Consider the following 72,089-nt stretch of genomic DNA (forward strand, 5'->3'; position numbering starts at 1 on the left):
ACAGTGGGTCTTCAGCTCAAGAGGTTTATAGAGATAATTTATGTGACCAGTCAAGGAGACATAAGTGTTGGTTATTAAAGTGGGGGGAAAAACTCAGCCCCTCTTGGTAAAGCTTATTATAAAGAGCTCTTTGGCCTCTAGATGACACTGTGTACCTAATACTGTACTCAGTCTCTAAGCCAGAAATTCCAGTCCATCTCCCCCTCCCTTTTCATTGTAGTTAAGAGCAGTTGCTGTCTGTTTTGAATAAGCATTCACAACCCTGAAAGAAGTAAGTGGAAGAATGTTGTTGTTATTCAAAACAATTAAAAAAACCCACAAAAGGGTAAGACTGAAAGGTAAAAGCCGGGAGTGCTATGATCATGGCTATGCAAATGCTTATTTACAGCTTTATCACCAAATTTGGGATTGCAGTAATTCGTGCTTCGGTTGACATTTCCTCACAATGTCTGGGGTGATGTGAGGCTGCAGAGAAGGTTCTCCCGCATTTCTTTCTCTGAATGCATGTTTACAGCCTGGCTTTAAAAAAATCACTTTGAGCCAAAAGCTGGCATTCAGGAGCAAAGCATATGTGTAAATATTCAAAACTCTTATTGAAAACAGATGAGTTTGGGGGGATTTTGTTTTTGGCTTTAGTTCATCTGTTTTTCCCTAGCTACTGGTTGAGTAAAAAGTAAAAAGAAACCCCCAAAAAATCTCAATGTGAACTTTTTTTGTGGTATTTGTCCGTCTAGTTCACATTAATTACTATTTTTCCCTACTGCATTAAAGAGGCAGTCCCATGCAGTACTAGGGCTGCTGCTTTGTACTTAACTTGTCAGTTATATTTGACAGAGATGTATTGCAGAGGGCAGCATTTAGGACTATCATTAAAGTGTGGTATAATCAGAGTAAATCCTTACATCAGCACATTTCAATGATATCACAAGCAGAGATGCAAGTGGTAATCCTCACTGACACTTTCTGTGAAGAGGAAAACAACAATAAATGAAAGAGTGATAACTCCAAACCTGAAAAAAAACTAGTGGACTAGTGTGTAATATAGATTTGGCTCATGTAAAGTTACAGCATCACTTTTGGGATAGTGACTGTAAGTTTTCTAAGAAAATGAAGGCTTAAGCACTCATTTACTCTAAGTTACACCAGCTGTAGTTTTATCATGGGAACTAACAAGTCTTACTTCTCTCCCTCTCTTTAAAGCTAGCTGGTATAGTAGACATGTTCCTGGATATATGATACTGGAAAAATCATACAGTTGCAGCCCCTTTTAGAGTTTGCCTGTACCCTGAAGTTCTGCGATACCAAACTTCATAGCTGATTTTAACTTTTGTGTGTGTGTGAAAGAGAGAATATACTCTAGCAGGTAGTTCAGTCACTAGTTCGTGGGTGTTGGGAAACGTGAAGCTAAGCATCTTGCCAGAGCCCATTTAGGCTTCTGCAGGTTTGCATGAGAAGGGCTTCATAGCACCTGGCTTGGATCTGGGTTCAAATGTAATATCTAACATTTTTGCTGTAGTGGAAAGTAGCAGTTTCTCCCTGAGTGAGAGGAGATAAGGGAAGAGTTGAGCTTTCGTACTATACTAATGAATACAGTAGGTATTTATATGGCTGGGATATGATTTTAGTTAGTTTGTAATAAATCCCTCATCCCAATTTTCTTCCTTGTGGTGATGGGGAGCAAAAAGAATGGTTATAGAATAAATAAAGGAAAATAATGGACTTTAAGATGGTTTATATATATTAAATCTGTTACAACATTAAAAATACAAATCATATAAGACCGTCTCAGTTTTCATAATGGGCACCGATTCAGAAATTATTTGGTGACTGATGAGTCAGTAACTCTGACCCTAAAATGACTGAGATTCTGATATTTTTTAATTTTTTTTTTTTTAATCCATCTTTACTGCTGAGGAAGGGGAGGGAGTCAAAAGGGTTTTAGGAAGCTAGGATGAAATATGAAGACCTATTGTGAAATATTGATTAACAACAGATAAGAAAAGACCTGGAAGATATTGAAAATTTGAACACATGCAAATCAGCAGATCTGGATGACATAGATTTTATGATACTGAGGGAACCAGATAATGAGCGTGCAGAATTACTGTGAAGCATATTCAACAAGTAACAGAGAACCAGAATACTAAGGTAGACCTTAAAGGGTGAAATAGAAATTAAAAAATGTAAATGCTGAGATAGTCAAATAAAAAAGATACTGAGATGCACGATCAATATTTTCCCTTCCTTCCTTCAGAAGAGAATGGGACAAATATGAAAACAGAAATGGGAACCATCTCTGGGGTAAAAAGGCCCTAGAGTAAAAGGTTAATATAGTTTCATAAACCCTAAGTTTTCCTTAATAAGCTTATGGTGCGGGCTTACTGCTTATTTGGCTTTTTGAATAAGAGCAGAATTTTTTTAATTAAAGAGGAAATACTTTGATTTTTTTTCTTGGAATACTTTATAAAACTTCATTATTTTTTCATAGACATTGGTATTTATATGGTATTTCTATTTCAAATGACCTTGCCATAATGATGAAGAATGTTCTCATATTGCATACTATAAACAAAAGGCAAAGGCAACAGAATGGCTGTTGGAAAGGGTGTCTAACTTCTACAAAATCTCATATTAATAAGTCTCATTTAATATATTTTTGAACGATCGGGAAAAGAGAGCAGATTTTGAATGGAATGCCTGAATGATACTAAATCAAGACCCGTTGAAAATATCATTGAGGACAAAACACAATAAAAAGGATTTGGGGAGATTAGAAAGATGGGTAGGAAAACAACAAAATGAGATTCATCTCCTGAAAATGCAGACTGTGGGAAAGTGGCACAATCTCAGTGGAAGGCAGGAACCTTGGAAACTATGGTGGCATATGAGATTTGGGGCTGATAAGGGGCAGTAAATTAAATACAACTTCACAATGATATAGGTAGACCTCTCTAGGAGGTGCTGGCATATTTTGCAATGTCATGGTGTAGGACAGTAATAACTCTATAGATCTTTGCTGCATTTCAAGTCAGGCTGGTAATTTGAATGCATTTAAATTGAGTCCTGAATGGGAAGGGGCGAAACACTACCAGTTTTTCTTATAGCGAATGATATATCCTCGTAAAAATATCTTATAACTCTTATGAACTGCTTTTTTTCCTCTTCCTTTCTTGATCTTTTTGAGTGATGAAAGTGGGGAAGAGGAGAGCAACCTCATCACATATCACCTTTTTCCCCTCCCATGTCATCTTAAATTTGTCACTCTTCCTTCAGTTATATTTTTAGTTTTACTACAGAGTCACTGGCTATCAGCACTTCTAGTGCTAGCCCTGTCAGACCTGTGTAGTTCATATTTATATCTCCTTCTTAGGACATCATGTTTTACCTGATTGCACTGGTCACATTCCCTGTGGCTCTGCAGCACCTGGAGTTTGAATGCCAATGCCAGTTCATTGGTGCCCTCTAAGCTTGCACCAAGGAAGGCCCCGGCCCCTCAAAAGGCAACCTTGACATGTCCCTTGGTACAGTCCTGCACAGAACAGAGAGGCTGCAACTCTGAGGATGGGTCGGTAGACGCACGCGTGATGGAGAAGAGCTGTTGGATGTGGGAAAGAGGAGTCCTGGCTTTTCCTTTCAGTATCAAGTTAATGTCCTTTAGAGGATATTTATATTTCTTGGGGTTTTTTTGTTATTTTTGCAGCTTACTACTTTTTCAGGATTAGTCACAAGTTTATGAAAGGATGTATTTTTATGTTGAGCTTGCCAGACTCTTATTGGCTGTCAACAGTAAAGCCTTACTAATTTTCAGGAAAATCAGTTGCCTTTTCAAGTTCCCACTCTCACAAATTGTAAGTTGTGTCCTACATAAAGTCATATAAGAGCAGTAAGTGTCATTTTATACAGTGGTAAGGGGAAATTGATAGGTTTTTGCTTATACTATATAATGTGAAGCCAAATGTCTTTTAAAACTGCCCAGCCATTAAAAATTGAATAATGCTTAGAGTGTGCATAAGTTTAAAAGTTGCATACCCTATTTCTTGATTCTTCTATTAAATGAAAGCTGTCACACTGTTTTAGTTTGTCCCATGGAAAACCCTTGACCTCTTCATGCATACAGATGAAAAGAAAAAAAAAAGGGAGCAGAAAAAAAGGTAACCATCAAGGTAGTTCTTGACTTGTAGCTTTTGTATGAGATGGATTTCATCTAAGCTTGTGTAAGGCAGAAAACTAAATAGCTTTCTGACTAAATCTTCTATATAAAGAATAAGCACAGTGAGTGACAAAAAGGCCTCTGACATTTCTGGGGGTTTGGGGAGGGTTTTAGCATGGGACGCTCGTTCTACCTTTTGTGAATGAGCACTGACATTTTCTTACAAAATGTTAGTTTGAAATTTGTTTTTTTAAAGAGCAATAAACTTTTTCTTTAACAAATATAAAATACTGCAGCTTTTCAAAAAATATGTTTTTTATATATATATATATATTTAAACAAACCTGAGTTTTATCTCAAGTGCTTGGCACAATAAGTTTCTGGGCTGAGCTAAGATCTCGAATACTCTTATAATTCAAATCTGAATAATTTATACAAACTATTTTAAAGCTGCCTACAATATCAATACACCACGTGTGTCACAGTTATTCGTGTTTTGAATTCTGATTTTCAGCTTCCTTTTAATTAATATTAGGATTTTATGAGTAAGCCCAAATCTAAACTTAACTTCATTTAAACCGCATTGTTTCATGGAGACTCTCTTTACAGGCTGTAATAGTTTCTTCCTTTCATTTTAGTTGTTGGTTCCAATACAGGAAAAATAAAAATACTTATGCTTATGCTTTCCTGACAAAATACTGGATTTGTATTTGCCTCTAAAAAAGAGATTCTGCCTTTGAAGGAAATGGTGACATATGACTACAATATCTTACTCACTTACATTTTTCAGACTGTGTTTTTCGCATACACTGAATTCATTAACATGTTTGTCTCCTTTTGAACAAATTTGTAAAATGTTAAGGAACAGGAGCTAAAGCTATACATAGGCCACATTTTGTCTGACCTTCTGTTCCTTTTCTGAATATTTGGTTAGGCAACAGTAGCATATCTTTAATGTATGATTTTACATCTATCTTGCTCTTTAATTTCCAATCTTTTCAATGAAAACAAACAGTACAGTTAGAATATAATTTTCAAACACGTGCAATTCTGCAAATGATCCACATTATACTCAATGTCAGTCTTTGAATTCGTTGCGTAGTTGGATATCTGCCACTCAGGCTAGTGGAGGAAATATGGCAGATAGCTGTAATAAGTCGTCATCCTCTGTAAAGGTGAGCTATACACCTAGTCAGATGAAGAATACATTTTGCAAGGCAATTTGAAGGAGGAATGTTGTGAGTTGAGTCTCTCAGGTTGTACTCCCTGTTCTTTGGGAAATGCTTTTTAACAAGAAAATCTTTCTCCATTCCCACCTCTTATTTATTGCTCACTGGTGGTAACAGTGTCCCCAATTCCCACACCAAATACCCATCCGCTCCACATACAGCTTCTTTATATAGTATTTTCATCATCTTGTATATTAGGACAATCTCAACTTTTTTCCAGTCTGTCTCCTCGCAATCTCCACTCATGTCGTTGTCTCTCAGTATCCTAATCCAGTTCCCTTCCCATTGCCGGGATACACAGAACCTCTTTCCCTAGTTCTGAGCCTATGCTATATTCACCCCTCGTTGCCAGAGATTAATTATGGGGGAAATCGTCTCTTTGGCCCAGCCTTAACAAGCACCATGCCCAGTGCCTATGACTGCTACCTTTCCAGGGAGCCTGTGATGGGTAGGGCTTGTTTTTCTCTATATGTTCACTACTATGTTATATAACTTCCAGAGATTTTACTGAAGCAAAGCTTAGAAACAAGTACTCAGCTGCAAGGACATACTGGCCCCAGGGAGAACTGGTTCTAAACCTGCTTCACTTCCCCATATTCTCTCTCACCTTGTTGCTTTGAAGTATCTCTATTTAAAACCTAAGTGTGCCAGTATTATGGTTTATATTCTAATAAAATCTGGATTTTTTTCTTATCTGTGAGGAAATAACTATAAAAATAAGATCTAGGTAGGCTTACTTTACAGCTCTGACTGACTTAGGGTTCCATTACAGAGTCAAAATGTTTCACTGTGCATGTGGAAACAAAAAGTTTCAGTGGTTGGTAGCTAGGACAGACTTTTTTAGGATCAGGTGCCTCTTTAGGAGGAGGATGAATGCCTATGCTAAAATTAAGTCTCCCTTGCAGAGTGTGAAGTACCCGCACTTAGCAAACTAAGTCATTCTGAGAGCTGGGCAGAACAAGATAAATATGTTTGCATGTGGACCGTCTTCTGCAATGTGCCATGATAAGCCCCAGGGAAACTGGAGACTAAGGGACTCTTTGAAAGTGATGTCTTTTCTGTTCTTCTCCCTTTTGTATATCCCTTTTCCTTTGCATGGAAATCAAGGAATTGAGATGGGGGAGAAAACTGCACTTTGCTGGGTTTCATCCTGAGTTACAGTCATTATGTAGATATGCTGTGATAGAAGAGGGAATTGAGGCAGACATCTAGTTATGGAAAACTTTGTCTCAGATGGCTTAATTTACCAAGGTTTTATATGCATAGTAGGATCTTATCAAGAAGAGAGCAGGACAGCTCCAACTGTTGACATTTTTACCCACCTTCTCAATACCTATTTACAACCTCAAGTATTTATGGCCTCAAGTTGTGCCAGGGGAGGTTTAGATTGGATGTGAGGAAAAATTTCTTGACTGAAAGAGTGGTGAAACATTGGCACAGGCTGCCCAGGGAAGTGGTTGAGTCACCATCCCTGGAGGTATTTAAAAGACGTGTAGATGCGGCGCTTAGGGACATGGTTTAGTGGGCATGGTGGTGTTGGGTTGACAGTTGGACTTGATGATCTTAGAGGTCTTTTCCAACCTTAATGATTCTATTATTCTATGAACCTCTAGGTGGGTATAAACTATGTAGTTGATTCAGGCAGAAGCTTAAACACATGCGTTTTAGGTGTGTGAGTCAATCCACCATTGATTTTGGTGAGACTCAAAACACTTGAATGCTTTTCTGGACTGGAGCCTGAGGTTAAAATCACAGTCTCACTGAAGTGACTGTGAGTGCATGCACAATTATGTATCCATATCAAATGGAAATAGAAGAGAACATAAAAAGACACTTGGAGAACAGGGAAGGTGGTTTGATTTTCTCATTTCAGCTGTTTTCAACTACTTTGTTACTGTTTCCTTGCTATTACTGTCTGGATGCTCTTTCCTTATTTATTAAATCTTGTTCTAAATAATATTTTAACAGTCATTGTTGGCATTTGAATCAAAAGACTGGAATTGAATAGGTCAAGAACTTTTGCCTTATCTTCAAATCAAAGTAATTCTTAGGTTCTGAAAGAATGTGTTAAGAAAATAGTACTTTTTGTGGTGAAAGAAGTTATTCTTATTTCTTTGCTAATGATCCAATTTACTAGTATTCTGGTGTTCCATTGACTGCACACTGAGGAAAAAAAAAAGTGGTTTTGTGGAGAAAAACAAAACAGAAACCTCAAAACACCAGGAAAAAACCCAACCAACCAACCAAGCAACCAACCAACAAATAAAACCGCACTGTCAAATAACAAAAGGAGATTCCAAAGCCAATTAAGACTTCACTGGCAGAAGAAATCTGTAAGGTAGGGTTAACATCACCTACCTATGCTTGCACACTGGAAGGTAAAAAAATTACTTTTAAAGGATCTTTCATAAATTAACAAGATACAGTATAAATTGTAATCAGGCATCTTGTCAATTAGGAAATAATTATGATGCATTCACTGGATTGAAAGCAGCATTTTTCTGTCCTAGTTTTCCATCATGAATATGAATAAAATGCCAATAACTCTAAAACACATAGGCAACAATTTAACCTTCTAGCACAGGTTAATACGTCTAAAACTAGTTAGCTTGCTTCAAAGCATAATAAATATTGTAGATCAGTAATCAGTTAATTCTTAATGTAACATATACATAAAAATTTCTTTTAGAGAGATAAATACTGATTGGGTCATAAGACGTTGGTATCAATTTGCATTATTTTCTTTATATTGCTGCTGTAAATCTAGAGGTACTGAAACATCATCATCCTCACCTGAGGGTCAAGTTCTGGACTATCAAAGTCAGCTGAAGAAACTTCCACTGACTCTAGCAAGGCCAATTTTCTCTCAGTATGTTTAATTTATCTTAGAACAAATAATTTGGCAATTTAGTCATGGCAATATGTATATATTAATAATTTAAACAATCATCCCTAAGCAGAATGATTTCTTGCTAATGCAAGTTTCTCTAATATAGAGCTACTCTGAATGCTGCATAGACATGGTCTTAATAGGCTTTTACCACTCTACATGGAATACCTATTCACTTTAAATAAAAGCATTGTGTATTATGGAACAAATTCACCTATTATAAATTACCTAAATTTACATTAGGTGATGTAGATACAGAGACATATCTGTTTATGTTAACTAAGGATCTAGGACTAGTTTTATTTTTCCTCTCCCTATATCCACACCATTTTAATAGAAAATCTTTATATTAATACAAATTATGAATGTTTGTTACATTGCAACCAATAGGTAATGGGGTACAGAAACGTGTAAACTCCGTAACAGAACAAATAGAAAATGCAAACCCATCTGTCTATGTGTGATTTATCTAGTAAAAGAGAAACAAAAACTTTGTATACATAAAATCCTAGGTATTGCTGTGATCTGTGACTTCCAATACAGTCTACAGTGTGTGGTTGCATTATTTTTATTCCCTTTTTATAGTCTGCAAGTTCAGTTAATAAAGTCTGAAAAACTTCAATTAGAAAAACCTCCAAAATAATTACATAGCTACAGTGTATAGATTCATTGTGATTGCTTTGTGGGTCTTGGCTTTTACTTACAGAATGAAGAGAAAAGAAATGATCGTGATATGCTTGTTATTGATACCCTCCCTCCTGGGGGTTATGGTGACTTAGAGTTATCAAAAATACTTATTGATAAGGTGCAGGCACCATATCAGCCACTAAGCTTGTTAGACTTCAGCTAACCCCACTGCATGCAGTTACTGTGTGCAGCCAGGAGGGAATTAAAGCAGTCTCCTGTTCTGTATGAACCCCTGGACTGGCTCTGGGGATCTGAGCACTACTCTCACCCAAATGTCTTTGTAAAAGGTGCACCTGAGTATCTCCCAAGGTCGTGTGCATTGATTTCGATTCTTTATGTTTTTTCTCCGATCTCACTGTGGGGAATGGCGACCTCTGTAGGGCAGGAAAAATACTTTTCTGTATATTTGTATAGCCCTTAGCACAGAGTGCCTATACGCCAATGGTATTTATAGATACACAAACTTGCTGTTATAATAACAAGAAAAGGAAGTAGTATGAGCACCGAAGCTAATGAAGGCTGGTTACTGCTTATCTCTGAGCTTCATATGGCTGGGTTTTCTGATATCCCTTAAGGGGCAAGCACTGACAGAGATGTTACTGCTCTTGAGACATTCATGTAGTGTCTTTCCATGGTGTCCCAGAAGGGTGACCTTCAGCTTTTCCTTCAGTGGTAGGACTGTTGGGGGTTTTCTTGCCTTCCCTTGTCAAACTTGAGGGAACTTCATATCTTTGGGATCTCAGCTACTTATCTGATTTGATTGAAATGTGCTAACAGGCTCCAAAGTGATAAGAGGGACAGTGACACACAAGATGTGCATCCACGCATGTGTGCTGAGAAAGTTACAGAATTCATGGTCTCCAAAGCTTATGTAGTAAATCAGGTTTATAAATAAGCTAACATCAGTGTAACCCTTTGTCATGGTTTAACCCCAGCCAGCAACTAAGCACCACACAGCCACTCACTCACTCCCCCCGGTGGGATGGGGGAGAGAGTTGGAAGGGTAAAAGTGAGAAAACTCATGGGTTGGGGTAAAGACAGTTTAATAGGCAAAGCAAAAGCCACACACGCAAGCAAAGCAAAACAAGGAATTAATTCACTACCTCCCATTGGCAGGCAGGCGTTCAGACATCTCCAGGAAAGCAGGGCTCCATCACGCGTAACGGTTACTTGGGAAGACAAACGTCATCACTCTGAAGGGAAGTCAAACACCATCACTCTGAATGTCCCCCCCTTCCTTCTTCTTCCCCCAGCTTTATATGCTGAGCATGACGTCATATGGTGTGGAATATCCCTTGGGTCAGTTGGGGTCAGCTGTCCTGGCTGTGCCCCCTCCCAGCTTCTTGTGCACCCCCAGCCTACTCGCTGGTGGGGTGGTGCGAGAAGCAGAAAAGATCATAGAAGATCATAGAATCATTGAGGTTGGAAAAGACCTCTAAGATCATCGAGTCCAACCGTCAACCCAACACCACCATGCCCACTAAACCATGTCCCTAAGCGCCTCATCTACACGTCTTTTAAATACCTCCAGGGATGGGGACTCCACCACTTCCCTGGGCAGCCTGTTCCAATGTTTCACCACTCTTTCAGTAAAGAAATTTTTCCTTACATCCAATCTAAACCTCACCTGCCGCAACTTGAGGCCATTTCCTCTCGTCCTATCACTTGTTACTTCGGAGAAAAGACCAACACCCACCTCGCTACAACCTCCTTCCAGGTAGTTGTAGAGAGCGATGAGGTCTCCCCTCAGCCTCCTTTTCTCCAGGCTGAACAGTCCCAGTTCCCTCAGCCGCTCCTCATAAGACTTGTTCTCCAGACCCTTCACCAGCCTCGTTGCCCTTCTCTGGACACGCTCCAGCACCTCAACGTCCTTCTTGTAGTGAGGGGCCCAAAACTGAACACAGTATTCGAGGTGCGGCCTCACCAGGGCCGAGTACAGGGGCACGATCACTTCCCTACTCCTACTGGCCACACTATTTCTGATACAGGCCAGGATGCCATTGGCCTTCTTGGCCGCCTGGGCACACTGCCGGCTCATGTTCAGCCGGCTGTCGACCAACACCCCCAGGTCCTTCTCTGCTGGGCAGCTTTCCAGCCACTCTTCCCCAAGCCTGTAGCGCTGCATGGGGTTGTTGTGGCCGAAGTGCAGGACCCGGCACTTGTCCTTGTTGAACCTCATACAGTTGGCCTCGGCCCATCGATCCAGCCTGTCCAGGTCCCTCTGCAGAGCCTTCCTACCCTCGAGCAGATCAACACTCCCACCCAACTTGGTGTCGTCTGCAAACTTACTGAGGGTGCACTCAATCCCCTCATCCAGATCATCAATAAAGATATTAAACAAGACCGGCCCCAGTACTGAGCCCTGGGGAACACCGCTCGTGACCGGCCGCCAACTGGAGGTAACTCCATTCACCACAACTCTCTGGGCCCGGCCATCCAGCCAGTTTTTGACCCAGCGCAGAGTCCACCTGTCTAAGCCGTGAGCCGCCAGCTTCTCTAGGAGAATGCTGTGGGAGACAGTGTCAAAGGCCTTGCTGAAGTCCAGGTAGACCACATCCACAGCCTTTCCCTCATCCACTAGGCGGGTCACCTGGTCATAGAAGGAGATCAGGTTGGTCAAGCAGGACCTGCCTTTCATGAACCCGTGCTGGCTAGGCCGGATCCCCTGGTTGTCCCGCTCATGCCTTGTGAGCGCCCTCAAGATGAGCCGCTCCATAATCTTCCCCGGCACCGAGGTCAGGCTGACAGGCCTGTAGTTCCCCGGATCCTCCTTCCGGCCCTTCCTGTAGATGGGCGTCACATTGGCAAGCCTCCAGTCATCCGGGACCTCCCCTGTTAACCAGGACTGCTGATAAATGATGGAGAGCGGCTTGGCGAGCACCTCTGCCAGCTCCCTCAGCACTCTCGGGTGGATCCCATCCGGCCCCATAGACTTGTGAGTGTCCAGGTGGCATAGCAGGTCATTGACTGCTTCCTCCTGGATTACGGGGGGTTCATCCTGCTCGCCGTCCCCGTCTTCCAGCTCGGGGGGCCGAGTACCCTGAGGATAACTGGTCTGCCTGTTAAAGACTGAGGCAAAGAAGGCATTGAGGACCTCAGCCTTTTCCTCATCCTCGGTGACAATGTTCCCCCTTGCATCCAATAAAGGATGGAGATTCTCCCTGGCTCTCTTCTTGTCATTAATATATTTGTAAAAACTTTTTTTGTTGTCTTTAATGACAGCGGCCAGATTGCGTTCTAGCTGGGCTTTTGCCTTTCTCATTTCTTCTCTGCACGACCTAACAAGATCCCTGTACTCTTCTTGAGTCGCCTGCCCCTTCTTCCACAAGTGGTAAACTCTCCTTTTTTTCCTGAGTCCCAGCAAGAGCTCCCTGTTCAGCCAGGCCGGTCGTCTTCCCCGCCCATTCTTCTTACGGCGTACAGGGACAGCCTGCTCCTGCGCCTTTAAGACTTCCTTCTTGAAGATCGTCCAGCCTTCCTGGACCCCTTTGCCCTTCAGGACCGTCTCCCATGGGACTCTCTCAACCAGCGTCCTGAACAGGCCAAAGTCCGCCCTCCGGAAGTCCATGGTTGTGGTTTTGCTGCCCCCCCTCCTTACTTCACCAAGAAGCGAGAATTCTATCATTTCATGGTCGCTAAGCCCAAGACGGCCTCCGACCACCACATCTCCCACCAGTCCTTCTCTGTTTGTAAACAGCAGGTCGAGCGAGGCACCTCCCCTGGTAGGCTCACTTACCAGCTGTGTCAGGAAGTTGTCTTCCACACACTCCAGGAACCTCCTAGACTGCTTCCTCTCTGCCGTGTTGTATTTCCAGCAGACATCCGGGAAGTTGAAATCCCCCATGAGAACAAGGGCTAGCGATTGAGAAACTTCTGCCAGCCGCTTATAGAACGCTTCATCCGCCCCTTCATCCTGGTTGGGTGGTCTATAACAGACTCCCAGCAGGATATCTGCCTTGTTGGCCTTCCCCCTCATCCTTACCCACAGACACTCAACCGTACCATCATCACAATCGTTGAGCTCTATACAATCAAAACACTCCCTAACATACAGGGCCACCCCACCGCCTCTCCTTCCTCGCCTGTCCCTTCTGAAGAGTCTGTAGCCATCCATTACAGCACTCCAGTCGTGAGAGTCACCCCACCATGTTTCTGTGAGGGCGACTAAGTCATATCTCTCCCGCTGCACAATGGCTTCCAGCTCCTCCTGCTTGCCGCCCATGCTGCGTGCATTGGTGTATATGCACTTGAGCTGGGCTATCGATTTCGCCCCCGGCATCGGCACGCCACCCCTCGGCTCATCTCTAGCGAGCCTGGTTTTATCCCCTTCCCCCTTCGAACCTAGTTTAAAGCCCTCTCAATGAGCCCTGCCAATTCATGAGCCATGATCCTTTTTCCCTTGTGAGACAGCTGGACTCCGTCTGTCACCAGCAGGCCCGGTGCCATGTAAACCTCCCCATGATCAAAAAAGCCAAAATTCCTCCGACGGCACCAGCCCCTGAGCCACGCGTTGATCAGGTGTGTTTTCCTGCTCCTTTCAGTATCCTTCCCTGCCACTGTAGGGATAGAGGAAAACACTACCTGTGCTCCCGATCCTTGAACCAGTCGCCCCAGTGCCCTGAAGTCCCTTTTGATCGCTGCAGGACTTCTCTCCGCAACCTCATCACTGCCAGCCTGTATAACCAGCAGCGGGTAGTAATCAGAAGGCCGTACCAAACCAGGGAGCTTCCTAGTGACGTCTCTGACCCGGGCCCCAGGGAGGCAGCAGACTTCCCTGTGGGACGGGTCCGGTCGGCATATCGGGCCCTCTGTTCCCCTCAGAAGGGAATCGCCTATGACAATTACCCTCCTTTTTTTTTTAGCAGCGGCAGTCGTAATGCGTGGGGCTGACTGCCTCACCCTAGGCGACCCCCCGGATGGACCTTCGTCTACATCCTCGCTTGCCTCGCCCTCAAGTTCCAGGGCCCCATATCTGTTGTGTAAAGGCAACCGGGAAGGTGAGGGAGGCCGGGCAGGGGTTCGCCTGGCACGCCGATCAGGGACCCGTTTCCATCCCCCCCCGTCGCTTAGGTCCCCTCTTTCTACCTGGTGGCAAGAAGGCAGGGGATCCTCTGCTTCTCGCGGAGCCTCCTTCTGCTGCCTCTGCCTCAGGGACGGTAGGGTGCAGCTCCACCAATCTATCTCCCTCTCACACTCCCGGATACTCCTCAACCTTTCCACCTCCTCCTTCAGCTCTGCCACCAGGCCAAGCAGATCATCCACCTGGTCACACCGCACACAGGTGGTGTCTCTGCCGCCCTCCGGCACAGCTGACAGGCTCATGCACTCCCTGCAGCCAGAGACCTGGACAGCTGTATGCTTGCGTGTGAGCTCCGTCTGGGTCGCCACATTCCTTCTGGCGACGGCTTTCGGCCGAGTGGAAACCATAGCCGGTCCTCTTCTCGGAAGCTGACGAGTACCAGTTGAGTTGGCCTCTGGAGCCAGGAGCGGGGCTGTGCCTTGCCCACTCGCCTTCCCTGCGCGAACTGCCGCGCAAACTGCCGCGCCACGCCCTTCTGACGCGCCACGTCCTGTTTGCCCGCCCTGTTCGCCGCGCTCCGGGTCGCTCGCGCTCCCTGGAGCTGCTCTTGTAAGTGAGGAGGTTTGGCTGCCGCCCCTCTTGTCCCCGCCCACGCTGAGTCAGAGCTGCCGCTCGTCAGGAACGCCCTCCTCCGGCTCGGGGAATGGCGGGGCTGGGGCTCCCTCTCGCTCCCAGCGCTTTTGCCTTTCGCGGGTTTGGCCGCGGTTTTTTGCCGCTTCAGGAAGGGTCCCCCGTCACGATCCTCCGCTCCGGAGCCCTTCGCCTCGGTGGCTTCGCTGAAATGGCGGGTACAGTGGGCCTTGACAAATCCAAAACATAGCCTCATGCTAGCTACTATGAAGAAAATTAACTCTATCCCAGCCAAACCAGCACACCTTTGTACCTGAGACAGCATGTTTTTGAATTTGTTGTATCTATCTCAGAGGTTGATTTCACACTCATGAGCACACTTGTAAATGCCTGCCAGAGAATTTCTGGCTAAAAGGTCTGTGGTAACTCAGAATTACTCTCTTTCCTGGTTTCTATGTACTCAACCGATATTATCTCCTACCATTTCTGCAACTTTTTTTTTGGTTAGAAACTCCACAGTTATTTCAAATTCTAGGATATCGACCCAGTTGTTGCTCATTTTCTTTTCAGAGACAAACTGTCACTTTGAAGTGTTATAAGTTTTCCACATTAAAAAGGCTTCAAAGCAAAATGTTTAGACTAGTTCGTGATTGCTGTCTTACAGCCCTTGTTAGATGTAAAAGCAGACCACAGACTTCACTAGCAGACCATTTTAACTTTGCCTCACGGGGCATGGAGAAAATTGCTGTTCATCTGACCAGTTTGAGTCTAGGTGTAAAATACTAGTTCTTACCCCCTAACAAAAACTTCCTTCATCACTGGCATCTTCTCAGGATCAGACTGTGATTGAAGTCACAGAGCAGAAAGAAAGGAGGGATGGACAAGCAGAGAAAAGGGAGGGGGAAGAAAAGCAGAAAAAAGCAATCCCCTCTTGCTACCCTCTCTCCAGTCTCCCTTCATCTGAAAACCAGGAGAAAAATATTATACAAAAATAGCTCCTAAGCGCACAAACAATACCTTTATTTGTTCTATGGCATTTAGGTAAAAAACTGAGAGTCTTTAGAAAGTTTTCAGAGAAATGGCTCAATAAGGTTACGAGGGCATGGGAGGAAGTGTTAAAAAGGTAAAATTCTCAGTGAATTTTAACTTCAAGTATTTGAAAATCCTTTGTAGGATGCTGTGGCCTTCATATTAGAAAGAAGATGGGCACATGAAAGGAAATTGAGGCAAATTTTCTCAGGGGAAATGAGTAAGGCTGAGATAAGTGTGCCAGGTCAAAATTCACTGTGCTTTATTGAATTGCAGTGTGTTCTGTAATGTGTTGAAAGAATGACAACCTGCTGAAATTTGAAAGGCATACACTTTCTTTTTGACTGTAAACAGCTCATGTTCACACATGTATACACATAGAAAGAGAGGATGGGGAAATGATTTGTGGAGTGGAGGGACAGAAAAAAAAACCCACCAAAATCTCCACTCACATTTTACTCCAGATGTTATTTGCCACACAAAAGCTCCTTTTTGTTGTATGAAAGTCTTTCATAAAATCAAGTATCATTCAGGAAAACTAGCATTTATTAAATTTTATCAAAATAGGTAATTTCAGTTTTCACATATATTATTTTTCCTACTTTATTTTACAGATATAAGATTAGTCATTTTGCTTGATCTTACCTGTGTTGGGGGGGGAAGTCCCGGAGATTTCAGGTTATATTAGGGAAGATAGTACAAAAGGCAGCCCGAAGTTTAGTGATGACATATCAGGTTTGCAAGACTGTCTTGAGGTTTACCTATAAGCTAACATGCAGTTTTAAAATAAGAAGAGGATTTTACACAATAAGCAAGTGATCGAAGGCTGTACGTAAAAATCCAGTGTGTCATTGCTTTTGTAGAAACTTGCGGGCATTGAGGAAATTTGAATATATTTTTCAGTTTATCCAAGTTTGGGAGAAGATGGGCTGAGAACGACTAGAATAGCTCATTTTAGAGAGGGTGTTATAATTACAGTAATATGAAGTGTTTTTTACACTTCATTGGCAGCACAAAAACATCAAAAGTCAAAATTACTTCAGATGAACAGAAACATTTTATATGATTCAAAAATGTTCTTCGCTGTGTTTTGCATGTTTAAGAATAAATGCATGTAAATTTAGTCTAAAGTGTTCTGAAACAGTAGGTTAAATTTTCATTTTAAAAAATGTTACAATGAAACTTCCCTCCCTGCTAAGCTCACCCCCCACCCAAAAAAAAAACCCAACACCACAAAACCCTAAAAAAAAACCCCAAACAAAAAACCCAACCATGAAATACTTGAAGTCTGGGAGGCTGGGACATCAGACAAACTGACTACATTTGTAACAGACTGGGCTAGACCCGTTTCTGACAAACAGTATCTTATCTTTTGGTGCAGAAATGTTTTTCTCAGAAATTATTTCCCCATGTCTAGCTAGTGCTCTTGCCACCACTGAAGGACAAATCATTTATTGGATTAAAATCACAATGAAATGAGGAATTGAAGGCATACACAAAAGTAAAGTGGTCCTTAGGAGTATAAAGGAAAATCTGAGTTGCACTGTGATGGTGTATATGCACATGTGTTAGGCCAGGAAACAAATGAGACAAATTCGCTGCCACTGTTCTCTATACTTTAAAGAAGAAATTAAGAAGGGATTGGAGAGTCTGCATGTCTGGAGGTCCTGGGAAGATCCAGACCTTGGAGGCTCTTCTCAGAGTACCAACCAGGAAATACCAGGTGCTAAAATCTGCAGGGTGCATGCAAATGTTGAAACCAAAGTGCATGGGACAAGCTCTGTGTCTGAACAGAATGTGGTATACGTAGCTCTTCAGCTGCCCTCCTGCGTGATGGATTCGCTCCAGCTTTGTGGGACAACATAAATCCAGACAATAAGTGGTCTTTGGAAATGTGTGGCTGAAGGAGAAGTGGCCAGTGTGGTGAATTTGCTAAGGAGTGATGGGTGAAGAGAAGACAATGTGATGAATGTTACCAGACTTGATTATAGTGCAACTGTTCTGCTGCCCCATGACCTACTAAAGTGGAAGGAAAGAAGCGTTTACTGTGGTTGTTAGTGGGATCAGAGTCACAGGTGTTCAGAGGTTATGTGGAATTTAAAATAAATTATTGGCTGGTATTTGGCAAGAATTAACACTGAAAAGAGTCTTTAATGTGATGTGCTGACAGTATCTTCTACAGCCAAAATATTTGTTTGGATAAATGAAAGAGCTAAACACTAATTCACCTCACTGTGCTAACATGCTTCTGGCAGTGAAAGAATGGAGCCTTCTGCAATGCTAATTTAGGGAGACAAATTCTTGGACTTGGGTCTTGAACAATTAAAACTTCAAGGAAAGTTAAGGCTCTCACAGTAGATTCTGGTTTGGGCACAGTATGCAACATTAACATAGTCATGGTGTGCTTTAGGGGACCTTATCACAGCAATGTACTTGACATCCTGGTGTGTCAGAGCACTGCCAAGAAAATAATTTCATTAAATAGCTCAGATAAGAATGACCTGCTGATAAAGGTGATGTGAGAGGCAAAGGAGAGGCTGTAACAGAGCTGCATGGTGAGAAGGAACACGGCAGCTATCTTTTTACATCAGAAGTCAGATGGTGGGTGATTAATATTGCTGTAGGTATCCAATGACGCTGATGGAATGAATTTTTATAGTCTGGTGCTTACATAGAGTTGCTATAATATTAATGTGAGGTGTGTTGAGGTTTGAACTGGATTTCTGTGGTTTATTTCATTCTTGTGTCTTACAGATCTGCTTCTTACTGTCAGAAACAGGGTAGTGTTAGTCTTTGCCCCATTTGGTAGTGTAGAAGATTAAAATGGAAAAAGGCATGTGCAGTGGAGTGAGGAGAGCTGGGCTTCACTTCTAGATGATGTGCCAGTGCTTATCATGCTAATCTAGGATTTGCAAGACTTTGTTTATTCCCCTGACTGGTCACATGCTCCCCTTATAAACAAATCACTATGGGTGATGTTCCATACAGAAATAAATAGTGGAGCTGGGATGCTTAGAACAGCTCATTAACCCTGCCTGAGTGCAGCACTAATGAAGCTTATCTGACTTTTAGTAATAAAGTTAGCTGCCATGTCTTATTTGTAACTACCCTTCCCATCCAGCCCACCGTTCCTGACTAGCAAGCCTATCTATGCAGAGTGGAGCGCCAGTGGTGCTTTCTCTTTCTGTCTGTTCTCAGCCTGTGGCTTTCCCTTTCTCAAACTACCTGGCTTTCCACCCTCCCCCCTCCCCAACCTTTTCCATGCAGGCCTCTGGGTATCTCATTAATCCTTTGCTTTGCAATCCTGCTCTTTACTCTTCTCCAGTCACTCTACCTCATCAGCTAAGCTGAGCCCTTCAGTTGTATCCAGATAGATCTTGATGCAGCTTGTGAGTGATCTCGGTTCTCAGACTCCCACTGCTAAGACCCTTCTTGGTACGCTCAGAAAGAAGCAGTAGCTCTGACATCACGTGCCAGGGGATTTTGCATGCCTGTAGAAGGCTTTTCACAATTTCATTATTAGATACTTTGCTGAAATTCCTCCAAAGTCCTGTTTTGAGGTTGGCTGGCTTTGTTCCTCCCTTGTCTGTCTGTGAAAGGAAGTGTTATCTGCTATATTCTTTTACCACAAGGGAGTTACAAAGCTAAGTAAAAAAAATATTTTGTTGTGATTCACAGATAGCTCTTTGCTTGATCTTGGGAAGGTACAGCTTTTTTGAAATGTATGGTTTGTTTGTTATGAATTTGGAACTGCTCTGTTGCTTAAAGCTAGACTATTTTGTAATATGTACCTTCTGTTGCACACGTTAAAAGAAACAAAAATCAGTGTACTATTGTTTTCTGATTGATGCCATACAGATACCTGCTGTACCTACTGTTAATGGTTCTCTACATGGAGAAGCTAGTCTCTTTGAAATGTTAGAGGAATACTGTTTGACCTCAAAATGTTCTTGACTTACTTTACTCTTTCTTCAAGGATATCTTCTCATGAGACCTTAGTTCTAGTATGTTTTCATTATTTACCACAGGAAAAAAGATTGCTGTCCTCCTGTCATGTTTCCCCCACTATCCTGGAGCAAATTAAAGATAGTTTATGAATTTTACCAGCAAGGTATCTTTCCTGTTTCATCTTTGAACACAGTTTTTCTTTCTCTTGTTTACTTCCACAGATCTCACCTTCAACTATTTTCTCATTTACACAGACACTGCACTCTCCTTTTGAGAAATGTCCCAGAGTGGCATTCTTTTTCTCCCTTGTCATCTTTATTTCTCTGTGTATTTTCCTTAAAAAAATATAATTATGAAAAGGCTTAGGTAGAAATGGAATCTAGCCAGTATTTTAAAGCCCCAGAGGCGTTGCCAGGAGGTAACTATGGAATTAAACTCCCCAAAGTTCAGCATTATTCAGCTATGAGAATTTTGTTAACGACCATCTATCTACTCAAGAACTTGTTTTTCCCTTTATAGAGTGGTAAGTCACTAGAATTACACCGCTGTGAAACCACCTAAAATGAAAACAAAGCCTAGAAAAAAGTAGCCTGTTTTCCATTTACATTGTAGACTTTATTTTCTCTTGAAGATTTTTGCTATTGGTTTTTTTTTTAAACAAATGGAATTGTTAATCTTCATTTTTACTTCTGAAAATATTTCTTTTTTCTAGGACAGGTATCCTAGTATATCTACACAGCACAGTCGTCTCATGCTACATTGTAAGTCCCTGAGCTGATGCTGAGCCATCAAGCAGATCTCTCTGTAGAGCATCACCACACTGGGAAGAAAAGCTTGCTCAGTCACAGATTTCTATACAGTCTGAACAGCCACATGAATTTGAGGGCTGCACTTATGAGGTGAAGGGCTAATTACATCAGGTGTAGACTTGCTGTGATTCAGGCATGCAATTCTCCACACTTAGCTCCATATGGGCTAGCTGGAAGTTCTTCAAGTAGCACTCCGTTCTGCACTACATAGTGACTGAACCTGGGAGGCACTTGCTGGTTAACTCAGGAGATTTTTTTCATATTTAAAAAGCTAATAAATGTAGTCTGTGTTGATTTGTTTTTGCTGCTATATTGCACCAAAAACCTGCTTAACTCATTCTCCACTTTCAATCCTGGATCTCTTTCATTAGGGGTATCACCACAGAATAGGCAGTGTAGAACTGAGAGCCTCTGAGATTTGGCATAAGATAAATGATTCCTGCTGCTGTTGTGAAGTTGGATAGTCCCTGTTAAAGATCCCAATCTTTGGGATGTCAGTTTTACTGCATTCCTTCAGTCTTTTTTAGCAATGCAGGCAATTATTCCTGTCAGCTTAGTAGTGATAGGAAATACTAATAAATGCTTTGGTAGCTGTGATTTGACCTCAAGCTGCACTTAGGTCTCACTCTTTTTAAAATGGAATCACACAACTTCGCTATTCTGTGTGGCTTTTTACACACATTTTTTTCAAGTGAGTTAATAACCAGCGTATTTCATCAGCTGGGAGTACTGTGTAGCATGGCTGAAGTTTTCCAAAGCAATTCATAGAATCATAGAATAGAATCAGAATTGTCTCATTCAGATGCCTTATTTCTTTCAATTGTCTTATTTCAGATTTCTCATCTGAAATACCTTAAAACTTATTTACACTGATTTGTAGGCTTGGTCCAAGGTCTCAGCTTGGAGAGCTTTCTGTGGCGGTTATGTTAGTGCATATATATTAAAGCCAGAAACTGACTATATTTATGAAGACCAAACAGTCTTCAAGTAGTGTTTATGTAGCTATGCATAGTGCCAGATGTTGCAGTAGAGTTAGTATTATGGTATATTATGGGATATATCAGGCTATTGCAGTTACATAAGAGCCGAATGATTTTTCCTCACCTAATTAGCAGTGACCACCTATCCTGTCTTTGTAAGCACTTTAAGACTCTTCTCCTGTGAAGCTGATGAGATTAACCTTAATCAAGAGTTTCAAACTGCTTTCAATGGTGAGTTTAGGTAGCCTTTTGGGCCTAAACTAGATTTAAATGACAGGGACTGTTCATGCAGTCGGATGTGCCATCTCAGCTGGGTGGTGGTAATTAACAGCCAAGAAAAGGACAGCTTCATAAATAATTGCTCAGGCATAACTGACCTGTGAACCTAATCCATTTCAGTGCAGCTGACAGAATGCATAGGTTCTTATTCAATATATATTTGTTTTACAGTAATAAACCAGTATTTATGGTTTCTTACTGTAAATAATAAACATTTTTTGTTGTTTGACATACTACATATATATGGCTAAAATATAACTAAAGAAAAATACTAACATTTGTAGAAATTATTTGAGGTACACCATTTCACTAATGCAAGGATAGTACTGCAGAGATTTTCTTTAAGCTGTAGGCCAAATTTGGATTCCCTATTTGTCCTGGACTCAGATGAGTAAAAATAATTGCAGACAGTAATCATGCAACAACTTCTCAGAGAGTGACTATCAGAAAAATGGTATAATATATAGTAGTCTAGTTTGTAGTGCATGTTAGAAGGATTAGGAGCAGGTGGGGAGGGAGAGGATAACCTGGGTGTGGAAATTGTGGGGAAGGTTTTCTGTACTACTGTTTTCTGTACACTTTTAATGTTTATTCAAAGTATACAAGCTCTTGATTTTTAGGATTTTGTCTGTTTCATGTTTTGTTACTTATTTTACTGATATCATGATTAGTTTTACTCTGATGCCAAGTCTGAACTTTCGCTTCCTTGGAAAAAAGTAATTTAGCTAGCTTTCAGGTTTTTAGAAGATGATGGGTTGGAAAGAAATTCCTCAAAGCCTGTAGCAACAGCATGAAATTACATTAGTCAAAGGAAATGATACTAGCATAAGCAGAATTTCTTGTATTGCTAAATTATTAGTCTTAAATTTGTTATTTCTCCCCCTTTTTTCTTACAGTTTGAGAGGATTGGGAGGTGGGGTGCTGGTAGGTTAAGAATTGTCTAAATTAAGCTTTGCTTGTGTACTGTTAACCTGATGATAGGATTAATGAGTGATCATACCCATGAAAATTACTGCAAGAGAGAATTGCTTTCTTCTTCATCTCAACTGATGGGACTTAAAGTCGCATGTTCCAGGGCATGAGAGAGGTTGTTTTGCTGAGTAAGGTAACTTTGGGATGAAAGGCTAAAAAATTACTTGGAAGTTATATATTGGCTTACATGCAGCTGTCAGCTGCTCTACTCGTCCGTACAGACACTGAGCAATAGGGAAAAAATGTCTTTATATATCATGGGGTTGTCAGTATTGGAAATGACTGCTGACCCTGCTAACGCCAGACTATTACTACAATGTAGAAAAACCGTAATTTAAAATAATTGATATTTTGTAAGGTAGATAGAATTTCTACTATTTTTCTCATTGCTTACCTACTTCAGGCATAAGACTTTTTTTTTTTTTATCAAGAAGCTTCCAGTCTCTCTCCATGTCTGTCTCTCTCTTCCCCCTCTGTGTCTCACATATACACACGCACGCGCACAGAGTATTTGAAAATTACTAGTACCAACATCAAGCCAAGGAGGTTGTAACACTTTAATTTGTAACCTGCTATCCTTTTCATACCAAAGACAGCATTTAAGGTAAAAGAGCTGTCTATCAATTTTCCTATTTCAACTTGCTTCTCAAATGAACTGCCAGTCTCTGGGATGGGTGCCCTATTTGCAGGGCTGTCGTGTGAAGGAAACAGCAATGTGCCAAAACTCAGTAAGCAGCACAATAGTCCTACTTTCAGTGATGGTGGAATCTTCTCTAATACAGGGGGCTTCACACCTGACTTGAGAAAATTTAGATAAAATCGTGTTAGTATTCAGAAAGCTGTTCATATAACCTCCCCTCCAAAAAGAAAAAGGTTTAAAAAAAAAGAAATCCAACCTTTTTCCACCCTCACAACCCCTCCAAGAAAAGCACAAGCCTGAGAAGATTTTAATTATCTAATATATACCAATGAAATCCGTTTCCTCATATGCAATGCTTTTAAAGGGAATTTAACTCTTCTGCAGTTTGGAGTTTGCTAAAATCTTAAAGCATAAATAAATTTGTTTATTTATAAACAAAAAAACTCGCAAAAAAAACCCTTTAATCCTAAATTTGTAGAAGACATAACATTTAGGCTGGGGAAAAAAAAAAACAGACACAAACATCTGTGGTTTATTCTGTTGTAAAGGAAGCAGTTGAAACTCTGCTGTTACACTGGTAACAGAATGTAAGTAAGTAATGGAGTTACTCCAGATTTCTGACTGTAACAAAATGCTAACTTGAGCTGTTATAGAAATGGGAGTACTGTGAGACTACATAGACCAAAGGAAGTTTAGATACTAGATAGTCCCTAGTCAGTGAAACCACTCTATTTTGTGTAGCTGTAACCCAGCACAGTTTTGGTAGTCACACTATTCCGGCTCTCCTCTTCACAGCTGCAAAATCTAAAACCAATCCCCAGTTCACAAATCAGTTTAAATTAAAATGTTTCCTCTTTACACCTATTCAAACTGCAGTCACCAAAAAAGTGAAGTTTGAGAGTTCTGACTGCTCTTTTATCTTATAAAAAGTTGGCAAATATTATGTTTGTTAATTTCTTACAGACTGTATATTCTGATGGGAATTGTTTTATGGACTCACTATTGCAATGTATGCAACTTGTTTAGAAAAACTGAGATCTAGATAGGCTAGTTAAATGATAACCTGTTTTTACTAGCTCCATCTTAAACTTACTTAAACTTGACAATAAGAAGAGTGTCAACTTTCTGTGAAAGAGATATCATGTACCAATTGGACTACATCTCCTCTTCCTCAGGTTGAAGAGTCTCATCATGCGCTCTTAACTCAGCCCAATTCTACTAATTGTAATTGATTGAATCTCTGCTCCCCACCCCCCCATCTTTCCCTAGACTGTATACACACAGCTTTTGAGAGAGAAGGTCTTGGCCCAATTGCAAAGGACGTCATTGTTCTCCTTGTGGGGAAAGGATTTACAAGAGAGTGAGTCAATGAAGGAGATCTCTTAGTCAGGCATTGGGAATTGGCATTTTAATCTTCACAACTTTTTAAGTAAGGTATTTGAGAATGTACAACTTAGCTAAATACTAATATACAACCATTATATTTGGAATTGATTAGTGCTATGCTAATGTGAAATATGCTACATATTAATAAAATACCAAGGGAAGGATAAGGAATTATGCAGAGTAGGTGGATAGGAACTAAATAATACATTAGAATAATATATTAGAAGTAGCTAAGGGCTATCTGAGGGGCAGGGAAATTAAAATGTATGGTTTTAAGAGAATGTTTGAATAACTGATGGGAATAGATGGCTACTGCTTGTTAGGATGAGTTAGTGGAGACAGCAGTGAGGGGTTGAACTAGAATGGGAAGCTGTTTTTTGGGAATAGATGGCTACTGCTTGTTAGGATGAGTTAGTGGAGACAGCAGTGAGGGGTAGAACTACACTGAAGTTTTCAGGGAATGTTGTGTAGGTGTTATAGGGGTACCTTGAGGGACCTGGGGGAGGTCATAAATATTTGAGGATGGTAATTTTGTTCAAGATGAGTAATGTGTGGTGCAAAATGGGAATGGCTGGAGAAAAGCCACGGTGTCAGGAAAAGAAGATAAAATGCCCTTGGCAGGCTCCAGGAGACAAGTACGTGTACCTGGGCAAGAGTCAGGGCTGGTTGGAGAACTGGGGCAAACACACCCTGTCGTCTGGAGGATACAGGCAGGTAAGAGTGACCAGTGGAAAAAGCTGACCAGTTTACTGTGCAGAGAAATCTGGGCCTATATTAAGCATTTCTGAACTTCTGTCCCAGCTATGTCTGCATACACCTTCTCCTCCTACATGCTTTTTGTATCTCAAAATCAAAAGGGGAATAGTAAGAGCTGAGCTCTCTGGCATTTTGGGGATGTCAGCAGCGAAAATGTAGACCAGCAGCATGTGTGTCATTCCGTGCTAGATGTCATAAAGGCAGATCAGCCTACACACGTGAATACACTGTGATGTGTCTGAGACCTGGAAACTTAGTCGTTGTTTTCTTACTTTATAAATGGGTTTGTAACTGCTACACTGTCAGTCTGAAGTTATTCTGAAAATGTCACCGTTGTAATCAGTAGGTAAAAAGGCATTTATTCAGCTTCGGTATCCCCCTATTGTTCATGCAAAACATATAGCAAGCATCTGTAACTCTTTAATTTCAGATTCTTTTGATCTTGTGTGTGTACATGCATGCAAGGCAATGATGGAGACTCACACATTTTGCAATCTTATTTGTGATTTAGGAAAAAAAAAAGTATTTAAGAATAAAATACCAGAATAATAGCACCATTTTGAAACTGAATGAGCTACATTATCAAACAATGGAAACTTGTAAACAATGGAAACTATGGTAACTTATGAAAAATGGAAAGTCTCCAAGAGAAACTTGGTATTATACTGTTTTTAACTGAGAAACTGAAAATACAAAGAAATCCCTGGAGGGCAAAAAACACCCTCAAAACAACAAAACCCAATGTTTTATAAAGTATTATGACTGTGTTTTCAAACAGAGCCCATAGATATGTAGCTAGAGCTCAAATGCTGGTCCTGTATCATTTCTTCAGGGTATGAGAAAGTACTAAGGGACTTGGGAGCTTAGCCAGCTACTGCTGGCGAGTCATGATCATGCGCTAGAAAGATTTTTCCACTGCTGTTACAAATTGGTGATTTATATCTCCTTAGCTTAATCGAATCATTCATAAACTATCCTGAGCAAAAGGTGTTATAGAAAGCTGCGAAAAGTATGTTATCAAAGACTTTATATGGACTTTTCAGGCAAATTAACCTCATGTGTTGCCTAGGTCTTGAAAGTACAAAGTTGTCATGCTCAAATTATGAAATATTTCTATCCAGATGCACTTTCCTTCTCTGTTAGTTAAATTGTTAATTAATAAGTTAGCAGGCATGTAGTCCTGAAGTTGATATAAGACAATATTTTTTGAAATCTTGATTTACTATCATGTGAGAACAATAAACCATTATTTTTATAAGAGGGAAAGGATGTATCAGCAGGAATCTCTGTATTTTTGCTCTGAAAAATAATGGCATATTTTTCAAGAGGTATAAATCAGTAAAGCTTTAAACCATTTTTTGTAGTCTGCCAGTGAACACTAGCTGAAAATCTGGCCCACTTTTAACTAGAGCAAAATATAATGTATGGAAAAAGCTGCAGTCTATAGGCTATATTCCATCTTTGAAATGCTGGAGAAATAAAAACAATGAAACAAATTTCTGGATTGTTGAGAAGCCACAGATACTGCATACAGGGTAGTATAGCTTCATTTTTTATAATACTAGGCTGAAATTTTCAGCAGATATATACTGATGCTATTAACTGAAAATGAATTTGTGGTTGATTTCTTAAGCCTTTCACTCTTTACAATTTTTATGTCTAAACCAAAGAAGTACTTTTATACTTGCCTGTATATCTTCTGTTTCTCCTTTTCTTTCATACCTCTCAATCGCCCTAGCTTTTTCACCAGTAGAAAATGAACATTATTTCATGGTAGAATTGTTGGTAGGATGTAGACCCTGAGTAATTTTGGATAAATTAGTAAAAGTGTGTGGAAAGACCAGATAATAGATTGAGTCTCTTGTCTTTATTTGCACACTGAGTTGAATCTGTGCCGAAATCTTTGCTGTCATTGCTCATTTTTAGCATAAAACCAGCAGAACTACTGGATTGAAAAAATAATGCAGCTGACTCACCCGGTACCAAATAATAAGCATAATAATTTTCAGGATTACGTGTTTTAAAGCAATCTAGGACTGATTGGTGGTTATTATAAGTAAGCTGATTTATAAACATGAATCAATTATGAAAGGCCAGATCTTTTCTACTTTTAGGTACGTAAGTGCAAGAGGTGGGATTCCTGTGACTAAATGTTCCCATCTCTATTGGTCCTATTCACCCTGAGCTCTTTCCGTAGTCAATGACCGTCTAGTCAACAGAATCCAAGCTATGATTTACCTTGAAGCAGACTTCTAAAACAGGCCAGATGAGCCATTCCTTAAACAAGGCTGGTTCTCTTTTTTGTCTTTAAGGAAGACACAGCTTGGCTAGATTAGTTGTAGACATTTACCTCAAGTGTTTAAATTAAGCTTAGGTGTGTAGAATACTGTTCTGTCAGTGGGCATACAATGTGACAAATGTCCTTGTGCAGATACATATCTCTGCTCTCCCTAAACAGAGGCACTTTTGATGATCAGTTTTGTAAACCAGGCTAGGTACTGAAATTCTGCATGGCTGAAGCTATATAGGATCCTTCTTCCATGCACTTACTTTCTGGAAAAAAAAGGCACTATATTAAAAATGCAATCACTTTGTGCCAAGGTGAATTCCATGTTATTGTTACAGGCTATTTTTTTCCCTGAGTTCATGAAAAGTGTAACAATATAAATAATATAAAATATAACTAACAGAGCTATTTTTGTCCCATTTTGGCAATCATGAGACCACAGCAAGTGAAAGAATTCCTTGAAAAGATGTTTTTAGATCTCTCCTATTCCTGCCTTCATTTTATGTTGTACTAATATCAGTTGCGGTATGGAAAAAGATGTGTGGGGTTGCAGTTGAAGTAGATAAGATGAGTCCCATTGATTTCAATGAGGTTTGGGTCAGATATATTTTAAATTTGTAAAAAATAAATGCAGATTTCCAGATGTTATTTACCTATATCTTAAAAAAGGAGTTCCAACATCACTTCAGAGGCGTTATCAAAATTGTACTTTTATTGGAGGTCCTTGAAGAGATGTTGATTACATATCACTCACCCTGTGCAAGTCAAAGAAGTTCAGTGAAGGTCCATCTGAAATGCCATAGTCTTCCATTGAATTATCATGTCAGTGAATATCCTGCAAGCACAATTAAGTTGTATTGTGTTTTAGAATAGAAACTCAGAAATATTAATATACTGGCACAGCTTCAGGTTCTGACTTCATTGATATTGTTGTAAATCTTGAATGACAGTATAGCTGTCAGTAGAGACTTTCATTAGTATAAATGGGATTTGGGATACTCTATAAAAATGGGTACATAACAGAACTATTCATGCTTACTGCATGGAAACTGCTTATCAGGCTTAATTTAAATATTAGCTGGCAAGTCTGCACCTCTAAGGCTGCAGAATTTGGTTTAAGTCTTCAGGAAAATAGCGTCAGGAACCTCACTGAGAACAGCTATGTTTCTGGCCAGAGCACGTGGAATATATCAGCCAGAAAAGGGAGTGTCTAAAGGGCTGAATTGCTGAGCAGCCTCCATGTAATCCGTGCTTTTGCTTTCCAGATTGTGCAGTTAGCAGCAATACTATTGAGTTCATCAAGGATTTCCTAAGGAAAAAATTGCTAATGAGAAAAACACTGCTGGGAGAAACAAGGAAGCAAGCAAAAAAAAAAAAAAGGTTCGCCTTTCCTGAGCTTCCTAGGCATCTTCTAAAGATGGGGGTATCTAGTGACTCTTGATTTCGGATAGAAAGTAGCTGCCTTTGATGGATTACATGGGTCCTCTCTGCTTCTTTTAAACTCCCCAAAGAGCATTATTTGAATTCCTTTTTTTTTTTTTTATGGAGTCACCCAGAATTCCAAATTGAACAGATTGCTTATATTACAGCAGGTTGTTTGAAGGTTTTGTCTGAAGGTTTGTTTGAAGGTTTGCTGTGTATTTTTTTTTTTTTTTTGTTGATGATGTTGTTGTTACCAAGCAAAACCATCTTTTGTTCAATTTTTAATGAAAACTCCCAAGCCAACTTAAGCATTGTCTTTTTCTTTTCTACTCACCTCCAGGGTTTTCCCTCTCAGCCTGGGCTCAGGGTAACACTTGCAGGCATCTTGCTTATGTCAGAGGCATAATTCATCTGTACTTTGTAGTTTTCCACAAGCATGCATACACACAGTAACAATAAATCAGGACTCTGAATTCAAATTCTTGGACAATTTCTATTACCACCACCTAACTCTAGCTCTTCAATGACGTTGCATGTTCCTTGTATTTTTTAGGATGCCTCTTTTTATATGTCTATAAATTAAGAAGTTCCTTCAGTTTCTTCCTGCATGAAAAAACCAGCATGTATGAACATTTAGCTCCATCAGGGTTTCTCTCAACTCACATATCATCTGTGATTTTGAAAATTTGGACACAACTTCATTTTGCCCTTAGTCTAGCAATGTTTCAACTAAGTACCAGTTTTGTTTTGTCATGCAAGAAACTGTGGTGCATAAAGGAAGATTGTTTTGGCATTGTTATGACCTAGAAGTGTATTTATTAGCCTTGTTAGCTGACTGTTTTTTATATAGATACCCTGAGATACTGTCCCTTTTCATAACTGTTGAAATAAAAAATAAAAATGTTAGACAGTTGGAAATGAGAGACCCTTAAAACTCCCCAACTGCATGACCTGCAATGGCTATTCACAGTGTCACCAGTAACATTGCTAAGGATTGCAAAATATCATTCCTAAAATGAAATGCTGAGCACTCTGTGTCCCCTAAGATGAACCCACAAAACTATGACAGATGTTCACCAGCTGGAGGACATGATTTTGACATGTATCTGTTGAAAGAAATAAGAATGTAAATTTTTTTCCTAGTGTGATATTAATGAACATGGAGAGCTGAAACAGTTTGCAGAAAAACATTAAAATTCTGCATCTTATAATTTGTTTTAATTGTCAATTGTTTTCAGATTCAAGGTCATTAAAAGTGATCATTCAGACGTTAATATTTTTCAGTACAATAATATATACAATTAAAATACAGCCTTTTATTTGTTCAGAGATTTAGCAGGGCTAAGAATAATTTTTTTTGATGCTATGTAGTGTTTAAGGAAATGAAACAATTATGTTAAAAATAATAGTAATAAAAGCAAAAAGCCTTAGTGTCTTGTGGCAAATATCTTCAATCAAGTAGGTGAAAGAGCAGCACAGAACTCTTTGGACACAGAAAAAGTACGTATGAGATAAAAACTCATTTGGAGTCTGGAGTCATTTGACCCAAAGTCTTAAGTGCATTAATAACAATTTCCCTTTGATTACTAGTGGAGACAGGCTTTTCAGCACCGCTTTTACTTTTCTAAAATGTCTCTTGGCTCTACAAGTCCTTTACAGCAGGACAGTTCTGTACAACTCTGCGATGAAAGTTGCTATGCCAAATGGAAGCGCCTACCTTCCAAGGAGAAACCCAAAGTCTTGAAAAGCAATTTCTTCCTTCAAGATTGGTGGTACTTCAGAAACAATTTGCATCATTTAGGTGGTTGCTTGAATTGAACAAATGAATCTTTCTCACAGTTTGGCCATGATTAATAGATACATCATTCTCTGTCTCTTAATGTTGCGTATGTATGAGTTTCCCAACCTGTGTTATTCTGTCTAGTTTATGAACTCGGTATATTTTGTAGCCAGCATTAATTTTCTGTAATACAAAATCAGTATAATAAATTGAGAAGCCTGGAGCCAATTTCTGGTGCCCTTTGAGCCTCAGTATATGGTAGAATATGATTTAATTCAGCATTTAAATAGGCAACTGTTCTTAAGATGCCATAGCTGACCATATAAATACCCTAGAAGAGCAGTAATATAATATGTGTCTGTAAACTTGCAAGGTGGACTGCTTTAAATTAAACCTCTACTACTGAAGTTTAAGCTAGCATGCTTTTTCTTTGCAAATGTATGCACAAAGCTAGCTAAGGTGCCTTAAATTTTAAATAATAACTTATTATGCTGCTGTAGCTTGACTGTAATTCATCATATGCTAATAACTTTTTTCATAGTGAAAGGCACAAGTCTCAATGTTATTTATTACTGAAATGGAAGTGCTTGCCACATACCCTAATATGAAGAGGCCAAATTCCCTGTATTCTGCCCCGAGTTTAGGAGAAACTTCTGTTTCCTCAAGCTTTGGTTTTTAATAGTTTTTTTTCTTGGCACTTTTTGCATGAATGGATTCAGGGAATTTTATCTTTATCAACTGGTCACTTCAGTGAAAGTCAGATACTAATTTATAGCTTAACCCATCTAGCAGATCTGTGCTAAAGAACAGCTGGAAGGGGCTATCTCTAGTGTACTAATAGTGTAAAGATATCCAACGTGATTATGTTTAGTGCACCATATTTTGTTCTCATTTATAATTTTATCACCTTACAAACTCTTTCCTGTGTTTCATAAATGAAGGGTAAATATAATGCATTGTAATGACTGAAGAGGGCAAAAAGTATTTCCTTTGTATTCTTTACATATCATTGTATCTGCCTTCTGATTGTTCAACAAACTATCTTAATGAATAACTCCGAGGAAAAGATAAGTGCTCTGTGAATGCTGAGAGATGGTGGCTGTACTAACTCCCTGTCATTTCAATACCAGCCCACCTACCTCACTTAGATAGTTCTCCGGGATTCCAAATAAACGAACAGGAATTTAGTCCAGACTATGGTTTTATCTTTCAAAAGTGTCTACATTCAAAATGTACTAAACTCACTTGCCCAAATGACGTTTAAAAGAGTTAATTACTCTAATCCCTAGAAACCTCTCTTCTGTCAAGACTGGTTGTTAAATGCAATTTTTTCATTTTTCCTTACTTGCTATGCTAAAAACTTAACACACAAAACCTGGAATGAATTCTGAAATGTAAATTTTACTATTCAGAGAATCATAATGTAAGTTCTGCCCTAGGTCAGAGCAAAGATTCATTTTGGCCGATATGCTGTCTCAGGCAGTGTCTGCTGGCAGGTGTAGATGTATCCCTGGTGCACATGCATCCCTTGGTACACTTTTCAAGGTCCTGGCAGGCAGTGATTTAAGCTGGAGGCTCCCTGGGTTACTGTACTTAACACTCCTGGTGGATCTGTCCTGGGGCATTTGGTTAATGTCTTCTGAATCTATTTATAGAGTTGGTCCTCACTATTTCCTGCAGCAATGGGTTCCTCTGTTAAAAGGTTTTGTATGTTGTATCAGTACACTATTGATTTATTCAAAGGTATGCAGCTATTTTCTGTTTGATCACCACCCCTTTGTTCAGGTAGTAATACCTGACTATTTTGGGGACATGAAGTGGCACTGCCAATTAAACTGGCATTTCAAGGATTTTGTGATGTTCACCCTGTTTTCTCTTTCCTCAGTGTCAGTAGTTTACATCTCCTGACTGTGTATATATGGTTAGTGCTTTTTTTTGCCATTTGTTTCCCTATACGAAAAAAGGAGTTTCATTTTATCACCTGGTCATTCTGTACTCTGAGATGTTCTGCAGTATCTGGGTGAAATTTGCTTTTGAATGTCTTAAATTGTTTTGTGTCAGCTGCAAATTTTGTCACCTTTTCTAGATCGTTTATGAATTTTTTTGAACACTACAGATGTCAGCATGAATAATTGTGGACACTCCTGGTAACCACCATCCATTGTGGAAGCTAATTGTTTATTCCAAAGATTTGTTTTCTGTCTTTTGACCAATTTTTAATCTGTGAAGCATACCTTTGCATTCCATCACAAATAACTTCTTTAACAGTTTCTGGTGAAGGACTTCATCAAAAGCATTTTGGAACTCTACTATACGATTAATTTTGTCCTTTCCCTTTCCCAATCATGCTTTGCAATTTATTTAAAGGAACTCTGGTGGACTAATAACATAGACATACACTTTATTTAAAAAAACAAATGATTCTTTCCTATTATATTACATTTATCCTTAAGTGTATTAATTTTTTTCTATATTATATTTTATAATATTTTATGTTATGTATACACATAAGTATATGTATAATATATGTATTTTAATAATAATGTGATGGTATGGCGGGGAGACTTACTGGTCCCAGTTTCCTTCAAGGGTTGTTTCCAAAGCCTGCTTTTAAAATAAGGCTGTCATGTCTGTCACCTTTTGTTCATCTGTCATTGGATCCACTTTAAGCAAGAGTTAGTATACACCATATCCCAGCGAGAGGGTCAGCATCTGGGAACTACAGGCTGGTCAGCCCTATCTCAATTCTTGGGAAGTCTGTAAAGCAAATCATTCTGGAACTTAAATGACAAAAGGCAACTGGAAACAGCCGGCACAGATTTACCAAGGATAAACTGGCGCCTGACCAATGTGATAACTTTCTATGATGAGGCAGCTGGCTCTGTGAATGAGGGGGGAGGAATGAATGCTGCTTACTTTGACTTCAGCAAGGCCTTTGACATGGTTTCCCATAGTATCTTATTGCACGTGAGACATGGACTGGAAAGGTAGACTATGAATTGTGTGGAAAAAACTAGCTGATCAACCGGTCTCAAAGGTGTTAGCAGCAGCATCAAGTCCAGCCAGTGGCTGATTACTAGTGGTGTCCCTCATGTGCTGATATGGAGCCACTACTGGTTAATGTCCTCCAGCCTGGGAAGAAGTGGGCTTGGGGGAGCGCTCTACTCAAAGGTATGCAGAGTGAGAGATAGTAACACAAGTTGCAACCTGGGAAAAGCCGAATGAGAGTTAGGAAATGAAATTTCAAAGTGAGGGTGGTCTTAGACTTGAACAGGTTGCACAAAGAGAGTCTGGAGTGGTCAACCTGCTCTAAGCTGGCCTGGCTTTGGACTGGAAGGTCTCCAGAGGCCTCTTCCAAAGTAAATTATGCTATGATTCTCCACCTCCATAAGGGGAAGCTGTCGTGTGGGAGATTCCCTGAGTTCTTCTGTAGTGTATTTCTGTACAAATAGCAGATTCAGCTCTCTGTTTTGGCTTTATCTTCTTTGCACTCTCCTTTTGGTCTCCGATATGTTCACTGACTCTCTGGCAGAATTTTGCTTTCCAATGTTACCCCAAAAATGTTTATACCTCTCAAAAGTTACTTCACAAAATGTTTGTGACTTACTTACTTTATTGTCTTTTTTACATTTCAGCTTAATAAAGTCTAAAGTTTGTTTTTTTTTTTTAATTTTCTATAATCATAGATGATTTGTGCATTCAGAAAGCTTTTTCAACTGTTTTCTTATATTCTTTAACTAGTGTGGATTTTTGAGACACAGAGGGTTTTTTTTGCAGATGACCTGCGTTTATTCTGAGCATCCTATACAGGTTTTCCAAACAGTCCTCATACCACCAGAAACTGTTATTTTTTATTAGTGTTTTACTTTTTCTGTTTTTGTTGGTTTTGTTAAATATTATTGCTAAACAATGGCCAAATAGAGCCCTTTTCATGGGGGAGGAGAGAGGGGAAGTTTTATAATGAAGTTGAATTCAAACACAGTATGGTCTCACTGGTAGTTACCTCTTAAACTAGGTTTTATGCCTAATCCAAGATTCAGATTTTTTTTTTTTCAGTGTACTGGGTGTGGAGGGGAGAACATGGAGAGAAGGAGAGAGGTCAGACATCTTTGAACATTTTTTTTAAAGAAGCAATCCTGTCTGATCCCTAAAAATGTATGCTCTGCATCCATCACCTAATGTGGCATTTACTTAGTCTACACAAAGATATGTGAAGCTTTCCCTTAGTACTGTTTATTGCCCTTCTAATCTCTCTTAAGTTTTCATAGTTGTTTCCTTCAGTCCTGGAAGAATGGTCACCCTTATGTGATATTGAGCTTAACTGAGATGCAAAGTCAACTTTTCATTTCATCATCCTTTCAACATTTGTCTTTCTCATAGGCTAATTCAGAGCCATGGTGTTTTCTATTTTACACAACTTATTTCCAGAGTTTAATGAATTAACACTGTGGAAAACAGAATTGTATGGACTCCTGCAATTCACTTTAATGTACAGTTTCATTATGAGATCAAGCACACAGCAAGTGTGCTTTAGATAGCCTTGGATTTCAGAAAGCAAGGCAGGAAATGGTGCCTTAATACTTTTCAATAGGATCCCTATTTAATTTACACTTCTAATGACTGACTGTGGTTTGTCTTAGCTGTCATCGGTTAAAAGGGGACAAAACCAGGTGAAACAATGAGAACATTTCCACATTAATTTCCTGGTATTAAACCTATACTTATGCAGTCACTGTGTTTTCATTCTTACGTGCAACTTTTCTGTGCCCAACCTCAGAAATCTGGTAATGAATTACAGTTAATGTAGAACACAAAATGAGGAGAACAATTCTACCATTATAAATCTGAAATTTTAGTTTCTGCTGCATTTTCAAGATGCCACATTTCTAAACTGAACAGAATATATCATAAATATGTACAAGCTCTCTTTCTCTAAATTATTCTGAGCACTTAAAATTCTGTAGTGCTAAAGTGCATACAGGGGAAAGGTCCCAAAGGATCAGTGATTCATTGGCAGTGAAAAAAGTAAGAGGGTTAAAAAATGTACATGTCCTTATGTTAACTAAGTCTTGGACATAAAGATAAGCTCTAATTTATTTTATTGAATAAATAAAATTCACTTAATTCACTGTGTTGTGGAAAACCCTTCATTTCCAAAGAAATATTCTTTATAGAGCAGGAGTGAGTGACCTGTGGGAGAGGGGAAGCAAAGACTGAAGGGAAGAGACAGCCTGCCCTGCTCTCAGTCTTATTAGCCAGTCCTTCATAAGTAACTAATGATTTGAAGGAACCTCGGTAGTTTTAGGAGGATCGTTACCTAGTATTACTAGAAACCATACACAGGCTGTTTCATGTTTCTGACCAAACTCACCAGCCACTTTAAGCAAAGCATGTCCTTTAAGTATTTCCTACAGATTAGGTGTAGACTAGGCTAGCGAAACAGGAAAGACCTTCAATGTACACAACTGAATCACAGTTTAGAGGTTGCCCAAACTGCCTATCCTGTGATAGTGGAGCAGATCTGTGGACTCCTGCGGAGCTGGGTGGCCATACAGTTTCAGACAAGATAAGAGCCCAGAAGCACATTACTGCGCAGCACTCACCAGGCGTGGAGAGTGCCTCTTCCCCCCTACCTAGTCCGCTAGGACTTCTCTGAAGGAACAGCCTGCTTGGTCACAAGGACACAGCCATATGCTGTAAAGATAAAGACATGCCTTCCTGAATGCCGTGCCTTGCCTTAGTTTTGAAAGATATGTGCCGGTTTAACTGAGTTCTAACCTGAATACTTTAGAAATGAAGACATAATATGCAAAGAAGTTCTAGTGACCTCCCAGCTGGGACTAGCTGATAGGGTAAATATGATACCATCCAGTGCGGCATGTAGTTTGCACTTATGCGATGAAATAATGTCCACAATATCCCTCTTGTTAAGACTATGACTATATTTGGCCCTGTTCACCCTCAACAGACCCACAGCTTCCACAGATGAGGCAAAAAATAAAGTAAAATTTTAAAAAGTTCACTTTTAAGTACCAACTAGTTTCTCTAATAAGACAATTTTAAACTGGAGAGACTGATTTTTCCCTCATTACTCCAATCTCACTCTGGGGTAGACTTTCTGAGTTCTGAAGAGCTATTATTGATTCACATACCAGCATATATGAAGAAAAGCTAGGCCCAGAGATTGTTCTTTTCCAATGTCAGATAACATTTGAGCACTGCCACAAAAAGGCTTAGGCTGCTGGGATAATAGATAATTACAGCCACAATTGTCCAAGCACAGAAATATCCAAATCTCCTGTAGGAAACTGTGAATACGTTGGGACCCATGAGTACAAAATTAACTGCCTGGCTTCAATAAATAGGGAAAGAAAACTTCTTAAAAGTTTAGTATGTCATTAGCGTGGGATCTATTGAAGGATTTTTTCCTTCTACTTTCTCCAAAGCACACCTATTTAAGACTCAGAACAATCCAGGGGACTGCTGCCGCAGTGTGTGGGTAGAGTTCAGAATGCAAAAGCTCTCTTAATTTTACAATGGAAGTGGAAAATAGAATTTCTGATGATTTTTCAACCATGGCACTTTCTTTAGGACAATGTATAAAGGTGAAAATATTACTTCAGCAGCTTTCCTTTTTTTTTTACTTTTTAATAGCCATGAAAAGGAATAATGACGGCTTCTACTTTCAAGGTGAATTGCATATAATCTTTTTGTTTTGTATTATAGCTCAGATAGATCTGTTCATTATTTTAGTCTTCCTCAGGGTTCCTGGATTGATGTTTAACGTCATCAAAAGAACAGCAAAAAGAGGGATAAAAATGCAAAAAGGAGGTATAGAATCTTAGAATAGAATCATAAAACATCCTGAGTTGGAAGGGACCTACGAGGATCATTGCATCCAACTCCTGACTCCACACAGGGCAACCTAAAAGTTAAACCGTATATCTTAGAGCATTGTCCAAATGCTTCTTAAACACCGGCAGGCTTGGGGCCATGACCACTTCCTTGGGGAGCTTGTTCCTCACTGTGTCATGGGCCTTGCTAAAGTCAGAGTAAATGGCAGTCACTGCTCTCCCCTTGTCCCGCTAGGACAGTCACCTCCTCAAAGCAAGGCTCACGTTGGTCTTGGCACAACTTGTCCTTGGTGGAGCTGTGCTGGGTGTTCCCAGATGTCATCTTGCCCTTTGTGTGCCTCCAAGTGATCTTCTGGCAGATGTCTGAGAAGGGCAAGAGCTTCTTACTGGAAACCTGCCGGAAGGCTCCAGTTGCTTGTGATTCTTCCAATAAAATGGGAGAGCTCTTTCTCAGAACAGATAAGCAAGAAACCACAAAAGCAGTGAGAAGCTTTCTCCTTCATACTAGTGAACAGAGCAAGGGTGCACTTCAGACTGAACCCACCACCACCTCCAGGCCCTAAGGACATCCCTCGGTGGCCTCCTACAAGGTCCTCGTGTCGTGCTGGCACAGCAATCCAAAGGACACCAGGCCCTCTACTCCCCTCTCCCGCAGGGCTCCATGCAGAAGAGATGGCACCTCTCCACGCTCCAGGGGCAGGGACAGGGGACTGGGAAGAAAAGCCCACGCAACACTTGACAATTAGTGATTCTTTTATGGAGTGCTGGCAGACCTTGTGCAGGCCAGCTGGGCCTCCCTTTCCTGCCAGTGGGATGTCTGGATGCTTCGCACCCTCTCAGCCACTGTTGGGCATGTGTTGGCTGCACCACTTGCATGGAGCCAGTTTGGTGGGGGGTCACTGAGGACCCCCAACCCTCCTGGAATGTTGTTGCTACTGTCTCATTGAGGGGACCAAGGGCATGGGATGAACAGGGGGCTGGAGCCCAGGGCTCATGAGGGGAGATGGAGGGCAGTCCCTGTGCCCAAGGGGCAGCAGAATGGCACAGGGGAGTGATCCCCAGGAAAAGGGCCCTCAGCCCCCTTGACCCTCCTCTTTCTCCCGCATTAGGGCATCTTTCAGGCCACAGAATCCCCAAATCCCAAACCAGCCATAGCTGGCCACATGCATTGGCCACATTCACAGTCACCAACCACAGTGGCCTCCTGCTGTCACAAGCCTCCTGACTGCCTTTTGCTGCAGGTGAGCCCTATAAAAACAAGGTCCCCAGCAGCTGGCTGACAATTCACTGAGCTTTGAGGCCCTCTGATGCCAAGACATGCTTGGAAGGAAGAACAGTTGGAGCAAAAAGGTGGGTGGCTGCCCACCTTTGCATGGGACAGCAGAGAAGCAGTACGTGGGAGAGGAACAGGAGAAAGCCACTTCCCAGGAGGAGGAAGTGGAATCAGCAGAGGAGGAACGCCACCCAAAATGGCATGAGAGTGATTGCTCATGCTCGTGTGACCAGTGGTGTGCAGTACATGGATGTGACTCTACCAGGGAACAGCATGGGGCCCAGGCGTGTCAATCTGCCAAAGAATCGGTAGAGGAGGAACACCATCTATGACATGTGAGCAATTGTCCATGTTCATGTGATTGATGGTGTGGAGTCCATGAATGTGGATCCACCAGGAAACAGCATGGGGCCCAGGAGTGTCAATCTGCCAAGGAATGGTGTGAGGCCCAGGCATGTCAACCCACCAAAGAATGGCATGGAGCCTATACATGTCAATCCACCAAAGCATGGAGAGGGGCCCATGGGTGTCAGTCTGCCACAGAATGATGTGGAGCCCATGGGGGCAGATCCACCTCAAGATGAAGAAGAACTGATGGAAGTGGATCCACCTGTGACAGGGCTGATCTGGCATGACCCTAGTGCACCTGGGCTCCCTTCCATGAGATCACACCAATGGCTGTCAAAGGAGTGCTTGGCCAGATCCCCACCAGCAGCCCAGACTCCACACCCAACATTAGCTGGGAGAGGACAAACTCTATGGACATCCTGCAGGCTCACCTGCAAGATCTCCCGGCAGTAAACAGTTCTTTTGATGATTGTCAAGGATTGCATGGGCCATTCTTTCCCATCCCCCCTGACCCTGCGTGAAGATTGGTTAGCTATACTGTACTTAATGCACCCCAGGATACGGTTGGCCATTTTGAATGCCAGGGCACATTGTTGATTCATATTGAACTTACCACCCCCAGATCCCTTTCTGCAGGGCTGCACTCCAGCCTCTTGTCCCCAGTTTATATGTACATCCCAGGTGCAGAATCTGGCATTTGTTCTTGTTAAATTTCATACAGTTGGTGATTGCCCACTTTATTAGCTTTTCCCCTAATCCTTACCCAGAGGCTCTCAACCATGTCATCCCCAACTGCAAGTGCTGTACAGTTCAATCCCTCCTTTATGTACAACGCTACCTCTCTACCTCGCCTGCCCTGCCTCTCTCACCTGAAGAGTCTATAACCATCCACCATAGCACTCCAGCCACAGGACTCTTCCCACCAAATCTCACTTATGCCAATGATGTCATAGCTCTGGGACTGAGCCAAAGTTTCTAGTTCCTCTTGTTTATTCCTCATACTGCATGCATTAGTGTACAAACATTTCAACTGCGTTGCAGTGTACTCAGTACATTGTGAAGCAGAGTGAAGGCCCACACTATACATCATCCCTCAAACATCGTCATGCCGTCCCATAGCTTATCACTAGTAAGCCTGAATATATCCCTTTCCCCCTTCAAACCTAGTTTAAAGCTCTTTCAAACAGCCCTGCTAGCTCATGAACAAAAATACTTTTCTCCCATGGAGAAAGGTGAATCCCATCAGGCCCCAGCAGGCCTGGTGTCACATAGACCATCCCATGATTGAAAACCCTAAAATACTGCTGGTGACACCAGCCTCAGAGCCAGGTATTGGTAAGCTGGGTCTGCCTTTTTCTTTCAACATCACTACCTACAACTGGAAGGATAGAGGAGGATACTAGTACTAGTACCTTAGTACTGCTAGCTTGGTTTCAGTTAGTCTGAGTAGTCAAAGGGGAAATGTCTGTAACTGGTGGCAAGGAAAATGAGATAGCAAAATATAACTGTAAATCTTCAAAATCGGCTCTCCTGTTAAACAGTCTGGCTTTCTATGTTTCAGCTAGATGAAAAATTGGAGATTGGAGAGGAAAAACTAGTTCAAATGAATTGCTTGTTTCAAACATTTATTTTTTCATTGGAAGTATTTTGGTTACTGATACATGATTGGTGGCTAGAATTACTGTTAAGAATGGAAAGAATAAAATTGGGAATTAAACCTAAATGTTGCAGAGGTTTCCATGCTACCTATGATAATAGAAAAAGGGTCAAAGGCAGAAGAGTTAAGACTTTCTGTGTTGCTCAGCTAAGAGGGAAAAGCTCTTACGAGGGATAAACAATCCTCTTTTTCTTAAAATATTTATATTTCTGTCTGGTATATGGGAAACCTAATGTGTTTATGTCTGTCTTGCCTTTGGTAACCGGGTTTGAGTCTGGGTTCAGATTTTCAGAGCTAAGAGATTCAGACAGTGACATCTTCAGATTTTATCTGTGGCAATGGAAATGGGCGGGGACGCGGGCTTGAGACTTAAGCTACTTTGCCTGTCCAGGAGTGATCTAGACTCCTGAGATAAATGCTTAATTTGGGAGGGATGAAGCTGAACCAGAAAGCTTCTGACTTGATAACACTATTTGAGATCAATATGTCCACTTCTAACTTGCTTGTAAATCTCTTTTGAAAGAGAAAAGACTCATCTGAACTTCTTTCAAAGTAATTTCTCAACATTTTGAAATAAATTTTAAAGGAATATATACAAACTTTACTAGAAAAAAGTTATTTCATTTCAAAACAATAATCTTATTCAAAGTTACTCTACTCTACTTTAATTTTAATTAAAGATAAAGGAGATTTTTTGACATAATAACATAATTTCTACAGGGAACAGATATAAAAAGAAACTGATATAAAGTAATTGTGCTTAATACAGAGATGAAGATGTCTTTTCTGCAAAAATATGTTGCAGAATTATATGCTGAAAAATAACCAGCTTAAAGTTAATTACAAGTACATGGCATTTCTACAGTGGTTTGTTTTTTGTTGGGTTTGTTTTTTTTTTTTTTTGTTACACTGTTAATTTTTATTACCATGTAGGACAACAAGAGTGTGTTAGATTATTTTAGAGACAGGCATCCTGCAATGCCTGCCTGGGTGAAATTGTGTGACATCACACTAGTATCTGTGAAACAGATGTCTCTGCTGAATGCTTGGTGGTGAGGAGGCAGTGTGCATCTCTGAGTGGGAGCTGATTGTGCAGAGACAGGATTTTTTCAGTCTGAAGCTGTTAGCTGTATGTATGAGCAGCTGCAAATCCTATCCTCTCTATGACTTCCTATAACTAGTTTATGTAAGAAAACAGGTTTTTTGTACTGTCTTACCAGAGTTGTTTTGTGATGTGATAAATACCAGCACAGATCAGGCTTAAAATTACCTTTCATGTTTGCAACAGGGAAAAATTGAAACAACAGTTGAAAAAATCCTGTGTTTGAAGGTGGTTGGGAGATACTTAGTGTGATTTATTAATTTCCTTTGTGTATAATAAGTAAATGAAGACTTCTGCACCAGCTGAGAATGATTTTTCTCCTCCACATCTTAAATTCCCCATGTTTTCATTACAACAAAAGAACTAGGAAGTGCCCAGGGAACTTGAACTGGGATCTTTCATGTAACAGCACATGGCACTGTTAGAATCAGATAAATGGCTTATGGTTTTTGAGGACACCTTTGTTACTTTTTTAGATACCTTTGGCTGTTTAGATTCTGTTCTGAAGATTAATATTTCTAGATGAAGTGAATAGAGTTATCAAGAGGTAGGCTGATACTTATACTTCTAGGTTATGTGGATCTATTTTCAGATGTCCATTTTTGTCCATCACCCACAGAGAGAATAGACATTAAGTCTTTTTCTTGTCCCTGCTGTACTTTTGTCTTCTTACACAGCTGCCCATTAATCAACTAGTGTATGCAGCTCAATTTCAGTAAATGAGATTTTCCACATTTTGACCTATTGTTACACTGCCATCTTTCTAGTTATACTTGGTGGCTTGAGGAAAATCTAACAGGACAGAGGTGGAGGAACTGATTTTAGCATTTGTTGTAAAAATCACTACTTTTTAATAGTACCCTGTCAAATTTTGTTTTGAAATTGTCTGAAAAAAATATTTTTCTTGAGCATGTTCTCTCAGACCCTGTCGCAATAAAATAGCAAGCACCGTCGGGATGGTTGATAAAAATTTCAAACATGGCTCCTCCAACATTGACAGGAATGTTGTTGAACAAACTGCTGAGAAAATGGAAGGATGTGCACATGAGTGTATGCAGTAAATAGTACCAGCTTCATTGTCCCTCCTGCCCCTCAGTGCAGGTTCCTCCCTAAAGAGAGCACCACGTGACATCCTGATAAGGATGTATTCCCAGGTGTAAGGTACTGTTTGTGTGAAAGTCCTCAAATTGCTGCAAAGCAGATATAACATTGTGATTGTTATTGTGATTTTATTGTGTTATTATGATTGCAATTATGATTTTGTAGCACTTTGCACTCAGTTGTGCAGTACTGAATAAGAGGCAAATTCATTTTTCTTTGGTCTGGACAAAGTGTGGTGTTTTAAGTAATCTAAGCATAGAGATAACCTTTGTGTGTGTGTGTGTGTGTGTGTGTGTGTACATACATACACACATAGAGTAGTGGTTTCTGTGTGTGCATATTGCTCTCATTGCTACTTCTTTGTCTTCTCCTGTTTGAAAAATACAAAGGGAAGAAGAAGATCTATTGCTTCTGCAGAGAATGCCTCTCATTCTCCTGAAAGAGATAAAAGAATTACTGGGAGAGGTATTTTCTAGTTCATAGAGGAAAAGATTTAATAAAGAAAAAAGAAACGAGTGCCCAGCTCCAAGACGATCCCCGTGGTAAAGGTTCAAAGGGCAAAAAGAAAAAAAACTGAGAAGGAATTCTCCATTACAATCAAAGTAGATGACAGAGAAAGGAAAGGCTCGACTTATTTCCTCCTGTCCCACCAAGTATGTAGTAAGTTGACCTTTTCCAGCCTTGTCAGGACTGGAAAAGGAGGGGTCTTCTTGTCTTACATGACATATATGTCAAAATCCTCAAGCTTTGGGGAAAAAAAATTCTAAAAGGGCAACAAAGAGGCTGACATCTGAAGCTCTGTTCAGGAATGCCTGTGCCAGTTCTGACATGAAGGGCTTCGTAAGTTTAGGGTGGAAGAAAAAAAGGATTCAGTAAGACAAGGTAGAAAAGTTCAGTAACTTCCCCTGGAGTATGCTCAGGTTCAGATTCCTCCTTTGCCTCTTCTTTCCCCTCATTCATTCAAGAGTCACTGAGAGACTTGAATCTCAGTTCTCCTCACCATGCTATCATCTCTCTTTATAAAGAAAAAAATGCTTTGAAAGAACAGGCTTATTCTGATATGAAATGGGGGGAGGGAAGAGGAAGACATCTACCTCCTTTCCTTTCAAACCGTGAAATCTTGGGTCAGATAACATCAGGATCTACAAGAATATCAAGCATGAAGCAGATACTCTCTGCAGGCTGTTGAAGGAGGTTCCAAAAGAAGACATTTCTTGTCACAAGCTGGGAAAGAACTTTTCTGATTGGGAATAAGTTCAGTAATTTTGACGTTATTCTATGAAACTTTGTAATTGCTTCAGTGTGGGATACCAATGAGTTAAAGAACTTTAAAAGGATGCTGTAAGAATGGCTGGCTGAGTCAGACCAAAGCCTTTCACTGTATCTCTAACACTGGCCAAAAATGAATGCTTAATATAAGATTGGGGCAAGTAGACAGTGATATGTCCCTAGAATATCCTCCAAAATAATTCCAATTCAAGGATCAATGTGAAAGGACTTTTAAAGACAGAATTATGTTTCTGTATTTTATAGCCTTCAAAGGATTTTTTTTGTCAATGTGTTTATTCCTTTGCTGAGTAACTGAATAATGTCTGGTAGTAAATTTGTGACAAGTATTTTTAATATGGAGAAACATAGATCTAGCTAATGTTTTTCTACTGATTTTTTTTTATGGTTATAAGGAAGAAAAAAGGGGATTTTTTGTGTTTATAAATGTAGTCTGATTTCAGAATACCTTGACTCATTTCTAATTATTTCACTTTGGGGGAGTTGATCTCAGAAGACAACCTGTGCTTCTGAGCTGGAATTTGACTCCTCATTATAGGTTAACTATGCTAGTGGTAAACTCTATTTTGATAGTGTCATTCTCTGAAAGGGTCAACTTAAAAGGTATGGTAAAGCCTGCTGTTTGTTAGAGGGGAGCATCATAGTCTGCAAGGAATAATGAAAAATTCACTTATGGAAAGAAATGTACCGTTATATTTCATGTATTATAATAGTTTGGGTTCAACATATCTAGAAATTAAAATCTTTCATTGATAGTTTTCTCGGACTTGTAGCAGTCAGAACTTGGAAGTGAGGTATCATGAGCTAAGTTTTTTGGTTTTCTTTCATTGCTATTACACAGCTATATTCTCAAATCTAAGTAGGTTTATTTTATAATGAATGCATTAGGGACTAAGAATGTACTGTTTCATTGTAGCTGGTCAGTTTTTAGGCCTTATTTTGTAAGAGAATAAATCCTTTCCTGTAATGTAATTTTTTATGCCCCAAAATCTGAGCTGGGATTTTATTTGTAGATTCAGCATATCCTGTGGATGCATTTTATAAAATATTTATTTTCATTCCTTCAAAAAAGCTCTGACATAGATTTGATGATGCATGTGTTTGTTCAGCAGTTTGGACTGTTACTTATATTTTCAGAAGTTGCTTCCTGAAGGGACTCAGTTTTATAGATTTGCAATCCATGTTGCTGCAGATTAACCCAGGATTCCCGTGAATTTAGTGTCACATTCAGATAATAGTTATAGTTGGACAACTGTAGTTCATATCATTAGCTGCACCCCACAAACTCTGTGACTGCAAGTGATGTGTGGGAACTGCATATTCTTACACTGGACATCTGAGCAATAGATCTTTGATATAAGACTCAGCAAGTGCTGTACATCTATGATGCATCTGGAGACAGAGGTCTGAGGCTTCATTTTTATCTTCCCAGCATTCCCAACTGCTGGTGCTTGTTCACAAGCAATGCAGGTACCACAGTATGGAGCATGAATCTTGGGCTGAGAAATGGAACAGTTATTTCATATTTTCACCTGCATTTTCATCTTCATTCATCATAAAACAAATTCAAACTATTTCACTAACAAGGGTTAAATGAATGGATTCTCAGCATCAGATGAGTTGATAGGTAGTAACAAAGGACCCTAACTGCAGATACACAGTGAAACACTGAAGATCTTAGTTCAGACTGGTTAAAAAAAAAGTTGTCATAATTATAAATGATATTCCAACATCAAAGAATGAAAAGGACTGGTCACTTGAAACTGAGCCTTTACTAAAGAAAAAAAAAAACAACACAGATATTCCAGTCCAATATTGATTTCAACAAAAAAAAAAAAAAAGAGGCAATCCGAAAACCAAGATACACTTAAGCTTCTTTCAAAAATTATTTTTCCTGTATATGCTATAGTCATGTTACATCTATAATAAATCATAATGGCACCTCTTCCACTCAGCTATTAAACTGAACATGACAGAGATTATAATCTTTGTATGTGGTCTATTATAGTTGGTTTTCATAAAACAAAACCAAACAAAAAATCCTGTCTGAAATGTATTTGGTGATCCCATTAAATGATTCTGAAAGATTATAACATTTAGACATTTAGAAGAGTGTTGCAAGGCCTCACACAAAAAGGAAAAACTCCAGGCAGAAAGGAGAGACTAGTGTGATCTGTTTACTAGCTGGTTAAAAATAAGAGATGTGATTAGGAATGAAAGATAGTCCTGCAGTACCCTTGCCATCAGCAGAATTTTCTATCCTAACATTTTCAATATATTTAGCATGCATGAGAGGAAATGAGGAAGAGCAGAAGCATATCTGGAACGTGCCTATCATGAGTTGAGCATTTAAGAGGAAACCAAACCAGCACCATAAGGACAGTAAGGCTGGTGAACTTTTAGGAGGATGTACTGGCCATTTTTAGGAAGATTTAATGGGACATTTCAGGGAATAGACAAGGAATCTGGACAGCTACATCATGAAAAAATCAGTTATGGCTAGAATCATAACACACAGCAAATGGAGTGAGCTGGACATGACCCTTGATGGGTCAGAGAAGGAGTGAAACAGTTCTCCTTGGAGATCTGCTGAATCAGCATCAATTACAGCTGTTCTCTGGTTTCCTTAACTTGCACCATATCATAGAATCATAGAATCATAGAATCATTAAGGTTGGAAAAGACCTCTAAGATCATCGAGTCCAACCGTCAACCCAACACCACCATGCCCACTAAACCATGTCCCTAAGCGCCTCATCTACACGTCTTTTAAATACCTCCAGGGAATGGTGACTCAACCACTTCCCTGGGCAGCCTCTTCCAATGTTTCACCACTCTTTCAGTCAAGAAATTTTTCCTCACATCCAATCTAAACCTCCCCTGGCACAACTTGAGGCCATTTCCTCTCGTCCTATCGCTAGTTACTTGGGAGAAGAGACCGACACCCACCTCGCTACAACCTCCTTCCAGGTAGTTGTAGAGAGCGATGAGGTCTCCCCTCAGCCTCCTCTTCTCCAGGCTAAACAACCCCAGTTCCCTCAGCCGCTCCTCAGAAGACTTGTTCTCCAGACCCTTCACCAGCCTCCTTGCCCTTCTCTGGACACACTCCAGCACCTCAATGTCCTTCTTGTAGTGAGGGGCCCAAAACTGAACACAGTATTCGAGGTGCGGCCTCACCAGTGCCGAGTACAGGGGCACAATCACTTCCCTACTCCTGCTGGCCACACTATTTCTGATACAGGCCAGGATGCCATTGGCCTTCTTGGCCGCCTGGGCACACTGCCGGCTCATGTTCAGCCGGCTGTTGACCAACACCCCCACGTCCTTTTCCGACAGGCAGCTTTCCAGCCACTCTTCCCCAAGCCTGTAGTGCTGCATGGGGTTGTTATGGCCGAAGTGCAGGACCCGGCACTTAGCCTTGTTGAACCTCATACAGTTGGCCTGGGCCCATCGATCCAGCCTGTCCAGGTCCCTCTGCAGAGCCTTCCTACCCTCAAGCAGATCAACACTCCCGCCCAACTTGGTGTCATCTGCAAACTTACTGAGGGTGCACTCAATCCCCTCATCCAGATCATTGATAAAGATATTGAACAAGAGCGGCCCCAAAACTGAGCCCTGGGGAACACCGCTCGTGACCGGCTGGTCATATAACATATAACAACAAGACTGAAAGAACAGAGTCTAGGCTCTACCTTTCTTGTATTTTTCTGCTTTCTTCTCTCCCTTACTGCATTGATATTAAGGATTTCAAGTTAGGTCTGTGTAAAGCCTCCAACAACTTGCAAAAAAAAGTTTTATTTTTGAGTAATCAAACAGAACTAGGATGAGGTAGATTCAGATGAACCAGAGGAGGTGGTTCTTCACACAGTAGGTAGTAAAGCTGTGAAACTCATTGCCAGAGGGTGTCGCAGATGGTGAAAGATTACCTGGATGCAGAGGTTACTGGACAAAAACAAGAGATAAAGCCATTTAAGGCTACTAAATATAAATTGATACTGTGTATTTCATAGAAATACTAAATATACATCCTACTGAGTAAGTGCACCACATGGAAAATACTTGGAGCCTGGCAGAACACACAAGTAAATGGGAAATGTCCTTCGCTGGTTCTGTTTTTACTGTTTTAATCATCTGCTTGTGACCAGTGTTTGAGACAGAATACCAAGCCAACTAGACCTTTGTCTGATCCAGTACATCTTATGTTCTTTTGATTTTAACACACCAAATTAAACTATTTGGCTCCTTAGCGTACAAAGATCTGTGGATAAGCATATAAAGATCTGTGGCTGCCTGCAATATTCTCAGCTCTACAGACATATAAGGCTTTTGTAGGCTCAAGTGAAATGAGGAGGACCCAAAACCCTTATATTTATGGCTTAACTCTCTCTCAAGTTTTTCAAGCTCTTTTTCTTTTTTTTCCTTTTTTTTTCTTTTTTTTTTTTTTTTTCAGAGTGGTGTTAGTGATGAAGACTGAAGGATAGGATGACAGCATGATCTTGTTGGTAACTGTTTTTTTTTATGTTTACTATAAAATTTGTAAAATATATAGACATGAAAGAAGATGCTAATCAAGCATTCACAGACTACAGTACTGCCTGATGGAAGAGTTAAATTTCTGCTGAGGCATGTGAATTTACATTTGTATGTTCAGTTTTAGAAAGTAGTATTCACATCACTTCAGAGATGTGTATGCTATTTCAATAAGAATGACTGACAGAAAGGTCTGCAGTATTTTTAGTTGTCTGCAAAACAAGTGGGAGCATCTCATGTACGCTTAAGTAGAAGTAGGAAGTGTCGACAGAAGATATTGATTTAGAATACTTGGCTGGGTTGAGTAAACCCCGCCAGCATGTGTGCCTGCTGTCCTGATCCATGAAAATTGCTCAAGACTGGGGGCAGGGAAAAAATGTAGAACATCTTAACAGTATGAAAGGTCATGAATCTGGTGCAGCAAAAATATATATTTAGAAACCAGGAGTTTGAATGACTCAGAGAGCAACCAGAGATGGGGGAAAACTCACAGGATTACACAACAACTTAGAAAGACTCTTTGCAGACATATGTATGTAAGATTACTGGTAGAAGTAGGACAGAGCACTTTCAGAAAATCAGAGAGAGGACATAGGCAGTTATGTATGTAATTTTGAATCCATATCAGTGTGAACACAGCTGTGAAAGGCAGCCTCCCATTGATACCATGCAACATAGCAGTCTTACAGTCTTTGCTAGTGAACCACTAGATGCATACAGTTCCACTTCATAAAGAAATACATATATTGTCTTTTCTGCAAAATCCTGATTTCATGTAGAAGTGAAGAATATAAGTCCAGTGTTTCTAGTGGTACACTAAATTTTATCCACAGCAGTATTGGATTTTCCAGCAAGCAAAGAGAAAGCATATTCCAAAGACCATATATTCAAGGAAAAGTGAAAAAACCACCCAAAGCCCTATAATAATAATGCCACTCTGAAAGCTAATGACTTTACCTGTGTGGGTGCTGTGGGCTGCCAAGGAGCAGAAGCAGAGAGAGAACTGCAGATGCTTCACCGTATGCTCCTGGGGCATGCCTTATGGAGGGCTGACAAGAGAGAGAGTAGAGCAGTTATATGTCTTTCCTCAATCTTAAAAGAAACAGATCAGCATGTTCACGTATGGGTCCAAAGGCAGAGGAAAAGGACACACTGAGAGTATGCAAAGCTCACTCTCAATGGGATGGGGGAGGGGAAAGAAGATGGGGGGGACACAAATTGTCCAAAGGGATATTCCATACCATATAACGTCATGCTCAGCAATAAATCAGGGTAAGGAGAAGAACGGGGTGGGGGGTTTGTCTTCCAAGGTGTCCATTGCTCAGAGACTGGCTGCGCATCAGTTTGCCTTTGCGTCTTGCCCCCAATCTTTCTTTCCCTTATTAAACTACCTTTATTTTGGCCCACAAGTTTTCTTGCTTTTTCTCTTCTTGTTCTCCTCCATGTCCTGCTGGAGGGAGTGGTGTAGCGAGCAAGTGGTTGTGTGGGTGCTTACTTGCTGACCGGGGTCAACCCATCGCAGCATCATGAAGTTATTTAATATTATATGAGTGTGCACTGTAGCTGACTTTATATCTAAATATATGTCTATGGCTGTATATATTAAGGTAAAGAGAGTATTCATGCCAAAGATATATGCCAAGACTTCCAGCTGTTAGATTTTAGCTTATTCTGCGATAGGACCTTGCTGCTTTATTCTTAACTCCCATCAAGGTTCATTTAAGTATGTTAAATTATTAAAATTAATTTCTAGAATGGAGTTAACACACCTTAAGACACATTAACAAAACCCCAGAATTTATAGTAATTCTTAGACTGACTGCAGTAAAGCAAACTTTGTCCCATCTGGGAAATACTACCTTTTTTTCCCCTCTTTCTCCAGTCTAAGCATTTTTCTGCTTTCTTCCTTCAATAAGGCTAAAATCTGTGGATTTCAACAGAAACAGCTCCCACTGACTTAATTTTTTTTAAGTACAATCGTAAGTAATGAAGTACAGCCTTAGCAGTGGTATAGAGGTGCTGTTTTAAAGAAGGTCTATTAGGGCGGATTTTTCCAAGGTACAGTCTTGCACTAGAATTACTAGAATTATCTAGTTCTATTACAAATAATTTACCTGAACATTTGAATTTATGATTTAATATGTTTACATATCTCTGGTCAAAAAAGAGGCTGCATCTTAGCAATTGGTAATACATTAAACAGTTACTCCTTTATGTTCCTGTCTTCTCTGCTTTAAAAGGAACACATCAGTGAATTTTTGTCAATGTCTTCTTCAAAATGACACTGAAGAATGTAGCTGGGACTTTGAATCAGTGTAAGAAATAACAGAGAATACCTAATTGTTTCTTTATCCATCAAAGCAATGTTACTTATTTTTCCCTTGGTACTTTTAGGGTGTAAATTCAATTCCTCCTTTCTGTGACTGTATTTTTGCCAGTCCAAAGTACGTACTTACCTAAAAAAATGAAGTTTTAACAGAGCATAATGTATCACAGAACCTCCATGTATTCTTTTTAAGTCTAGTGCACTTGTATTAATGCAGTGAACTGATAGAACAGATACCAGATACTCAACTATCTTTCAGTGATTTCTGAGGTTTTTTTGAACCCAAGAGTATCGTGTTATCTGGCATACATACAGTTCAAAGATGAAACATGTTCTTATTTTCTTTAAAGATTATATAATTAAGTGATAATTATTCTTTTTTACATCCACAGTTCTAAGCAGCCTTTCCAAACATTAAACAGCCTGGGAAAGTAATTAAACATTTTCTCTCCAATCCCTAATCTTGTCAAGTTGTGTGGTAAGAGATGTGGAAGGCTCATTAACAAAGGAGGAAATAATCACTTATTTTATTACAATTTTTAAACTGCCAAAATGTTTACAAAAACAAAGCTCCAAAGTCACCTGTAAGTTTATAGAGTGTTAAGTGTTGGCTTACAGAACCAGTGCATTCACCTGCACTGAAACTCTTCTAAATTAATTCTCCTTGTTATCTTTATGTTGTCCATTTCTAGTCAACAGCAAATAAAAGGACTTTTTAAAGTTTTTCTTCTTTTTTCACAGCGTACATTGACAAGTTCTAACAAAAAGTTTCTGTGCTTGACAGAGGGTCTTTTGTTTCTTTTTCCACCTACAGGAAAAATATTATCTCTCCTTTCATATTTTGCCTTGCTTATGTCCTCAACTCAGGATACTTACATTAATGTTACAAGGAAAGAAGGGGGAAAAAAAAGACGATAAACCACAGTTAATTTTGCAGTGCTGTGGGCACATTTGGTGTCTTAGCTCTCCATTTTAATATATTTCAAAGCCTTCTTAAACCAGAATTTTCAAGATGAGCTCTGGTAATTTGATCAGCCACAAGGAGGACATGGCCTGGCCAGCAAAACAGGCATACAGTCACTTAAAAACATTTGGCAAAATTGTTAAGAAAAACACCTGCTGTAGTATGTTCAGCTTCTAAGTGCCTTTAAGAAATAAAGCTATATGAAGAATCAACAAGAGAGCCTGAGTATATGTTACAGTGCCACATCTCAATTGTATTCACCAGTGCATTTATTTTTCCAGAGCATATTCTGCAAGCATTAAGTAGCTAGTTAAGAAATCTTCAAAAGCAGAAATATCATTAAACTAAACTGCAAGCGGATTACATAACATGGTCTACTTGACTCTTAAGATATTCCAATTTTACATTGGTTTTAAGTGTGAACTAATGCAAATTTCTAAGTCTCCTAAGTCTTAGTGCTTATCCAACAAACTCAGTTTATATAAATTTCTCAAGTCACGAGCTGGACTTGCTGGCTGCAGGCACCCAAAGTGCTGAAGTTAAGGATCTTCTGCGCTGGTGATGAGAACAAAAGTTTAGACCCACCTGCAGAACTGATGAGGAAAGATCTTAGCAGCCTCTCTCTGCCTCTGGAGAGGACAGAGGCAGAGGAAGCCCAGCGCCTTGGCTGGTGGCAGGACTCCTTTGGCAGTCTGGGAGTTGGATGTCTGCTGTAAACCAGCTGCGTAGGTTCACTTGCAATCAGGGGAAATCAAGAAGCATCCCTGGATGTTCATAGCAGTGGGCGGAATGGGAGATTTGGGGCCTACCTCTCTTAATGGCCTGTAGCAAGAACAGGCAGCCAGGTTAGGTCTGGTGCCTGGCTTGGTGCCTACCTATGGGTAGCTAGAGTCTGCATAAAGAACTGCAGTCCCCTCCTGCTAATCCTCTGCTACAACAGTGTCATAGTGCAGTGCCTGTGCATTGTTTCCTTGGTCTCTATTTAAAGAACTGTAATTTACTAGAAAATATATTCCTGAATATTACTGTAATAACCCTCTTGAGTCTCTTATATCACTGGCCGCAATCGAAAGGGCAGATCTTGAGCTACTGTAAATCACGCTGGCTCCATTGATTTCAGTAGAGCTATATTGATTTACTGATGCAGAGGATCTGGTCTGAAATATTTCTGTGGTATTGTGTGCATTTAGAGTTAGAAGATTTACGGGTTGTATAATAAAGCTAAGAAGCCTCAGCATAACCATTCTCAATGGCCAATGTATTTCTTTGTCTTAGAGAATATATAAACAATTAACTTTACCAGCACTAGTGGTGTAAAGTAGGAAAATTATTATCTGGGATAATGCATTGATACTAGCTGCTATGAAACGTCTTAATCAATGCTAATAGGAAAATATTTCTTCATTTATGTGTATTATACTGACATATTCAGGATATAGGGTCATACTGCAACTGTCTGGGTCTCAGAATTGGAAGGAAAAAGACTTCAGTGACATGCCTTCTAATCAGCTCTATTGCATATAGCTTTTTACACTTCGGAGTAAATGCTTTTAATGATAATTAGCAAAGTTATTTGTGCAAAAGAAAATATGCTGGATGCAGTGAGAGGAATGAAACTTTAAGTGTTGATAACTGGTTCACTAACAATTTTGAAAGGTCATTTCAATTGTCATTATTAATTCTGTTTAAAAGCTTGTTTGAGTGTATCCTTTTCTCTTTCTCTGCAGATGGAAAGAATGATAGTCATTGTTGTAGGGAACAGCAGTGCAGCAGACTATTTTATCAGTACTTTAAAACAATTGGAGTACGGATGAGAAGGTGTTAGTCACAGCTGCCTAAAACCACAGGTAGGTATCTTGGGAAAGTGACTTAATTTTAGATACATCAAATGGTTGCATTTCAATTGGCTTTGCTTGGATAAGATCTGCATAACTTATATATATATATATGTAGGGTGGTGAGACAAGAAAAGCTTAGCCAGTGTAAAACCTTACCTGCAGAACAGGTGGTACCGTCCTACACCCTGTCCTTCTCTTCCTGATTCTGACTAAATTGTCTTCTTGCCTACATCTGTACGTAAGCGTATGATATTATCATGGGCAATGATGGTCCTTGACAGCTGTTGTAATACAGGTGTCCAAACAGCATGAATACACTTTTTTTCTTATATTAATAGAAATTTGGAACTCAAATTGTTCATTTTAACTTCAGCATTTCTAGCTTGAAAGTGAACAAGTCATATGTTTTATCACCTGAAATGATCTATGCTGATCCCACTTGCTCATTAGAATTCAACTACCTTTCTTCTGAAATTTAACTACCCTAGATTGTCCTACTGTATGAAGCATGTCATCGACGATAGCTACCTGTTGGAGGGAGGACAAAGACAAAAATGCAAAATTAATCTGAATGTAAGAAGGAAAAGCAGAAATTTGCTAGGAGGTCATAAGCTAATCCTTGACAAAATATAAAAGAAAATTACAATACGTGTTCTCAGAACATTATACCTCTGAACAGATGAACTATCTAAATGGCTGAGAAAAGTCAGATAATCTTGCCCTCAAACTAGAAAAAAAAGTAACTGTAACTTCCGAGATACTCAGACTATTGCCTGTGTTGTCGCATAGTGTATTGTCATTTTGACTGTAGTATGGGTGAGAATTCAGGTGCAGTAGTTTGTTGGGTTTTTATTTATTAGAACAATAGGTGTCTAGTTGGTAATAAATTGAATAATAATGTTCTTATGAAATGTGAATAGCAATGAGTGTTTTTCTGGATGATGTTTATGTAACAATGCTATAACGACTGATGTCTTAATTTACAGGTCTTAGGATTTGCATAAAGAGCGTGATACCTTGTGTCCTGTGAATGGAATTTTAGTTGCAAATGTGCCATCACAATGTACAATAAGCAACATGAGGGCAATGAATGAGTTATAGCTGATCACAAAGGCGCAAAACAGTACAGTGGAATAACGATTTAGAACAGAACAGAACTGGATTTTCTATTTTATGAGATATTCTGCAATTTCATATATAGTTTATACTTCTAAAATGGAACAAAAGAAAAACCAGGAAAAAAGTCTGAATTGCTTTGAATTAATAGGAACAACTCTGGTAAAACTAAAATATCTCATTCTCATGTGGGCTTTTGTATTTTTGTCTTTATATTTATATGCATATAAATATGTATTTATATGTGTGTGTATATATGCATGTATGCATATGTAAAAATACACATTTTTTTAAAAAGTGTCCCAGCTTCAAAAATTGAAATACTTCTTTCTGGAAGGTGAGTAACTCATATGAATGAAATATGTCAATTTAATTGAAAAACAATTTGGAAAATCAGTTAATGATTCAATTTTGTTCCAAAATCTGTTAGTAAAAAATAGAACTCTGACTGTTTTGAATAATGGTAAATTGAAGAAAAGAAAGTTGTTCATCATAGGAACAGGCTTTCCCTTATTTCTTCCTCTTGCTGGCCTCCTAAATGCCTTCGTGTGTCTGGTGACACAACCTGGTATAAAGACGGTAACGTGCAGAAATTTGCAAGATAGCACATTAAACTTAAAAACTGTATTGTTCTCATCGCCTGAGTTACAGATTCATCTGAGGCAATGTAAATGCCATCAGTTTTGTTTTTCAGCATTTCTTTCACACTGTACTTTTGGGCCAATATTTCCCCATGGAAGATGCCACCCATGCAACTCCATGGATCCACAAAGTATGCAAGACCTGTTGGCAAATATGCAAGACCTAGTCTTTTTACTGCAGCCTGGTTTGGACAAACTCTCATTACTTCCTTCTTTGCTACCGCAGGGACATTTAAGTGAAAGAATCTGTACACATCCCCCTCTGCCCTAAACTATTTTTCTTTGAGAGCTCAGTTTGCCCATGGCACTGCAATTTTTATGTGAGAGAGTGCTGGACCAGCTGTTTGGTGTCTAAAACATTCTTTGTGAAGAGTGTGCATTAAATTTAGCAAGGTGTTGGGTTTTTTTTCCCCCAAGGAAAAAGTGAATATATATATGATTTTGCATAAATATCATGCAATGCTGTTGTTTTTGTCTTATCTTTAAACAAATAAATAACTTCCAGAACTATGAAATTCATTTGCATTTTTCTAGCCAATGCTGAAGCAGGACAAAAAATGAGATTTTTACACTGAACGTGAATGTAATCCATTGTGTAAATATTGGCTAGCTGCCATGTAGTTATTTCTTTCACTAGCACCTTGCATGGTGAGTCAAGACTGCTAATGTGTGCTGGTCCTAATCCTACAGTGCTGAAGACAACAGATCTTAACTGAGGCCTAAAGGAAGTTGAAGAAACATTTGGAAAATTTCACTGTGAAACTACCATTAATATTGTCCTCCTCCTTGTTTTTCCATTATAATATTAGCCTGAAATCACACTGGGCTTTTCTCTTTACTTCTAAATTCTGTTTTCCAACACAGTGATTCCCAAACTTTGGTCTTGGTGATTCATACTGCCATGGAAAGTGGTCTAGCTGGCTCATGAAGTTTAAAAGAAAAACCTGCAAACTGTCAGTTTCAGTGCCCGTGTTGATTTGCAAGAAAGATAGGTGTTTGAAAACCATTCTGTGACTGGAAAATCTGGGAGCCGCTACATTAAAAGGCAGCAATAAAAAAATGTATAGAGCAACACGTTAAAAATTTCAATACATCAAGCAACCCTTTCGTTCCTTACCCAGAAACAACAACTGTGCAAGGACCTCTCAGGTGCCTGTAATAATGTTCCTGATGGCACTGCTGAATATCTTAAGAATAAAAATCATTGATGTCTTTTTTTGGGGGAGGGAAGTAGGGAGGAGAGGGAGAGGGGAGAATTGCTGTATAACCTAACAGCAACTTTTCTATCTCAAAATAATTTTTTCCTTCTTCAATTCTGCAGCGGAGAGCTGGCATTTTATCATTTCAGCATGTCATATTGTTACATTGTGCAATGATGTGATGCATTGAAATGGCAGTTTCACCTAAAAATTGAAAGTTATGCCACACACCCATTTTCAGCTAAGATGGTTGTTAGTTCATATAGCAGATTTCCAAGGCAATATGAAGAGATGAGCTTGTCTGAGTACTGTTATATATTATTCACATATCTCAAAATACACCTAGTTTGCCTTCATAAGTTTTGAATACAACACTTCCTAGATTAAAAATTTTTAAAGGTTTGTTTTTTCATGAAAAAAAATAAATGTAGTATGTGTTTGTTTACTTAATCTATTAAAAATATTTTGTCTTTGTTCAGAATAAATGAGGGTGCTTTCTCCGTGGTTGAATTGTTCTATATTCCATAGTCTAGTAAACAGGAATATACATTGCTCCTTAATATTTATTTCCTGGAGTTGCTTAATAAATGTAGAAGGTGACATTGCGTGATTATGTCTCATCCAATTCTGTGTGTGCTGGAAATGAGATTTGAACATGGAAAATCCTTTCCCTGGCAGCCGCCTCCATCCTTTTTCCTTTCCCTAGGGCTAAGCTGTGTGAGGGCCCATCAAGAATTGGGGCAACCCCAACCATTTATGACTCAAATGTTCATAGTCAAGAATGAAATGAATCTATGGCAGTTTTGCTAAAAGGGAGTATGTAAAGGATGAAGGTTTCAGCTGTACTTCATGTTCTTAACAGTTTCTAAACTTATCCAAGGAAGAGCATGACTAATAAAGCTGCACCATTCCTCATAGTTTTTATTAGACTCAGTGCTAAGAATGCGTCAATTTTGTGGATCCAGTTTGGTCTAGGCTTTTGAATAAACTGTAAGATTATTTAATGCCTATGAACATTACTGTGTAGCTTTCTTGTAAAAATTCTTTGGTGGTATGGGTTATGACTACTGGAATAACTAAACCAATCCCAGAATCTCCAAAAATCTATCTTTCAGTGTGGCAATACAGAGGGAATGGAGATTGTAACACAGCTCAAACCATGGATAAAAAGCTATACAGCTCTGCAGGCTGATTGAAGCCTTGCATTTTCTCCTGGCCTTTGTAACTTTGCTTTCACTGTCTTTCTTTTCCCTAAGTAATGTCCTCTTCTGTTACACTGAGGGAATTAATTAATTTCCTTAAGATAGTAGTAGTGAACTGAAATAGAATGGTTTGGTGTATCTGAGTTCTTTTAGCAATGGAAGCTGTCTTGGGTTTTGCTTTTTTTCAGTGAAAATTGTGTTGGTTTCTTCCACAAACTTTCCCCACTGTTTTTTGGGGGTGGCAGCAGTAGGAGTGGGGGTGGCAGGTTCGGTGGGAAAGAACGTAAGACCTACTGATTGCATGGGGTGTTTCTTAGACAGTGTTTTAGAATGTCGTGTTGCAGAAACACAAAATTTCTACTCTAGTCTAGTCTAGTCTAGTCTAGTCTACTTTTTTTTTCCCCCTGGAAGGAGTCATGCATGATGCAAGGTTAAATACAAACACTACCAATATGGTTGGATCTCTTCACTATTGTAGAGCGCAACCCAGGCAGATCAGTCAGTAGAACTGGCACCTTATGGTGAGGTTCTTTTCAAAACCATATACTTAATGCATATATACATTTTGACTGAGGCCACTGAAAACTGTGTTTGTATGCCTTTGATATACAGATAAGATTCTGAAGATTAGATTTGGAAAATACTTTCTACACAAATGTCAGAACTCCTTTTATATTGCATTGTCTCTCCATGCAGGTTTAGTCTGAGATTTTTGGAGAGGTAACTGCTTTAATTTTTTTTTTTTTTCATTGAGGGAGGACAATACACTCACAGGTTATTAAGTTTTGTTTATCAGTTGTTTTGCACATTGCATCCCTGTACAGAGATGTAGAATATGAACCTTCATAAATGATTTTCTTACACCAGTATTTCAACTTAGTGTTATCTTATTCCAAAGAAGGCCTTACTGAACTTTGCATGGACCAGGATACTACTGAAAATGAACAAAGCACCACAGCCTGTTTCTGCACTGCTTAGTCTTCAGTCAGAGCTGATGGGGGCAAAAAACCGAATTGCTGTTTTACAGGCGATCCTGGGTTGTGGAGGCTTTGGTTTGTTTTACATTGGAATGAAATGTCAGCAGTCTGGAATCTCTGGCAAAGGCGAATGGTCCGTTTTGGCCCATCTGTCTGCTGGAGATCCCGAACACCAGATGGGCACCTGGGCATCCAGGGAGCTGGAGAGCAAGTTCAAGCCGCTCTACCAGCTGGCTGGGCAGCCAGAGCGCAGACCAGCGGCAAATCAAGCAGCCAGCAAAAGGATAAGGCATCTGGCCAGGGAGAGAATGGTGGATGCTGTCAGGAAGCTGGGAGCTGGGCGGCAGGTGAGCTGGGCAGGAGCCAGCCATGCTTTTGGCCAGCTGGCCAGAATCCCTGCTTGCCGGCTTGATATCTTGCCAGATGTTCACTTGTCATCCTGCTAAAAGTCATGAGGCCATCCTTGCAGTTTAGGAAAACTGGGAGCAAAAAGGTCTTATTTTGGGTTATTTGTATTATTGTTCTTAAAAGGCTAAACAGGGCATTTTCCAGCTTTTCCTCACTACTATGAAATTTAGAGATTTGCTAATTTTTTAAAAATGGCAATTAAGAGTGTGATGTAGGCCCAGAGCCACAACTTTGAGGAATTGTCTGTGTTTCAAGTCTTGTAGAACTGGGCAACTGTAAATAAATTTCAGATAAGTTATTTCATTTTGCAGATCTAACTGCAGAATAACTTGCAAAATACAACCACAGATAATGGCTTAAAATCTCCTATCTTTCCAAGTACTTTCTGCTGGTAAATTCTGAATGTGGGCTGAATGTAAATTTGAAAACTCTATCATGAAAACAGAAAATAGAAACTTGCTTGAAAATTGACACAATATTTTCATATTTCTGTTCTTTCTTTGGACAATTGTGTTTTCTTGAAATATTTACATAAAATCACTGGCTGGGCAATATTTGTAAGGTTTTTTTAATTAGATCTAATGAATAGAGTGAGGAAAAAAGGCTAATAAGCCCTTCTTGAGGTTTAAAATAGAATCAGTAACCTTCAAAGGTAAATACAATTTTAAATCCATTATGCAGCATGATTCAGGATAAGCATTAATTGACTAGTCAGCAGTCCATATTCAGCTGCTTGAACATTTCTGGAGAACACACTCAAAAAGCTGCAAACTCAGCTGAAGTGAAATCACATACACATCCTATCTGCAAAATAGTTTTGGTAGTACTTGGCAAATTCTATTTAAGAGTTTTCTTATAATATTAGATTTAAACTCAGCCTTGTGCCTGGAGACTGCAGCTACAACTCTACCTAGATCATTCTGTATGCATGAGAAAGGTTAGAGTAAGGCAGATGGAGATTTCTTTCGAGTGTAGAACCCAAATCTTAGAGAGCTGTGGCAAGTTTGATTAATTGCTCTGCATCCTACTTCATAACTAATACTTATGGTTTAAGAATAACTGCTTTCCTTTGTCCCTGCTGCAGACTGGAATATAAAGAAATGTGGTGGTGCACGCTGTGCATGCAAGGACAGTTTCTGTTTTAACCCTCCACATGTGTCTGTAGGTTCTTTTTAACATATGACAACCTGAAGGACAAGCAGATGCCAGACACTGCAGATTGTAGCTTTGCTACAGCGGTAGTATGAGCTTTTAGGGTTAATATTATTGTTATATTGTCCTGGTTTCGGCAGGGATAGAGTTAATTTCTTTTCTAGTAGCTGGTACAGTGTTTTGGATTTAGGATGAGAACAAAGTTGATAACGCACCGATGTTTTAGTTGTTGCTAGGTAATGCTTACACTAGCCAAGGACTTTTCAGCTTCCCATGTTCTACCGACTGAGAAGGCTGGAGGTGCACAAGAAGCTGGGAGGCCAAACTGGCCCAAGGGACATTCCATACCATGTGACGTCATGCTCAGTACATAAACTGGGGAAAGCTGGCCGGGGGGGCCGCTGCTCGGGGACTGGCTGGGCATCGGTCGGCGGGTGGTGAGCAATAGTACTGTGCATCACTTGCTTTGTGTATTATTATTATTATTATCATATTATTATTATTATCATTTTATTTCAATTCTTAAACTGTTTTTATCTCAACCCACGAGTTTTTCTAACTTGTGCTCTTCCAATTCTCTCCCCCATCCCACCGGGTGGGGGGGAGTGAGCGAGTGGCTGCGTGGTGCTCAGTTGCCGACTGAAATTAAACCACGACATATATTTATCATCTAATTGCGTTCAATTTTATTATTATGCCGATGTGTAAATTTAATAATGGGTTTACTTGCAGCCTATTTGTGCTAGTCATTTTGTATATTCTTCACATGAAACAGGAAAAAAAGAAATCTCATCCTGTTAAAAACTGGAGCCCAGCTATGCAGGTCAGTCATTTGCAGCTGACAATTCAAAACAAGTCCTCTGCTCCAGCATGGATGATGATAATCTTTGTGTCCAGTTTGGTAGATATGTTAGTCTGACCAGAGCCATCTGCCAGAATGATTGACGTGAGCAGTTTCTTAGGGCAGCAAAACAGCCCTGCTTGCTTTGTCTGTGCCAGGGTCTTGGAAAGTCAACTTTCTTGCTGCCGAGAGAGGCAGAGAGCTGTGGGAGCAGTAGATATTTTTTGACCAACAAGGGGAAACATATCCCAGTCATAGTTCTGCAGCCAGGACCAGCAGGCAGGAAGAGGTCTGGCTTTCCAGGACTCACATTTTGACTCTTCCTCCTCCTCTTTTCCCACTGACCTCTTATCTTTAGGATGGCTATGTTCTGCTTTGCCTCTTCTGAGAAGTCGTGATATGGCTTTGAGTTCAATCATGAGAAAAATAGCTGATTGACCTATGAATAACTGTTACATAGTTGAATTATGCTGTTGAGTATATGGCTGAGTTAGGCTTTGTCCATAAGACTCCATTAAGACAGAAATGACTGCCACGTATTTTGACCTGTTAGGTTGCTAATGGCAGTGCTGTAATAGTTGAGAAATTAGAAGGTGTGATTTCTTCATCTTACGTATATTTTAAACTAATGTAGTAAGAAATAGCTTGCAGTGTTACAGGTAGAGGGGTAGTCTGGATAAATGTTCTTTTAAGTCTTTGAAAACATCTGACACGTCTTTCTAATCAAGAGAAAAATATGTTAAGTGGACTGGAAGCAGTTTATGTCTTATTTGACTAAAGAATGCGGACATTAACATGCAAATGAAATATATTATCCTTCCTTTTGCTATTAGCATAAATGGTATACTGGTTTTAGTTACAAAGAAGTGGCACAGCAATGCTGAAAATTTTGTAGGATGTTCGAAATAGCATGTTTAAGGTAAAATGCAGCATATATAAATATGAGTAGGGATTAGCAGAGTGAAATGAGATAAACCAAAGTTCAGATGACAGGCAGGTATTTGACATCCCAAGGTAGAGGTTTATGGCTGATTCATTTAAATTCTAACCTATACCTGTGAAATCCTTCCTGGTACTGCAGTACAAGGCATGAAAAAAATGCAAAATTAGTCCAGTACTTTGTGTGTTCTTTCTAACAATGCTCTCTGGCATTGTTTTGGGTTTTTCTTTTTTAAACTGCTTAAAGTAAATGCTGGTTCAATAAAAAATGATACAATCTAAGATAGTAAAAGTAAAATCCAGAACAATCCAGGTATGTTTTTCAAAGCTGGCTACAAATCTTTGGAGAGGCTAGTTCAGTCAGTGCAGAAACTTCTGACTGGGGCCTCCTACTAGTTCAGTATCAGGTGTGTTATGTATAAGAATTCAATATTTGGTATCTATTTGAAGTTCTACAATTAAAAACCAGCAGTGATTAAATAGACATTACTCTAGGGTAGCATCCAAATAATAACCCTATTGCCCATCCGGGAAACCAAATATAAAAGATAACTTCCTGTTGCTTATGTGGCCTTTTGGATTAAAGACTGTAAGTGACAAAACAAAAAAGCAGGTTGCTTTCAGCTCTGATCATGACCTTTTAATACTCTTATCTGTTTTCATTCAACACCTGTTTTCTTTAACACCTATTTCTGATTATTTTGTACTGAGCAGGTATTGGTTCTTTTAGGAACTCAGTAAGAAAGGCACTATCACTCAAAGCTGGTTAACTAATTTACCGAGTAAATTATGGAAACTATAGAAAAGGTGATAGCAATCTTACATCCCTTCTGATGTTGGGAACCCCTGCTGCAGCATCGGACGAACTGTTCCATGTGGATCATGGCACACTGTGCAGGGTTCTCTTCCCCAGCTCAAAGTCCTCCTGTACTCTTGTAGGGTCTTGCTCACAACACAGATTCATTGGTTACTGTTAGCAGTCAAATCTGGAATGTGAACTTAGAGAGGCCGTTGGACAATCTGCTCCTGCACCCTTATCTCAATAAAGGTATAATTCCCGAACAAGTGCATATATTTCAGGTGGACAAGACAATGCATTATTACGTATAATTGTGACTGAGTGTGTATTGAATACATGCACTTAGCTTAACTATGCAATGATTACTTGTACATGGATTAATTAATTATTGTATAGAGCAGTTGCACAGTATCCATGGTACAGAGGCATGCACTTGAGTAATCATGGATACTCTGCCATAGCTGGTTGGTAAGTGCTCGTAGACTATTCAACAGGAAATCTATATACGTGAGAAGGAAGCAAAGCATGTGGATCGCAAACTCTTCATTCAGTAGTCTGGCTGCACCACTACACTGGTGGTGTATTGGGAATTTGGGGTTATTTGGGGTTGAGTAAAGAAAGGAATTGCAAAATTAAAGAACCCCAAGGAAAGTGATTTGGCAGAAGTGCCCTTCCTGGTATGACATAGTTCATTTTATGATACATCTATTTTCCTGCAAAAGAAAGGTGGCTGTTCTGATGGATATACAATCATTTAAGACTTATTAGGAGAAATTCAATGTCTTACATTCACACTGTTTAAGCAAATGAATTACAGACTTTGCATCACTCATGATGCCCACTGAGGAGGGCACACAGCAAGCTCACTCCCCTGGACTTCAGGAGAGCAGACTTTGGCGTCTTCAGGGATCTGCTTGGTAGAGTGCCATGGGACAAAGCCCTGGAGGGAAGAGGGACCCAAGAAAGCTGGGTAATATTCAAGGATCACCTCCTTCAAGCTCAGGAGCGATGCATCCCAACAAAGAGGAAGTCAGGCAAAAATGCCAGGAGGCCTGCATGGATGAACAAGGAGCTCCTGGACAAACTCAAACACAAAAAGGAAGCCTACAGAGGGTGGAAGCAAGGACAGGTAGCCTGGGAGGATGTCGTGGTTTAATTTCAGTCGGCAACTAAGCACCACGCAGCCGCTCGCTCACTCCCCCCCACCCGGTGGGATGGGGGAGAGAATTGGAAGAGCACAAGTTAGAAAAAAACTTGTGGATTGAGATAAAAACAGTTTAATAATTGAAATAAAATGATAATAATATGATGATAATAATAATAATACACAAAGCAAGTGATGCACAGTACAATTGCTCACCACCCGCCGACCGATGCCCAGCCAGTCCCCGAGCAGCGGCCCCCCCCGGCCAGCTTTCCCCAGTTTATGTACTGAGCATGACGTCACATGGTATGGAATGTCCCTTGGGCCAGTTTGGCTGTGCCCCCTCCCAGCTTCTTGTGCACCTCCAGCCTTCTCAGTGGGTAGAGCATGGAAAACTAAAAAGTCCTTGGCTAGTGTAAGCATTACCTAGCAACAACTAAAACATGGGTGCGTTATCAACTTTGTTCTCATCCTAAATCCAAAACACTGTACCAGCTACTAGAAAAGAAATTAACTCTATCCCTGCCGAAACCAGGACAGAGGAATACAGAGAAATTGTCCGAGCAGCCAGGGATCAGGTTAGGAAAGCTAAAGCCCTGATAGAATTAAACCTGGCCAGGGACATCAAGGGCAACAAGAAAAGATTCTATAGGTACTTCGGGGATAAAAGGAAGATGAGGGAAAATGTGGGCCCTCTCTGGAACAAAACAGGAGACCTGGTTACCCGGGACATGGAGAAGGCAGAGGTACTCAATGACTTTTTTGCCTCGGTCTTCACTGGCAAGTGCTCGAGCCTCACCGCCCAAGCCACAGAAGACAAAGGCCGGGACTGGGAAAATGAAGAGCCGCCCACTGTGGGAGAACATCAGGTTCGAGACCATCTAAGGCACCTGAAGGTGCAGAAGTCCATGGGACCCGATGAGATCCGTCCGCCGATCCTGAAGGAACTGGAGGATGAAGTTTCTAAGCCACTATCCATCATATTGGAGAAGTTGTGGCAGTCCGGAGAAGTTCCCACTGACTGGAAAAGGGGAAACATAATCCCCATTTTTAAAAAGAGAAAAAAGGAAAACCTGGGGAACTACAGGCCAGTCAGTCTCACGTCTGTGCCTGGGAAGATCATGGGACAGATCCTCCTGGAAGCTATGCTAAGGCCCATGGAGGACAGGGAGGTGATTCGAGACAGCCAGCATGGCTTTACCAAGGGCAAGTCCTGCCTGACTAACCTAGTGACCTTCTATGATGGGGTGACTACATCAGTGGACACAGGAAGGGCTGCAGATGTCGTCTATCTGGACCTCTGTAAGGCCTTTGACACAGTCCCCCACAACATCCTTCTCTCTAAACTGGAGAGGTATGGATTTGATGGGTGGACTGTGCGGTGGGTGAGGAATTGGTTAGAAGGTCGTATCCAGAGGGTAGCGGTCAACAGCTCAATGTCCAGATGGAGGCTGATGACGAGTGGCATCCCTCAGGAGTCCGTATTGGGACCGGTACTGTTTAATATGTTCATCAATGACATAGATTGAGTGTACCCTCAGCAAGTCTGCAGATGACACCAAGCTGAGTGGTGCAGTTGACATGCCAGGGGGCCAGGATGCCATCCAGAGGGACCTGGACAAGCTTGAGAACTGGACCTGTGTGAACCTCATGAGGTTCAACAAGGCCAAGTGCAAGGTCCTGCATGTGGGTTTGGGCAACCCCCGGTATCAACACAGGCTGGGGGGATGAAGGGATTGAGAGCAGCCCTGCCGAGAAGGACTTGGGGGTACTGGTGGATGAAAAGCTGGACATGAGCCAGCAATGTGCGCTCGCCGCCCAGAAGGCCAATCATATCCTGGGCTGCATCCAAAGATGTGTGGCCAGCAGGTCGAGGGAGGTGATTCTGCCCCTCTACTCTGCTCTGGGGAGACCCCCCCTAGAGTGCTGCATCCAGCTCTGGAGCCCTCAGTACGGGAAAGACATGGACCTGTTGGAGCGGGTCCAGAAGGGGCCACAAAAATGATCAGGAGGATGGAACACCTCTCCTATAAAGAAAGGCTGAGAGAGTTGGGGTTGTTCAGCCTGGAGAAGAGAAGGCTTTGGGGAGACCTCATTGCAGCCTATATCAGTACTTAAAGAGGGCTTATAAAAAAGACGGCGACAGACCTTTTTAGCAAGGCCTGTTGTGACAGGACAAGGGGGAATGGTTTTAAACTAAAGGGGGATAGATTTAGACTAGATATAAGGAAGAAATTTTTTACGCTGAGGGTGGTGAAACACTGGCACAGGTTGCCCAGAGAGGTGGTAGATGCCCCATCCCTGGAAACCTTCAAGGTCAGGTTGGACGGGGCTCTGAGCAACCTGATCTAGTTGAAGATGTCCCTGCCCATGTCAGAGGGGTTGGACTAGATGACCTTTAGAGGTCCCTTCCAACACAAACTATTCTATGATTCAATTCTATGATTCTATGATGATAATGGAAGACAAAAATGACTAGGTTTGAATATAGCTTTTGCAATATGGTGATATTTAACATGCATTAGATATTATGCATTGCATTAGAAAGTACTGCTGTTTTGTGTGGGATCAAAGGCATGATCTCTGCATTGTAATACAGCTACAAAACATATTTATTATATTATGGCTGAACGGATATTTTTCTTTTCTTTAATCTATTATTTAAATGTGGATGATACTCTCCATTCTGAAACATATATAAAAATGAAGATAAAAGCACAGCCGGTATGTAAACCTGAAGACACCAAAGGTCTGCAATGTCTGTGATCTTTGTATCATTAATGTGAAAGCTTTCTAATCTTGAGATTATTTATGACATAATCCTTGTGTGGGGCTATTGAATTGTTTTCACATGATTAGTTTTATGTACATGTTTTCAAGATGTGTTCTTCATGCTGTTTGTAGTGTATTTGCTTGTTAATTGTGGTGACACAAGCAGCAGTTTGACTAAAACATTTTTATTGACTTTGGTCCGTTCATCTGTGAATTCATTTCAGTAGTAGACATGCCTTATTTGATAATCAGGGAGCACTAGAGTAGTTTTACAGTGCTCTGATTAATTCATCAAGGACAGTACTCCATAATGGAGACATAATGGAGCACTGAGATCCCAGTTCTGTGCAGTGTATGAGCAACTTACATGTGACTTGAGCAAAAATCATGAACATTCATCACTTCTCAATATCTGATCATTAGGGAACATCGCATGATTTCAAGAGTATCACCTCTTCTCCTCCCCACTGCATTTTTTGATGTTACCTCATTTAAACAGAATATATTATATGGACAAATGTAAATTACAGACCCCTCCTCTTCCCCAATATAGTCCACGTGACGGGAACATGACTGTGCAGTAGATTATATGATGGGGTGCTACCTACAGCCAGAGGCTTCCTTAGGAGAAGGCCTATGATTCCATATGCTGGCATGGTGCAACAGCTTGTCATGGGCTTCCTGAACCTGCAAAGTTGGAATGCCAGCCTAACACAAGAAGAGGTGCTTCAGTGGTGGTACAAAGTGTGTTATGGCACAAGACTCAGAGAAGGGAAAGTTATGGAGCAGGGAGGACACCTCACTTTTAGTTGTTCTTCCGGGTAAGGAAACAAAAGTATGAAGTCTGGTATAAAGTCAAGTGTATGTATATGCATGTGGAATTTGTGCTGTACAGATTATTTTTATCTATCAAATATCTGTCTTAAGGTAAAAAGGGGGAAAAAAACCCCACCATTGCAGATGTAATTTAAACCTGCGCAGAGAGACAGTACAAGACATCTACATCACCTATAAATCTGAGTGACACATATGCCTTTAAGTATTTTTGTATATTGAAAGACATATAAAAAGAGCATAAACTCAAAACTGGAATTTGGCCAGGAACATAAGCCAATGATACTTCTGGAATATGATACATTTTTGCTGTCACTTGGTTTTAATGCAGATGTAGTACTATGTGCAGGATTTCTAAACTTCAGATTAAGCTCCTTTTTCAGCTGAAGTACAGTATTTCTAAAAGCAGCTACTAGATTTAATTATGTTCATTAAAGTAAGATTCAGAACTATAATTCTAAGAGTTATTATGAAAATTCTTCAACTTTTTTACGTTTGGTTTTATGATGCAATTAAACATTGGCTGTGAAATTTATTGTCATCCTATGTAATGTTTTTGTCATTTTAAAACAAGCTTATAATTAATGTGGGAAGTAAAGACATGTGGAGTAGATAAGCAAAAATGCAACATAGTACCTATAAATCTGAAGGTGTTTACCATCTGCAAGCATATCTGTACTATTTCTAATACATATGTTGTTTTTAGGATATATTGAACACAACTAGTCATCCATATAATGTGCAAATTAGCACAGTATCTGGAGTTGTAAAAAAACATTTCTAAAGAAGATTTCATGACTACTACATATTAAATGGAAAATATATTTTTTTTGTATTAACTTGGCATATGAACAGTTTATGCTGGAAGAACTTACAAAGCCAGGCTTAATGATTCTATATTGTGTGAAGATTCTCTACTGTCAAATAATTTCATTGGGCTCAGGCTACAGCCTGTTCTTTCCTTTGAAGCACCTGCTTGACTACCTGTTTTTTGTTTGTTTTTTTTCCTGACGCTAGCAAGGACTTTTAAAGCTCTATCTTGATATCAAACTTAGCTAAGATTGGCTAACAAAGTTGAAAGGTAAAGGAGAAATGGAAGATAGACCTATGATCAGTATGACTACCTAAGCTTTTATTCTGTTTGCCTCAGTGCATAGCAGAGGCATTAATGATAGCTTTCACATTTCTTGAGCTGCCTCATCCAATCCTTCTTTGCTTGTGTATCTGTGTGTACATAGTTTCTCAGTGTGACAACAGTTAACACAGGGGAACGCTTTTAGCTCCACTGAAACTCATGTGGCTTAGTGTGAGGGCCTGTCTACATACAGCTTCCTGCAGATGTGTCTTTCCATCCCTCCAAGTACCTACTGACTTTAGTTTCATCATTCTTTTTTTTTCCGTTGCATTCGCAGATTGTCACCTCGTTCAGTTATTGATCTCTCCTGTGCTACGAATTCACTCAACTGCCATCCCTACCTTAAAACGATTTCTGTGGGGGAATCTTGAATCTGTTGCTTTGAACTTAATCAACTTTTAAACTGAATTGAAGGAAGGAATGAAGTTCCATTTCTATTCTATCTGTTTTGGTTCTTCTGAGCTAAAAGGAGAAAAATAATTTCTGTTGTCAAAAACAGGCAGGCATGATGCTGAATGCACACGGACTGTGTTGTCAAGTGCATAGGTTATATTTTACAATTTCTTTACCCTAATGTTGTTCTGCCCCTACCTGTTCAAAGGCACAAGTTGTTTAGGAAGTTTGGTAGTTTCTTTGTTGAATTCTCAGCTATTGCTTTGCAATTCTGTTCAGAAGGTCACGCTGTACGTATGAAGTCCTACAGCATGTGGAGTGAGTAATTTCCCTCTTGGACACAGTGGGGTTTCTAGGTACAAATACCTTCTCTTAGGCTTTCCTAAAGGGAAAAGCCTGGAGCACTGCAAAGGTTAAGTGAGATGGCCTTTGGGGCGCAGCAGGAAGCTTTCCAGTCTGTGTTTGTCTGTTAACTTCTGTTGAAAATAGTTGTGCTCGTTGTCCTTGTTAGCTTCTCATTCCCTGAAGTTCAAAAGAACTGTTTGTACTTCAGACACGGATACTGTTCATGTTAACATGACAGGCAAGTATTTAAAGTGGCTGTCTGATTGGCTGAGGTGTCATTGTTTATATGCCCTGCCAATATCAGAAAGTACAAATTTAACAACCTTACTCTAAGTTGCTAGCCATTTTGGCTATTAGCCATATCCAGCCTGGTTGTACAAAGCACCATCCGGTGATCACTTCAGCAGTCCTTCAAGTTGAGGCATTTGCTTTTCATAAAAAGAACTGTAAACATCTAACTGTTTTGCAAATTACGCCTCGGTTTCTGTGGAGGTAGTACAATTCAGTTATGGCAAGTAATTATGGTGTCAAAATTATATGTATGTAGCGACTGCTGTATTAGAAGGCTAAAACATTTCCTTCTTTTTAACACTTTATTTTACTGCCTTTAGCATTTCTGTGGAAGGAATACCTGAAAAAGCATGTTCTGGACTGGACTGTGGAAGTGGCGGTAGCTTCCACAGCAATGGAAATCTTGTACCAAAACTCACCTGACCATCCTTTGGTGGTCAGATTTATTGATCTGCTTTGCTAGGGGGTAAGTCTGAGGTTTTCAGTCTTTTATCTGTGGTATGCGGAAATCTGTAGGCCATGTTCAAAGTTGTCAATTGTATTAAATTTACAGAACTAGATTCCACAGTTGTCTTGGAAAATATTTAGAGGTCTGTAAGCTGAAAAAGGTTGAAAATCATTGCTTCACAAATGCAACTCTGTGATATGAGGAGAAACCCATTGTTATTTGAGTAGAGAGCACTCTGACTGATCTCCTTTTCTACTGACAGAAATCACAGAATCATCGAATAATTTAGGTTAGAAAAGACCCTTAAGATCATCGAGTCCAACCATAAACCTAACACTGCCAAGTCCACCACTAAACCAGGTCCCTAAGCACCACATCTACACCTCTTTTAAAGACCTCCAGGCATGGTGACTCAACCACTTCCCTGGGCAGCCTGTGCCAATCCTCGACAACCCTTTACCTGAAGAAATTTTTCCTAAAAGGCAATCTAAACCTCCCCTGGTGCAACTTGAGGCCATTTTCTCTCGTCCTATCGCTAGTTACTTGGGAGAAGAGACTGACCCCCACCTTGCTCCAACCTCCTTTCAGGTAGTTGTAGAGCGCGATAAGGTCTCCCCTGAGCCTCCTTTTCTCCAGGCTAAACAGCCCCAGTTCCCTCAGCCGCTCCTCAGAAGACTTGTTCTGAACAAGGATCACTTTATTCTGTATGCCACAGCACATCTCAACATATTTTATATATCCTAGGTGGTACCTATAAACAGAAACGTAATCAATATGTTAATTCTAGTATTATGATAATGAATAGTCGATGAAGAGGAGAGATGCAATAAAGTGCAGTTTTCTTTTCATCTTGACCTTTATCTGTTCAGTTGATTGACATCTATGCAGACAGAAAACTGACAATAACAAGATTTGAGATGGGTCCAACAGAATAAACAATGACACTAGTAGTATAGTATGAGCTGCAAGTAATCAAGACCAGCATCTGTAAAGCTTATGTGGTACTATCCATGACAATGGAAAAGAAGAAAGATTACTAAAAATTAAGTACAGATTTTTTTTCTTCTCCTTTACTTAGTGTTGCCAGTAAGTGGTAATATCAGCAAAAGTTTGCTGAGTATCTTTTGCTCATTAATTATGTCTGACAGTTATTCTTTGCAGTGTCTGATCAGGTGGTGAGACGTATCAGAAATAGTGTGGCCAGCAGGAGTAGGGAAGTGATCGTGCCCCTGTACTCGGCACTGGTGAGGCCGCACCTCGAATACTGTGTTCAGTTTTG

This window comes from Aptenodytes patagonicus, chromosome 2 (assembly GCF_965638725.1).
Source record: "Aptenodytes patagonicus chromosome 2, bAptPat1.pri.cur, whole genome shotgun sequence".
NCBI classification, from domain to species: domain Eukaryota; kingdom Metazoa; phylum Chordata; class Aves; order Sphenisciformes; family Spheniscidae; genus Aptenodytes; species Aptenodytes patagonicus.